This window comes from Protopterus annectens, chromosome 4.part0, assembly GCF_019279795.1.
Source record: "Protopterus annectens isolate FY-2018-M chromosome 4.part0, PAN1.0, whole genome shotgun sequence".
Lineage (NCBI taxonomy): Eukaryota > Metazoa > Chordata > Ceratodontiformes > Protopteridae > Protopterus > Protopterus annectens.
The window spans coordinates 1,499,338,627-1,499,410,715 of NC_056733.1; positions in this window are offsets into that span (position 1 = coordinate 1,499,338,627).

Sequence of the window (72,089 nt, forward strand, 5' to 3'; positions counted from 1 at the left end):
CAACATCAATATACATTTTATTGTTATTCATACACATTTCATATCTAGCTTTGTTCAGCTACATCATCCTGCTACATTTGCTTTATATAGCTGTAGACAAGTGTGGATGTTTGGTATATCAGACAATCATACTATCTGCATATTGCAGACTGAGAGCAACATATCCAGATTTTGGGATACACATTCCAGATGCAGCAACACTTTGAACAGATTTTGCTGTTTGGTTTGGATTCTCACGTGCATTTCATTCTGTCTTGACTGCAGTATACTTTATTCAGGGGTTATTACTACTGTATTGCTGGATTCATGACACTTTCTCACACTCTCTCACTTGTTTTCATTTTACTATTCAGGATGGTACTTACTTCTAGACTTTATTGACATGTTTTACCTGTAGTTATTACAATCCTTTCCAGCAGTCTCACTTCTGTCATGTTTCAGTATTTCAACAGGGATATATTTCACACATGTGATTTCATCATCTTCTGCAGCTATACTTTTCAGCCTGCTGCAGGTTGTGTACTATTTTCTTACAGGTGGGGCATTTTTATTTCAGAATTTATGTCAGACATTTTCATTTTTCTGTTGGGCTTACAGGCTGAAACACACTTTTGTAATCAAGCAATACTTGCAGACACTTTCACACTGTTACTTGCACATTTTATTCCTTAGTGACTTCACTGCACTCTTTTGCTGACTGTCATACTTTTATATTTCTTTACAGTTACTGGTAGTGGATTACTGACCTGCCTGGTGTCACAACCGCACCAGCCTATCGCCATAGGCTCTGCGGTTCACAGAACGGACTCCTGCAGCTGTAATATAAATGAAGTAATATTGGAATACACATCTCCATAATATCAGCTAGTTTAATTTCTTACATACATAATTAAATGTAACTTACTCAGTAGTGGGGCATTGGGCATTTGCCGGGCCTCCTGGATCCAAAGGTTCAGTTGGTCCTGCTTGCATCTCTTCAGGTCTGCATGGTGGTGATGTACCTGCTCACCAGTCCTTGGAATCCCTGTGGCACTGGTGAAATCATGAGCCAACCGGTCCCACGCCTCAGCTCTGTATGCTCCCCAGAGGACCTGGCCCTGCATGAGTTGGGCCTCATGATTGTGGACTAGGAGCCAGACCATGTACCTGGACTCCTCAACACCCCACCTCTGTGCTCGAAAGCAACTACCCTCTCCTACTCCTGTCATTCTGCCTGCAGTTCAGTTCTACAATCATTTATGCTGTGTATTCCCGCCTATGGGGCTTATATAGTCCGTTTTTCCCACACATATCTGTCATTGGCCATTTTGGAATTGTATCAACTTCAGTAAACCTGCATTGTCATGCTCCAGTTTGTATTCATTCCTATATATTAGCTATTATTGCATGTATAGGTACTGCTGTCATGGCTTAGTGGTTTGGTATCTTGACTATGGTGTATAGTATCCTGGGTTCTAACCTGGCCACTACTTTTTATTTTTCATGACTGTCTAGACATGCTGAGGGGTGTGTCTGTGTAAAGGCAGTTTTGATACGGCTTGCTCAACGTTGCCCGTCAGTTAGCTTGTTTGCGCGGTGCGCAGCTTCGCGCAAACGGGGTACGCTGGTTTAAGGCTCATTTGGCTATCGGCACGCATATTATGCTCAGCTCAGCTAGGGGCACTTAGATTCAGCGTGTTAAACCACTGCTCAGCTACGGGCACTCATTTTGCACCAGTTAAACCACTGCTCACATACGGGCAGATGCACTCACCCTGTTAAACTGTAGCTCAGCTATGGGCACATCTGGCATATGTTATTCTTTTGTTACCTCACATTTCTTCAATATAAATGGGCTATTTCATTACATTTTACATAAAATGTGGTTTTATGTGTACATATTTGTCAGGGACTTGTTTCGTGCTTATTTTGCTAAAAATAAAAATTGGTGTTGTGGGGGCTCGAACCATGAATGCCTGCTCTGCAGCCAACATCTCTACCGCTACGCTATTGCTTCTTGGCTTACTTTGCATATTTAGTTTTTATATGCTTTCCCAATCACTGACTGCTAACTGTAGCTGCACTACGGGCACGCCCGCGCAAACGAGCGCACTCACGGTTAAACATTTTTACAATTTAAAAAAAATATATAACATGTTTATTTATATATTTTCTGTTCATAGTCTGTGGGGGCATGTGTTGTGTTGTGTTTATTCACATTTCCGTGGACTCTGTCGTGGGTGTTTACTTTGGGCACTTTTACTCTTCTGGGGGCGTGTCCGCTTACAGGGCTCGGCCTATGGACACACCCCCTACTGTCTTACACGGACCGTGTTAGCCTTAGGTGTGATTCAGCATGCTCTCATGAATATGCAAAGCATGCTGACATCACTCTGTTTAACTGCAGCCTCCGTGTAAGAGTTATAACTCTTACACGGAGGCTTCGTGAATCCTTGCCTAAAACTAAATACCAAAAAATGGATTATTGTTTCCCTCAGGAATTTATCTACCACAAGGAAGTACCACATTGATGATACACCCAGAAAAGTTGAATAGTTTTTTTGGGATTTAGGAACTTATGTGGACAGTGACCTAACTTTTGACCAACATATGTCCATTGTTGTAAGAAAGTCCTTCTATATAGCACAGCTTAAAGGGATTATGTCTAGATATAGGGATGTCATGATCCCCTCTTACACAGCCCTCATCAGGCCAATCATTGAATATAATGCCCCCCTTGGCATGTATCTGTCCATACACATGCAACAATTGGAATGACCAGAGAGATACCTTACTAAAAGTATACAAGGCCTTAACAATATGTCTTACATGGACCAACTCAAAGCCCTGTCACTATACTCAGTATAATACACACTGCTAAGAGATAACCTGTGTCTGACATAGAAGGCATCCTCTGACCCATCACTGATGTATTTACTACACATCAGCAAGTCAAATGGTATCAGAAATACTCTGTCTGGGGATCTAAACCTCTTTTGCAACATTAACAGAATGGTTTGGGGGACAGGTATATCTTGCAGAGGATGCTACTGCTATGGAATAGACTCCCATCCACATAAAATAAAGTTCATCCCCTGTCCATATTTAAGCCTAACTTAGATCTATGGATGGGAAACAGAAACTTTACCTTGGGACTGCCCCTGTACTAATAACGGACAGAAGCTGCTCCTAAATGCTTTATCCTATGCAAGGGTCCCCTCAAATTAGGCAGATTCATCAACAGCTACTAGCAGCGCAGTGATCGTTTTGGTGGTGCGACACTCTGCTAACATGATGGCACACTTTTTGGTATTTATTAAGTGGCTCTACTTAATGTGTGGAGCAGTCAAGAAAAAGGGGAATGGTGAAATATGCTAATGAATACATGAAGAACTGAAAAACATGCTAATTAACCAATCCAACATGGCGGATCTATTCAGGGAGCTATAATCATGTATATTCAGTGTAGGCTATTGCCATGTATACAACAACTCTTTGGAATACAGGTATGATTCCACTTGTATAAAAAAAACATGTCAGGGGTTTCTGCTGCTATTATTATGCTGTATGTGCAACAGGTTTTAAATCAGGGTGCTGCTACTGTTGTTGCCAGACATGAGGCAAGGAGAAGAATATCATTTAGACCCCATTTGACTTTTCATGGACTGCATTAAACAGAAATTGTTGAGAGATACAGGGTGGACAGGGAAATTCTGGAGGAAAAATGCAACTTCTGCCACCTTCAACTTAGGTCCCATGAAAAATGTGGGGAACCCATCCCAGTGGTAGCAAAGGTATATTTAGCATTAAGTATACAAGCTACTGGTAGCTTCCAGAGACCCACAGGAGATATATTAGGGGTGCCACAAACATCAGCCTTTAGAATATTACATCTGTTTTTAAATGCAATGCTACTACATGCAAGGGAGCATATCTGTTTCCCAGAAACCCACAGGAGAGAGCAAGAATCATGCAGGAATTCTATGCAGCAGCACACTTCGTGAAGTGTTGAGGGTCATATATTACAATGCATAGAAATAAAAGCCCCACCCAATGAACAAAGAAGGAGGTACATCAACAGAAAAAGATTTCTGCACTATAACTGTCAGGTTATCTGTAATGTTCAAGACATCAACTACTATGTCTGTGAAGGTAACCTAGGCAGTTTCCATAACTCACATTTATGGCTCACTTGTGAGCTGTACACCAGGCTTGCTAGGGGTGACATTTCTCAAGGACTTCTAATGAGGGATGCAGGTTATGCACTGGAGCCCTGACTCATGACACCCATGAGAAACCCACTCAACCCCACAGAGCAAGGATACAATGAGGCCCATGCTTAAACTAGGAATATCATAGAACACATATTTGTTTTGCTTAAATCAAGGTTCCTGTCTCTAGACACATCAAGATGTACAATGCAATACGACCTGGGTACCTCTGCCAAAATACTTACAGTCTGTGCCATTTTACTGAATATAATTCTCAGGAAATAGCTTCCACTAGGAGAGTCAGGGGCAAGATCACAGTTTAAAAGACCACAGGCAGGGCCAGCAGCAGCAACAGGTTCAGATGAGGAGTCTGAAGGAGAACCACAAGCTGCAGATGGTGCATACAGAAGTTGGTGTACACAGTATGCCCTGGCTCTGGCTACGAGGCAAAGGAAAGTACACACAATAACTACCGAGGACAAAGCCTAAGATCTCACTCACGTACAACTAGGAAAACTGATGCCTACCAGACTCCATAAGATTTACTTAATCATGTAATGGCTGTGTTCTGATATCATCAGACAGGGACAACCCCAAGGACACAATTTATAACTGCAGTAAAGATAGGTAAGTGTGGCAACTGTAAAGAAAAAGAAAGTTATATAACCGATTACTCTCATGTAGAAATATGTATATGTCCCTAAGTAGAGCATTTGTCTGAGGTATACAGTTATGTCACTGATATTGCCTCTGTAAGATTTAAGATTTTGCAATTTACAATTATATATTGGAAACAATAGTGTGCATCAAGCATTTCAATTGACCACCATCTATAGAACATGGGACAGGTCAATTATATCATTTGCACAACTACACTGAGAAACCAGACTGAAGCACCTAATGCTTCCACCGCTGTAATGACAATAATAACTGAAATTCAATGCGGTTCAACAATTATAAAAGCAATCATTCACAGATGAATAGGAACAAGAAATCAACTTCTTTTCCTCTGCAATACATATCGATAAATCCAATCTTGTGAATTAGCAAGCATTAGCTATCCCCTGTGTGCATCAGACATATATACAACCCTAAGTCACAAAGACATATGCAAAAGAAAGGGCACAGTCATCATCATTTGCATATGGTGGGGTGGTAGGAGAGCAAGGCTGACACCAAACAAGTGTGTGTGTGTGTGCGTGTGTATAAGAAACACATGTCTCTGTCAGAGTATATAGTGTTCAGGGTTGGTAACAACAGATGTAGAACACTCAGCAGTACTGTTTAGGTAGTTTGCATATGTGTGAAGTGGTATGGGCAAGTGATTTTTTTTTTCTGTGTGTGTGTGTGTGTGTGTGTGTGTGTGTGTGTGTGTGTGTGTGTGTGTGTGTGTGTGTGTGTGTGTATGTGTGTGTGTGTATATGTGTGTGTGTGTGTGTGTGTGTGTGTGTGTGTGTGTGTGTGTGTGTGTGTGTGTGTGTGTGTGTGTGTGTGTTAGTGTGTTTGTCTCCATGAACACAATCAAGCACTGAGCTAGCACTATGTCATGGCATCTCAGACAGGTGTGAGCAGTGTATGGCAGAGTAGTCAGTTCAGCTTCATCACCCCCAACCATGAGAACCACCCCTGCCATGAACTGTACAGCTACTTCCACAACCTTGGCTAGAAGTTGGGGTGCTGAATGTGAGAGATGTCTGCTGGATGAGCTTTCCTCATAACTACATTCACAAAAAAACATCCCTGTGGCTTACCACATCTGGGTGTGGACACTGCAATCATTGATGGAGCAGTGACTGTAGTATAACTGCTGGAGTGGGATATTGCACAGCCACATCTGCTAACACCAGAAGATGTAGTGGTTGTCCAGCTACATGGATGCCCACCTTCCCCAACAGGCATTACATCAAATAAACTGCCCAATTCAGTGTGTTGTTCATCCTGTCTAAGGAGTTGCCCACACTGTTCAGGGAGTCACTTATGTCAGAATGCATGATGTTTAGTATTTGCACTATTTCTTCCAAGGTCTGGGGTAGAAAGTGCCTGTGCCTTCACTACAGCCCTACGCATACATCTAGTGACACTTTATGACACACTAGCTTCAGGAGAAGAGTGGACAGCAGGCCTCCTCCCAGACCCCTACCAATGATCCTTTGTGGCACCATGCCCTCATGATGGCTATTTACTGGGAAAAGCAACTGGCTCTTCAACCAGAGTAACCCAACTGTTTCACCCTCAACCTATCCTATAACAGAGGTTTCTGTGTCCTGGGTATGCATAGACATAATGACTGTGTCAGACTGAACCTGACCCGAAACTGTGTTTCTTCATCGCCACCACCATCATCATCAGAGGCTACTGATACTCTGACATCAGGTGGTAGATGTTCCACAGTGCCATCTCAGGATCATCTATGATAACAAGCAATAAACACAACAGATAAATGGAGAATAAAATTGATCATATATTTTCATTATAGTAAAAGTATGTTACACTTATTAACAGATACTAAAGCTATACAAACTTTACTGTCATATAGACCTGAATCTACCTTGTATACAAAATTCAAATTAAGAACCACCGTAAGAAGGGAAACACCACACTTGAAATAGTATGTAAAAGACTTTATCCACATAGGGTATAAATCCACAGACAAATTCAGGTAAAAATCCAAAAGAACAAGGTTAAGCGCTTTCCACCATAGAAGTATGGTCTTCATCAGAACACTCTACACAAAGAACACCATCTTTAAATAATGATTCAATAATATAATCAACCAATTAAAACTAAATGCTATGGTAACCTTCTAAAAATATTTTATCAAAACAAATTTTAAAGACAGACACATAGCATAGCAATTAGTCACAATATTGCATCTTTTTTTTTCTTCTTCTTTTTTTTAAAGTTCATTTTCTCTCCACTCAGCAGTGTGCAAACAATGTTCACTACTTAAGGAAAAAAGTGAAAAAATTAGTTTAGGCTGCCTTAGGTAGAGCAAATATGTCTGGTGGTGTTGTGTGGCTCCCTACAACAGAGAGAGTAGTTACTTCAGTAAATACACCTGACAGATGTTAAATGCTGTGGTACAAGGTATACCTGAAGTGAATTGAGAGAAATAAGGCCCATGAAGCATTGTTTGAATCATTTGTAAAGATCACATTGCAATTAGTCACAATATGTCATCTTTTTTTTTTTTCTTCTTAAGGTTCATTTGCTCTTTACTTGGTACTGTGCAAACAGCATTCACTACCTAAGAAATAAAGCAAAAATTAGTTTAGGAAACCCGTGTTAATGAGTTGAGCATCAGATATGGCAAAGCTCAATGCCTTGTTTCACACCTTTACTGCTATCTGATATAAGTAGTGCCAATATGTCTGCCAAGGAGTCCATCTGCTTTCAATAGACTGTGCATCTTTATGCAATATAAGTAACACTCAAGATCTGCATTGGGCACCAGTTCAGACATATTTTGTTAGCCTGACTTTTACAGACATGGCTGGTGAGGGAGAGAATGCTGCTATATTTAGAGTATAAAGGTGGGGTGTTGAGGAGTCCAGGATATTTGTGTAATTCCTTGTGAAGTGCTACAGCCTTCGGCTGCTGCAGGGGAATTATATCAGGTCTCGGTATAAGGCTGAGATTTGGAATAGCTTAGCCAAGGCTGTCTTCAATGCAACAGGAATTCCAAAGACTGGGGACAATATCATCACCATTGTAGTGATCTTAAGAAGAGTAAGAAGGACCTCCTAAGCCTATGGGATGCTAAATGTTAGACATGTAACACCGACAGTTGTGCAAGTATACTGACTCATAACCTGTCTGTGATATGACATTAATTATCTAGCCAGCCAGCACAGTTACTCATTATCCTTTCTTATATGTTTATTTTCTTTTTGTGCCGGACAGCTGCAGAGGAGAGATGTGGCACACCAGAAATGATTAACTCACCTTGGAGAGGCACAGGGTAAGTATGAGTCATGTAAAAATTCAAACCATGACGTTATTTTCATTCCCTCAAGCACTAGCATCTTAAACAGGCGTAACTCATCCTTCATCTGAAGCATGCATGCCCCAATAACTCTTGTTGCTTGCATTAGGCAATTAGAACACCAGCATTACTGTGTTTTAGGTTCAGTACTCATAAGCAGCAATTACTTTTTATTAATGGATGAGTATTTATAAAATATTAACAGCGTTATTTCAGGAAGAATTACATTATGGTAATTATGATTAGTAAATTAAAATGCATAATTCCAATCTGTCATAGGGGAAAAGGGCTGTTGTTTCTTATATAATAGCAGTGAGATTTGTTTATTTAATGACAAATAAATACCTTCCCATCATATATGGATGTGGTAAAGAAGTAAATTATCATAATTATTTATGTATTGCCAAACCAAGTTTATTTAAAATATAGTAATGTGACATACCATGTACTGTATCTAATTATCTATTTTTGTCTCCCTGCACCCCTTTTCTCTTTTTCATTTTTTTGTGTAGGTGGGGGATGTAATTTATTAACAATCTGCTGTTTGCATAATTTGCTGCTGAAAATTAATGATCAGCAGCACAGAGAGGAATTCTGACCACTGCAGCTTGGCAGCACAAACACCCAGCACTTCAGGGTCACAACCCCTGCCCTACCTGCTCTAAGTGCATCAAGTACCTTTGCCCAGCTGTTGGTACAGTGGCAGCTTCCAGGAGCAATAGTAGTGGATGTGGTCATTTTGTCACCTTGCAAATGTGACAGACCTGATGGAAGATATAATGGAGAGGAGGCTCAGTACATTTACTGGCAGGGTTGAAAAAGTCCTGCATTGCATTGCAAAATTGATTCCATATCTAGCATGACCCAGGGAACTGCTGCAGGAGACAGTGATGACAGTGCTGTGGGTGAGGACTAAATTCTCACTGTTCTCAAGCTGGATGTGAGTGCACCTCTGATGTCCCCAATCTACCTGCAATCATGGTATCCCCCAACCTTTTGCCTCCATCAGCATCCCTCTCTATCTTGCATGTCCTGTATGTTTGTGGATGATTGTTAACCTACCCTTCCTATCTGACCGTCTTATTCCTAAGTACCTATTACAACACTCCTCTCTGTCTCTCCCAAAAACAAAAACTAACAACAAAAAAAATGGGCACCTGTACCACATAAAATTACTCCCCATACATAGTTCTCCATTTTGTCTATGTGTCATTTTGACACAACTGATTTGGTCCAGTTGGCCATACATTATTCTGTTGTTGTCATCCATCACTGGTGTGGTGACTCTGCAAGGTCATAACATTGTGTGTGGAATTGTACATTTATATTGTGAAAAAGTGGATAGCTATGGTGATCTCCCAAGACCCTCCTATAAATTCCTATATTCTTTCCCCTGTGTCTCAACCTGTTTGCCAACCCCATTTTCACCACTGTCCTATCCACCTCTTTTTCATATGCTTAACCTGGTCAAAAAATAGATTCACACACAACACACATGGCTAGAAATAGCCCATGGAAAGTCTTTAATTTATGTCCTCGGCATTTGAACAGAGTTTGGTATAGCGCAACAATGCTGAGTGATAATGAATGCTGTTTACCTTCTTATTACAAAAGCTGAATATTTCAATTCAGTCTGCAGTGGTCTGGTTACATTCACACAAATGTCCTTAAATCTGTTGCATCATGGGCATACAGAGTAAGGGCAGACTAAAGGCAGTACTGTCAAACAGTTAATGTAACAGTTCTTAGGCTGCTGGATGTATTAATATGAGAGTGCCTATGTGGGTTGTTGAGAGAATTCCTCTGTAGCCTGATGTCTTCGCATAGTGTCATGGGTTCAATTGCAGCTTTATGTCAATTTATTAATTCCTGACATTTCATATTCCTATCATATATTTAACTGCAAACATCTGTATTTCTCTCCAGATAAAGCATTTCCTTAGCATAATATTGGAATAGTACAGCAAGACATAATTTCAAAAACATTGCAGGGGAACCTTTTAAGTCTACCTTATCCTGGTTAGATATTTATGTTTATTGCACTCTCCTACCCCTTATTTATAGCTATAGCAAACACTTTATTGTACAGAAAATGACAGAGTAATGATGATTTAATAAATCTAAAACGCCAAACAGATGTTCCTACATGTTTCACAAAACATATTGTTGCTATTCCTCTCTGCATCTCTCTCTCTCTCTCTTCACACCCCGTCTGCTTCACTAAATTGTCAGTATGCTTCAATAGTGTTATTTTAAGGATGTGAAGTAGTAATTCCTTTGTAGCATGATCAGCTAATGCTGACATGTGCAGAAAGATTTTTGAATAATTTCAAAGGTTCTACATTAGCCATTAGCTAAGTGTTACTGAGTATTTTTGGTTCGGTAATTTAGCTGTAGCTGGTACATATTGCTGTGAGCTACCGTTATCCTTCCTCATTGATAATTTATGTTGTCACTGCATCCATGTCACCCTGCTGATGCATCTTCTCCCTTTTGTATCATTATTTTTTACCTCTGCATTTGAGCAATGCCTGGTGCTGGGCAACAAGTGCAACTATGGCCAAATGAAAGTACACAGCTTCTGGCAATGTCTTGGGATTTGATTGCCTTCATTCACATTACTCTGTGTCTGTTTGTGCCAATATGCTAAGCTATGTTTAGTCAGTTTAATGTAATTTTGAACAAGCTGAAGAATTGTATGTACAGATTTCAGTAGTCAATTGAGTAATATAGCAATAACCCATGCCTGGGTGTGGGTAATGCGGGATTTACCCACGGTTGGCGTGGTTCGCCCTTGGGACCAAACAAAGACAACTGTGGGTAAATCCCACATTACCCACACCCAGAAGTGGGTTATTGCTATTATACTATGACATTATTTAAGAAAAGAAACAATTACTTTTCTTAAATAATGGCATTGTATAATGCCTCTTTGCTGCCCTTCCGCAACTGTCTGGTATCCGCTGCAGTTCTGATGTGCTGCGCATGTCTACGCAGTACATCAGAGCTGTGGCCAAAAGCAACGGAGAAAGCAAGATCTCCATTGCTTTTTTACTGTTTCCCTATGTTAAATGGGTTTAACATAGCGAGACAGCTTTAAAATAAGCAAAGGAGATGTCCGTTGCTTATTTTAAAGCTGTCTCGCTATGTTAAGCCCATTTAACATAACAAAGTAAGCAACGGAGATCTTGCTTTCTCCGTTTTTAAACTTGTCTCGCTATGTTAAATGGGTTTAACATAGCGAGACAGCTTTAAAATAAGCAACGGAGATCTCCGTTGCTTATTTTAAAGCTGTCTCGCTATGTTAAACCCATTTAACATAGCGAAACAGGTTTAAAAAAAAAGCAATGGAGAAAGCAAGATCTCCGTTGCTTTTTACACACTGTATCTCTATGTTAAAGGAGTTTAACATAGCGAGACAGCTTTAAAAAAAGCAACGGAGATCTCCGTTGCTTTTTTTAAACCTGTGTCGCTATGTTAAACTCTTTTAACATAGTGCGACAGTGTTTTAAAAAAAGACTTATACTAATGGAAAAAGTCCGGGCGACCGGACCTTTTTCCATTAGTATAAGTCGATTTACAACGTGCATGCTGGCCAATCAGCGTGCACGTTTTGGAATATTAATGGGGGGTCATGGTATAATGAAGATGAATACATACATTCACGTTTGCCGAAATCTGCTGTCAAATGGTAACTATAATGGCTGCGGTGGTGCAGTGGTTAATGTTGTTGCCTCACAGTAAGAGGTTCTCCAGTTCAATTCTCGACTCGAGCACCTTCTGTATGGAGTCTGCATGTCCTCCCTGCGGTCGAGTGAGTTTTAAAAGACATGTTTTTAAAAGACATGCAGGTAGGTGCATGCACACGCGCGCGCATGTGTGTGTGTGTGTGTGTGTGTGTGTGTGTGTGTGTGTGTGTGTGTGTGCGTGTGTGTGTGTGTGTGTGTGTGTGCACCAACTGTGCAGGCTGGGTGCTGGGCTGGCAACTCAGTATGGTAAAAACTCCACTGCCAATCAATATGCAGACTGGTAATCTGCTGTGGTGACCCCTAACAGGAGAAGCTGAAAGACATTGCTTTTGCTGTCAAATAGTAACTATCATAATTATGACTTTCTATGTGATGTGCTAAGATAATATTTGGGTATAAATGTTTTTCATGGCATACTGTAAATGTCTGAATACATATGGATGAAAATATGTTTCTGGATGTGTTGTCTGACTCTTGTGGATGTAAATGTAGGCTATAACTTTAATTAACACATCATTGTTCTGCTACTATGTTCATGGGCCTGATACCTATTGCAAAGCTTGCCTTGTACAGATGTTTGCATGGATGTTGGCACAGGCAACACAGAGTACTGCTAATTACTCTTGTAAGGGCAACACTTCAAAATAAGATTACGCATGTGCTAACACTGCCATCAACAGCACAACTCAGCACCGTGCTCAAAGAGTACAATTAAAAAAAAAGAAAAAAAATCAAATAATTATAGTTTTCTATTGCACAATGATTGTATGCTGTATTACTTTTGTCAACAGGGGATGGTGATTTCAGAATGATGTTGACTCACTTAATTCATTTGTTCAGTGTTTATGTCTGCTCACATTGTTTACACTTGAACTGTGTTACTAGCTTGGTTAACCTAATCTCACAGAATCCATCATTATCATTCTTCAGTGCACAGTCCTATGTGCGACTTGCATGTTTGTCTTGCCAATGCGCATAGTGCACGTATGAGACAATACAAGTGTGTAATCATCCTGACAAAGTCACAGCAACGTTAGATGGATAATCCTCTGGTGAACAACAGTCAATGTGTATGCCATCCCATTATGTGGAACATGTCAATGTCCCTCACAGTAGCACAATGTACAGTAAGGACTCTACATTACAGAAGACAAGTGTATCATTACATATAACAATCATAGTGATGTTACTGTGTCCTATGCACATGTGGATTTGTTACATACTGCTAAAATATCTGTGATATGTCACACTTGGAGAATGAATTTGCCTGTGTTATGTGACTTTGATAGTGTGCTTTGTACATTGTGTAACTACATATGTAGGATGTTTGAGGCCAGCTGTGTCTCTTTCACCACCATACTGTGTATACTATTATTCAAGGACAGAACTGATGCGTAGCTGGACAGTGTTATTGTGCACTTTGAACACTTTTCAGTATAAACATCCAGCTAATAAACAGTGGTGATATCCATTTAACTGTGCACTGTCTCAGTTGTACCTCAACATGGTTCTGTGACAATTGCGATTCAGGCACTGACTTTTAGCTTGTGATGTTGGTTAGTTATTTTAAATCCATCCATTACTGCTCAGACTATGTTGTGTCCATGTTATTGCAACTGTACATACCACTAACACTGTTGTCAAGCACATTGGCTTTGTACACGTATAGATGTTGATCCCTCTTATTAAAAGCTATGATCATTTGTCGCATAGCAATGGTTGTATTCAGAGTAATGATGAAAAGTGATTACATTTTCCTTACATAACATATGTTGGTAGTGTTATCCTCTAACACAAACAAATGAAATAACATTCTGTCTCTTATTGATTATTTACAAGATTTATAGGCACATATATCCCTTACAGCAATAACATGATGAAATGCCTTGACATAATGAAATAGCTCACAAGTGTAGTTACATTTCTGCTGTGGTGCATTCATCCTGTAAAGTGTCATGTATTGTCTATTGCCAAATGCTAATTTATAGACATTTCTTTACTGGGAAAGGCCAACTGGACAATAAATACCCATTTTCAGTGGAGACCCAGGGGAAAAGCTCCAGAGAGCTAAATAACATCAGATAAAACACTTGTACAAATGTAAACTAAAATAATGGATATACATAAAAGTTTGATATTGGAATGCATAAAATACAATAAAGCATGAAGAAACACCAGTGATGTAAAAATAAAAATAAATTAAAAAAATGACAATTAAATATGGCAACTGGTATACACAAAAGTCTGCTATGCAAGGAACTCAAAAAGAAAAAAAAAGATACAAGTCCACCATAAGAGTGGGAAGAAGGCAGGTTTTGTAAGGTATAGATAAATAGTATGATGCCCGGTTAGGTTAGTAAGAATTTCAAGTATTTCTTAATGTAGATCATACAGGTGAGGTGTATGGGCATAGCCATGAGTTAGTGAGAAATTCTTTGAGAGAGGACTCAAAATACATAGAAGCTAGATATAGTTCTGATTGAATTTGGGATAGAGTTCCATAGTTTGGAAATACAATGTGAGAATAAACTTCACTCCATATATTTCTTTGGTGTATAGATTTCAAGCAGATTTTTGTTTTGAGAGCACAGAAGGTGATTTGGCAGATAGTGATGAAGTACTGATGAGATAGAGGTGCAGGTAGAGGGGTTATATAATGTTTTATGGGTTAGAAGAAGTTGTGTATCAGCTAGGTGATGTGGGAGTTCTAACCAGCTGAGAGCACATAATGCAGAACAATGACAAGCTTTATATGTGGCAAGTTAGCTACACATTTAACTATCTTATTATAGCATTGCTTCAGCTGTGATTTAAGAGAGATCTGGTTGGTAGTCAAAACAGGTGAGCCATAGAGAAGAGAGGGTAAATGATTAGTGCTGGCTAGGGTGATTCTACTGGAAGGAGTAAGGAATGTTTCTATTCTATATAGTAGACCTAGCTTTTGGTGAGTTATTTTTATACAGTTCTGCATGTTAAGATTAAACTTTAAGTTGCCATCTATTGTGACTCCTAGCAATCTGGCATGAATAACTACTTTAACTTCAATAGCTGTATTTTTTAAAAAGTAATGAGAAAGTTACTTTTAGCATTTGCTTGGGCCTTTGGAAGAAATAGTATAGTTTAGCCTTTTTGGGATTAAATAAAAGTTGGTTTTGATGTAGCCACAGTTTGAGTTGAAGACATTTTGTGTTATGGATTGTAGTCGTAGTGGGCTGTCACATGAGCAGATAAGACTTGAGACATCTTCATACTGAATATGGCAAGCTTGCTGACAGGAGGTATGCAGGTTATTGATGAAAGTATTAAGAAGCAGTGGATGGAGAATAGAAATTTGAGGAACGCTCATTTTAACTAGGAGAAATGAGAAAAAGAAGAGAACCATTTACCAGATCGATATCTTTCAGATATGCAGTTAGAGAATCATAGAAGAGCTGGTGTGGAAAGGCCCAGAGAGGACATTTAAGTCAGAAAATTCTCATGTGACACTGTATCAAATGCATCTAAGATATCGAGAAAAACAGAAGAGATAAACTTTCCTTGGTCTTTAACCTTATTAATTTATGTCTGAAAACTTGAAGAGAGCTGTAGTGGTGCTATGACCTGTTTGGAAGCCATGTTATTTTGGGGTTAGAAGACCATTTTGCAAGAGGCACTGAAGGAGTTGCTTATGAATATACTTTTCCAGAATCTTAGAAAGGGGGTACAAGTTGGCAATTGACCTAAAGTTAGAGATTTCCGAGGAGTTAATGAATTTTTTTTTTCCACATGGCAGAGACATGCAAGTCCTGAACAGATCTGTTAATGAGAAATGAGATTTGATATGCTACAGAGTCTGCAGTAAGCTTAAGGTACTCAGTGGGGAGACCATCACCAGAAGAAGAACAGGGTTTAAGTTTCTTTAGTAACTGTTTAACATGATGTGGAGACAGGTTGGAGACTGAAGGCATGGATGTCAGGACTTTTGCAGTTTTTAAGTGAATTAAATAGTTGGGAGAGTTCATAGGTTCATAGGTTGGTACTAGGCTATCAGCCCTAGGGCCTATACTAGCCTAGCCATAACAATTCCCAGGCTATTTCTTCCCACACTATTTACTTCCCTGGAGGTAAGAGTTGCTATGATGTAGATGAAGAAAGTGTTAGATTTGGTAGCTGTTTCTGAGGGTGATAAGTCTGGATAGGGGTTTGGTAAGGAAGGGAAGCCAGGCTCAAATATTTTCTTAATTGAGCTCCACAGTTTCTTTGAATTTTTTTTTTTATGATTATCTTGTGGGACAGAGTAATAATTTTTGTCTAGTTGAATTTGCTTCTTGGTGAGGGTGCACAACTCCTTGTATAGATGTAGTTTGAGGGGGTTTATCTTTGCTCTATTGTTTCCATGCTTTGCAATGTCTTGCATGAGAATTTATGTAGAATGAGGAAAGCCAGGGGTTTTGAGTATTTTTTACTCTTTTATTTCTAGTAGGACCAAGGCTATTTAAAGTATTCATGAATATATTATTGACTTTGTTGACAGCTTGGTCTAGTGGTAGGGTTTAGAGTGGAGACCAGTTGGTGGATTTTAGCAGATTATTAAGTGTATTAGGATGAAAGTTAGAAGGATTTTGGGTAATTCTGTATTGATGTTTTTTAGCTGGTAGGTGATTTCTCTATTGGTGAATATAGGGTGATGGTCACTAAGGTAATCAGCCAGCACCTCTGAGATAGCATACTTGCTGGGGTCATAGACAAGTATCCAGTCAAGGATAGAATTTTTATAATTCCCTTTGTTGAGTTGAGTAGGAGAAGAGATCAGCCCTTTGAACCCATACAAGTTAAGACTAGTAGTCAGAGTGTTAGATGTCACAGATAACCAGTCATTGTTAACATCACCTAAGTTAATGGTTTTAGTAGTGATATTTGTAGTTATCCAAGAATTTCTTCTACTAAGCTAATATTATTATCTGGTGGTATGCAGAGGGCAGCTATACAAAGCTTCTTATGTTTACTCACACAGAGAAGAGAGATGAGAAGTTCTGCTTTTTGAAACGTTGGTGTGTTAGTTTTGAAAGGTGAGAAACTTGAACAGAGATAATGTTATGCAGGAAGATGGAGAAACTGACAGCTATTGCGTCTGGGTGGAAGGGGCAATCTTGCAGTCCCTGAGCAGTTATTTTCCTGTGTATGTGGTCGTGAGGGGTGCTCATCTGCGCTCACTACCTGTTAGCATTGTTGTGCCTGATACTGTAATGTATGAATGACATCCACCACAGTTACAATGAATCCCTTTACAGTGTGAGAGTCCTCCACCATCCCTTTCATCTCAGAGATTATTAACTACAAATGCTTCTGATGTAATAAGTTAGCATAGGTGGATTGTCACAATAGTGTTAAGACTTCCACTCTAGTGCTTGTGGGTCATGCAGATGCTATTAGTCAGTAGGGTCACATGACTTGCTGTTCAATTCCTGTCAGGAGGAACATTATATGAATGTACTGATGTTACATAAACATCACTGTATCTAGTTATTCATATCCATGTTTATGCCAGACAATGATATGTCATCACAGGTTGTGATTGCATATCAGTGAAATGTTTATTCAGGTCATATTGTGCTGTGAGTGCTTCTGTGGCATGTGTATTGTGTACTGACTTATATAGCATCCTTGCACAGATTGACTGTGGTTGAGTTCTGGAATGTCCTACATGTAGGAGTAATATGACAAATCATAAATGTAGGTCCTTCACAAGATATTTTTAAGTGTGTTCAGTCAGCATAATACATTGAGGAGATCAACAGTTTGAAAGTATCACAAAATACACACTACTTCTCTGTGCTGAAGAGTCATTTGATATGGCCTGGACACATTATGAAGATGCCGCCTGCTCATGCCTCCTGGGTGAGGTTTATCATATAGAGATTCTGTATGCTTGTCAGTCACAATTCAGCATACAGAATCTCTGATTGCACAGATAACAGTGATTCAAAGTCTGGGGACATTTGATTTGTTTCTTTATGATTATGTCATCATGAAGTTATTCAGTGTTTAAGTAAGGGATGGGGTGGGCAAAGCATTCTACATGAGGGATATCGAGGCTTATCCCACAACGAAGATGCTTTATCTTTCATCTTATTAAAGCTTCAACTGGTTTCTTTTAACAGAGCATCAACTATGCTTTCTTGATAAGATGTAGTGAAGTTCTACCATGATCAGTCCAATGCGTGGAGTCTCTGGAACAGATCCAAAACACATCAGATGGACTATATATTTTAGCTCATCTGGGAATGTCTAGGGATCTCAAGAAATGTGTTGGATACTGTTGCTGATTAAACAGAGACTAGTCTACTCTGATAGAGTTGCTCCTACTGCAACCTTCATCAGGAAAGTGGATCAGAAAGAGGATGGATGGATGGATGGATGGATGGATGGATGGATGGATGGATGGATGGATGGATGGGTACAGTAATGAAATACTAAATAACTATTTGCAGAGGGCCTGGTAGTTGGGTATGAGTCTTCCAATGGTGTGCACAACACAATTCAGCTTTGGTGAGGTGGGGTATAAGAACTCAGTAAACCAATGCAATGTTTAAAATGGGTGTAGATATTTTTAGCCAATGAAATATTATCAATGGCACTGATATGACTACAGCATTTTGTTACGTTCCATAGAAGGTGAAGGTTGTTTTAAGAGGAGTGATATTAGTGAAAGTAACTTTCTGTATAAACAGCAACATTAAGAGTGCATTAAGGAAAATGTCATTTAGATGGAGTCACTCACTGCAAGAAGTGCAGTTACATAGTATAACAGTAGGTCAGGCATCTAGCATCTGCCGAGACATTTTATGGTAATCTTTTTACAAGTGTCACACAGTATGAGTTGCTGTATGAAAATGCTGCACAAGTAACAAGGGCAACGTCACTATTAACTAGAGTCTCTTCCTGAAAGAAAAAACATGGAATCTAATAAAGAAAAGCAGAAGTAGATTTACTGAGCACATAATTACCTAAGTGCTGTATTTAAGCGTACACCATTTATAGTTATGTGAATTTGTAGTTGAACAAACAGGTGCTGTATTGCCTCTTAACATTTGTTGTATATTTATTTGCTTTTTTGCATCCCACCCACTAAGCTGCTGTTGTTTGTTTGGTGGATAATTCTCATTAGTGGCATTTTCCTGATTTTTTATTGACAACTGTGGGTTTCAGGTATGATTTAGCTGAAGAACATAATTTTCTCAGAGCTTCACATACGAAGCAGCATGTTTGTTCTGTTTGAACTTTTCTGGTTTGACCGGGCTTTAAAGGGCTTCTCATAACTGACCTTAAATTTTCCAGTGGCAAATCTCAACTTCGGGACTGAACCACTGGGATAAATATCCAAGGCAGAATCAGTATCTGGGCATTAGTCTGTGCTAATGTTTTTTTTTTTTTTTCAAGCTTGTTTACCTGTCAAACCATGGACTATATATACATCTCCATAACAACTAAGAATGCAATTTATTTTATGACTGCTGTATAGTGATCCAAGAGTAAAGAAATATTAAACTTTCCTTTTCTTTAGCTGAACCTTATGGAAAATTATCCCTCCATATTGTCTGTTTTGTTGATTTGGTAGATCTCAACTGCACTATGACCATTTTCAAGGTGGAGCTGAAAGTGTATCTGCCAAGGTGAAATTTGCCCCAAACATGATCATAATTCACTTGCACCTCAATACATGCTATGGGATCTTTAATATCTCCTTGAGATGACATATAGGATGTTGGTTTAACTTCTGGGGTGTGCAGGACCCCATCCCCATGTTGAATTGGAGTACCAGCATTAAGTTATAAATGCAATTGCCTGATATGCAGATAGAATCCATATCATCCAACTGTGTGACTTGCTGAGGAACTGACATTGTATGCTTTTTTGGAAGCATGTATAATTTAATACATATGTACAATGTCTTTGTTCTATTTATGCTTCTATAGCTGATATGTTTTCCACTGCAGTTGAAAATTCGCCTTGCTGCTGCATCCATGTTCATAAAATGATACCTGCTGGCCTACCCTTCTTGATTTTCTTAAAGAAAAATTTATAATGATGTGCTGTTGTAACTACTGGATGTAAATGAATGTTATCTGACAGCAACATATACATGGGGCTTGCATTTTAACACGGAAATCAGCTTTTCTGTTTGTTAGGGGAAAACATCTCTTTGGTGTTTCAGAATATGTAAGCAGTCAGTTCAGAATACTGTTAAACTAGCTATAAAAAAATTAAATGACTTCTGCAAACTTTTGACCAGTATGGTCAAACCAGAAACATGTATGACATACTGAGTCTTAGGGGTCTGAGTAGATATAATTTATGTCAATTTACTGAAACTTAAGAGGATGTGGTTGTAGCTTAAGGCTGTTGTGGTTGACATTCTATACATGAACAAAGCATATTGGTTTTACATTTGGCTAAATAAATTATTCAGATGCAACTAACTTTTTCTAGCATGAAGACCACTTAAAGGAATTTTTAAAGTTATATACAAATTAACCCAGATAGTGAACTTTCTTCTAGATTATGGTGATTTGGGCTTTCTGCAGCTGCTCAGTCTGTAATCTGTTTCCCATTTGACGTTTCCATTCCTGATTGTGCCAGGTGAAACTTCTCTGTTACTGGCATCCATTCCTGATTGTGTCAGGTGAGACTTCCACTTTACCCTTTATCAAATGGACCCTTTACTTTGACGGGAGAATTTGTGATTGACTATAAAGCAAAGGCTGCTTCCAGAAAAAAAGGAACTGTGTTCTGGTCAAGGTTATAATAATGAAATTAGATGAGCTGCATTATGCTGCATCCTCCCTCGTGATTATATCAGGTCAAGTAATGTGCATGAAGTGTTTCAAGGTCTGCGATGCCTACCCCCATGCAACAAGATGCCAGTAGGAGGCTGCATGCAGTCTACACCAGGAATCCCAGCATCTGACCATGGGAATGGAGAACAGACCTTTGCTGTAAATCCTGCTTTTTGTTGTCAGCCTCATCCAGTAATCTGTCCTGGGAGTAGACAGCTGGTTTCAGAGGTTGACCATTTACATGCATGCATACATACAAATATTTCAGACATTGACAATGATACCCTTCGAGCTTACCAATTTATAAAAATAGTCATCCACATAATGTGTCCAAGTTGTTCTTAAAAATATCTAAATTAGTGCTTGTTTTAATATAATTTGGCAGTCTGTTCCAGGCATTAGCTACTGTCTCAGGGATCCGTCAGTCTCGTTCCTATATAAGTCTTACACAGGCTGTTTTACAGAGTCATAGGTGATTACTAGGCTAACATAGGGGTCTTTTTAAACTTAGCCATGCTTTCAAAAATGTATCTGACATGATTTGATATCCCAGAGTAATTTTAAGGGGTAGATATAGGTTTGGACAATGGGCAGTGAAGCATTTACAGGCTGCATCTGTCCTTAAGAAGCATTGCTGTCAGACTAGGGGAAAGTTTCCAAATTCACATCCTCTGGTCCAAGTTACACTTGAATTTGGTTAGGGAAGAACTCTGCTTCACATGGCTAGGAAGTCTGTTCTAGAGGAGGGTTTGTGTCTGAGTCACATACCTTGTCCTCAAACATGTCTCATTTATGTTTCAGATGATGTTTAAGCCCCTTGATTGGGTATTTCTGATTGTCTTTGTTTTGCAACATGTCCATTAAAGTTGAATCAGATGGTACTTTGTAGACCAGGCATAGATTGCCTTACAACAGTCTATAGGAGACTGAGTACAGAGACTGAGCTTTGAAGCAATCTGTATAGGACCTACTGAGCTTTGAAGCAATCCATATAGGACCTATTGCTTATGTTTGTGAGGAACCTCTGTGAAGGCTTCAGTTATTACAAATGATGGGTCAGATGCATACCAAAGAGTGATCTGTACTCAATGATTGGTTTGATGAGGACCACGTGCAGTGAGACAATGACATATTTGGACTTAGATGACATACTCTTGCTTATAAGTTGCGCCATGCAGAATTACTTTTTCACCACTGTAGACATGTGATGGTAAAAGACCAGGCAACCGTTTAAAAGCACTCCCAAATTCCTGACTACTCTGTCTACTTTTTAGGGTGTAATACCAATGTGGTAATTTGCAGAAATAGCTGTCTTACCAATGGATACTATTATGCATTTCTTTACATTGAGTTTTAGACCATGGCTCTGACCTGTTATTTGCCTTCTCTGATGGACATCCTGCATATTCGCAAAACAAAAAGCACCTTGCCTGTGATATAAATAGGACCTTCTGGAGAGACAGGTATGTATCCCATAGACTACCCCTTCTCCGGAACAGACTCCCCATCTTTGTGAAGCAGAATTCCTACTTAACCGATTTCAAGTGTAATTTGGACAACTGGATGGGGAACAGGAAATCCATCCCTGATTTGGCACGTATGTCTCTAATGGTCACAGGAGCCTGTTAAGTGGTTGTTCTCCTAGGCCTCTGCTTGTAAATGTTTCACTTCCCAAGCCCCAGTTTACACTTATCAGGGGTACCAAAATTTGTCAGAGATTTGGGATGTACAGCTGGCCTTAGAAATTCCCTTGTGGTCATTAGCATAGTAAACACCTATGAACTTATGACCCTATAAGAGTATATGCATCTTTGAGAAATTTTGTGAGTATGCCTAGTTTGCAGTTGCCTGCAGACTTGGACAGCCAGAGGCCCTTGATGTTGGCTTTGACTTTAGAGAAGTAGATGCTGAAAGGAGAGGCCCAACACTGAGACCTGGGGTACTCTTCTATTGACTGTCGTCTTTGTGGAGGTATCTTCCCTTATCCAAACCTCTTGGGTCCTATCTGTGAGCCAGCATGTTATCCATCAGGTGACATATTGGTTAATGCCTAATTTAGTGAGTTTATCTGCAATGCCAGAGTGAGGTATTGCATTGAATGCTTTGACCACATTGAGGTAGGCAGTCTGTGCTGTTCTGCCCTTGTCCATAGCCTTAGAAGAGGCCAACCAAGCTAAGTAGGCATGACCTGCCCTTCATGAAACCGCACTGGTTAAATTCAATAGTTGTAGGTTTTCTATGTCATTGTTTATCATTCCCTTGACACTTGTTTCCATGGCTTTGTATATGAGGCTAGTCAGACATTTGGGCCTGATTTACTGGGTTCCTAGCTACTTGTGCAGATGAATAATGGTTGCAGTACTCCATTCATTTGGTATAAAGCCTGTCTGGAAGTTGTGGTTGAAAAGAGATTTGAGTGGGCCTGATAGATAATGTTTATTGCTATTTAGGAGGCATCCTGGGATATTATTGAGGCCCACTGATGTGGTGTTCCTGGACTTAGAGAGTGCAGTGAGTACCAGCTCTCTAGTGATAGTTGTGGGAGTTATCGTTGAGGGTATTTTCTGAGGGGTGACTGAGGGAGAGATAAGGATAAAATTGGAGACAAATTTGTCAGCCAGTAGATTTGCAATGTCCTCCACCTCACTATAGGTGGTTCCATTCACAAATAGTTTGCCACATTATTGTGTGTTGCCTTTGAGATTGTGGACATAGCTGAAGAAAGCCTTGTGGTTGCACTTTGCCTGGGAGACTATTTTACCTCAAAAATGGATTTGGAAGACTTGATTAATCCTAAGTTGCTAGCTTAGATTGATAACGGAATTATTACCTTGTAGGGCATACACTTTCCTACTTTGGGCCATGATGATGCTCCACAGCTAACGCCACTACACTCCCTATTCTCAACTTTACTCTGTCACCTATACCCACCTCGACTATTAAAAATTTGCTTCTAAAACTCAAACCATGCACAAATGCCCCTGACAATATACCCGCCAAATACCTGCAAATCTCAGCCAACTCAATCACTTTCCCTATCCGCATACATCTCAACAGGTCTTTCCAAGAATCCTATGTGCCCATCATCTGGAAAAAAAGCTTATAGCCTTCCTCTACACAAAGGGGGCCCCAACATAGACACCACCAACTTCCACCCCATTGCTATACTATCACCCATCTCTAAGATTCTGGAAAAATGTATTCATTCTCAACTTCTTGACCATCTGACTCACAACCACATCCTCTCCCCCACCCAACAAGAATTTAGGCCAGGACATAGTACCACCATTGACAATTGAGCCCGTGATGCTGGTAAAATCATATCTTCACCATTTCTTGATCTTTCTAAAGCTTTTGATACTATATTCCACTCTCTCCTTCTAACAAAACTCTCTGACATAGTACCTCACCTCAAACTCTAAACTGCTTCATTAATTACCTCACTAACAGGCAAAAATCAACTAAATGGCAGAACTCTTACTCCCCTTTCCTAAACCCCACCACTGGTGTTCATCAAGGCTCAATTTTAGGCCCACTTCTGTTTAGCATATTTATCAATAACTTCCACACTGCACTCTCTCAAGGCTCAGTCATCCAGTATGCAGATGATTCCACTATCATCTGCACAGCAAACAATTCCTCAGAACTATACCAACTCACCCAAAATGCCCTCACCTCCATCGAAATTTGGATGTCTAATAATCATCTTGCACTGAACCCCACCAAAACCAAACTAGTAATCATTGCCTCCAAAAAGTCCACACCCCTACAAAAACAGAACTTCACTACTCAATCCCTAAATGGTACCACCATCAACATTTACCTAGCACAAAACTCCTAGGTGTCATCATAGACAAAAACCTCACATTCATGTGCACATCCAGTCCAATGTCAAAAAGACACATCACAAGCTTGGCACTCTCTACTAACACAAATATCTACTTAGTGCATCAGCCCGACTTTCCCTTCCCTCTTCTTTTCTATTACCCTCTCTTTTATATGGTGCCCCCCTCCTCACCAACATTCAGTCATCTGTAAAGTCCAAACTAGACTCATGCTACAACAAAATTGCTAAGTTTGTAACCAATGCCTCCTACTCATCCCACCACTGCTTATCATTATGCAATCTAAAATGGCTTGAACTCCTCAACTATCTAACCTTTATGCAACTAACTACAGCTCACAAACTCATTCATAATCCATCCATGTGCCCTGCTCTATCTTCTATACTTACTTTACACCATCCTAACAGACCACTCAGATCCAACAACCAACTGCTCGTAAATGTAGAAAAACCCAAACTTTCAGCTGGCCAGATGCTTTACTCCTTTACCATCGCAAAACTTTGGAACTCCCTCCCCCCAAGACTTAGGTCCATCTGCTCAGTAACCCTCTTCAAGACATCTCTGAAACAACACCTCTCTTCATCCTGGCTGTGCACATGTGCTAACATCACATCTTATATAACCTAACTTCAAGCATCACAACTATTCTCACCCCCACTTTTCTACTCTGGCATCCTCCTTTCACATCCAGGTCTTTTTACTTACTCTGCCTCTCCATCCTGTCCACTTCCCTCTTATACTAACCCTCATTATCCTACCATTGATCCCTCCTATTTCCTTCTCTTCCTAACCTTATAGACCTATCACTGAACCAGGTGAGACATTCAGGTACTCTCCCTCCTATTTCCTTCTCTTCCTAACCTTATAGACCTATCATTGAACCAGGCAAGACATTCAGGTACTCTCGCAGCCTACCTTAATATCATACCACCACTTATATCTGCAAAAATATCCACCGACTTTGCTGATTCCTGCAACAGGACTCATATAGCCTATTGCTCAGCTATTACACCTCCTAAACATGTGAAAAGTTTAAGTACTTAGTCTCTAATTAATTCCTATATCTGCTTTGTACCCAATGCATGAAGTGTCCTATACAAATTTTGCTAGCTAAAAACTACTCATATGGAATGTTCTCATGTATATATTCTGTATAATAGCTTTGATTTGAGAATGATTACTTTATGTACTGTTTTTTTCACCAATTGTATAAGCTGCCAATAATATGTACTAAATGTCTTTATTAATGTAAATTCTGTATTGTATGTGAAATGTCTTATATGTGGAGCTTTTCTCCCTGGGACTCCACTGAAAATTATCACTTCTGGCCCAGCTGGACAATCCCGGTAAACAAATGCAAATAAATACATAAATAAATAAATAAACAAACAAACAAACAAATAAATAAATAAATAAATATTCTTTCTGTTGTCTGATGATTCTGAACTACTTTTTGATAGCTGGAAGCATTACCAGAGGTAATTCTCTAAATGCGCTATATACCTGAATAAAGTCTTCTTTTAAATATGTATGAGACATTGTGGAAATATAGATATTTTAATCTTTCATAATAATGAAAACTCTCACATCCATTGATGCCCTTGGTATATTTCTGCTGTTCTCTTTCCAATTTACTCATGTTAGTTTTTGTATAGTTTCCATGCTGTTATTCTATACTTTAGGACTGATGTAACTTACAAACAATGATCTCATCATTTCTGATTTCCTAAGCTATATAAATCTTGTATACAGCCTATAGTCTATAATTACCAACCAAGTGGTAGATATGATTAGGAATACTCAAAGCTGGCTACACCCATGTATCCAGGTCCTTAAATAAATCCACAGTTTCAATCACTGTGTGCTGTATTAAATATTTGCCCTTTACTCTATCTCTTCCAAATCTCATATGCTTAGTTTTTGATGCATTATTCAGCATATTATACCTTTATTGAAGTTCTTTTGTAGAGATGCACTATCCTAGAACTGTATATGTCCACTTCTTGTATGATACTTGCCAAGTCCAATTTGTAAGCCATGCAACTATCCATCTTTAATGCCTAATTCTGATTTATTGATCCTTGTTTTCTGTATGAAAATATCAAAGGCTGATGTTGTCTGTATAAATTATATCACAACTTACTTTTTCTTTTATAAGCTGCATTATATTATTATTCTCCTGTGGTCAGCCTTATCATACCAAGTTTGCTTAGTGAGCCTGTATTTGTACCAATCAAGATAAGCATCTTGTTACTTTACTAATTGGTTAACTTATTTTTTAGTGCGTAACATATTTAGTTTAAAATGATTAAAGTATGTTTTTCAAAGTACTCAAGACTGGTGTCTAGGAATATGCTGCAGCTACAGCATTTTAATAGAGAAGGGACAACATATTTCCTTTTGCTTCATCAGAGTACCTTAATCATCTGCATGTGTTACATGTTTTATACAAAAAAACAATATTTACTTAAGCTTGCATAAAGTGAATGTTCATATCGCATGTGTTCAGAAATTTAACCACTTTCTGATGTGCTGTATCATGTATTAAACATTCTCTGGGATTCATGAAGCTCGGTGCAAGGACAGCTTTAGCCTTGCGCCGACCGTGCAGTGTAGAGATGGTGCAGCAGCACCACATGCATATTAATGAAGGTGCGCTGCCACAATGTCCATGTGCATAGAAAACGTGCACAAGTGCAGGGGGCATGTCTAAGCACTGCATGGAGGCATGAACATGTCGGCTGCAGACGCGCAACCTAAAATGCTGACTAGTACAGCCTGCCTCTAATAATAATCACTCCTGTCAGTCTCTGTGCATACGGAAATGTATGCCAAGCATACAAGACAGTTTTGCAAACACCAAAATAAAAAGTAAACACAAAGGCACGTAGCTGAATATTGAGTCCCCATCCCTCGAACAAATGACATTTAAAACCCCATGCCCGTATTCCATTGTAGTGTTGATTGTTATACCAAGTGGAAGCGAAACGCAGTATGTTAGCTCGCTACTACCATTTGCTAAGCCTAGCCCAATGGTTAGAGTCACCACCTGTCCCACATTGTGAGGGACAGTCCCACTCTGGGCAGTTGTGTCCATACCAAAACCATCATAAATGTTAAATTTCCTGCAATTGTAGGACATAATTATGTCCCATATTTTATGTAATAGCTCCATACAATACTTATTTCTGTATGTAAAATACCTAAATGTTACAAGAAACAGAATAAGCAACTAAATGAAACAGAATAAGCAACTAAACTGCTACAACAATAAGCTTTCATTTAGGCATAAAACTAAAGTACTATCCTTTGTACTGACTGTGGGTATGTGTTGGCCTGTAAAATCTGATGTGTGTCCCGAAAATGTCCCATTTTGGTCATATGAAAAGGTGACAACCCTACCAATGGTCACAGCATTCGCTCAATATCTGCCCATTCGCGGTCCAAATCATCCTTGTCTGGACAGCCCCAAGATGAACGGATATTACCCGGGTCTACCTACCATGTCATGAAAGATAAGTATGTGCGTGAAGTACAGCATGTGGAAGATCAAAAATGCTAGGGTTGTCCTCACAACCATATTGGTACCAAAGATATGTAATGTACGATATGTGTTCTGTTGACTGTGCCATGGGCCATCAACCAGAGAAGGGATGGATGGTGTGTGTGTAATATGGGTGTGGGGGGTGAACTGGAGGTGTACGAGGGAGCAGTGGATGAATCAGAAAGAAAACCAAAGAACAAACATTCACATCCACAATACAACCTGACAGGCCATACTGTAGAACACACTCCCAAAAACATATGAACATTAAAATGTGTGATACACATGTACAGAAACGTTACCGGCTCACACCCACATAATGGTCTGGCCTGAACTGAGCCTTCCAACCCAAACACACCTGGATACATAATTGAATACCCATCATTCCCTCTACAGCACCCACTCCCTTCCTGAACATCCACAAAAACCACCCATACTCAGGCTGCTAGCTTGCCACAGCCATATTTGCACATAGTAACCCCTACTCATATCTAGTAGGCAGTCTCACACTAGGCAGTCTCAGGATTGCAAACTATTTATCCCTTGCATGTATAACCCCACCTCATTTTCATAAAGCCAAAAGAATCGAGGTCATTGGTTTCCACAATTTTTGGATATCCCTCATGGGATAAGTACCTGTTCTAAATATTAGACTTGGTGTCACGGCATGATGTCCAGTCCTGTACACATCTGGACACAAGTTGTATGAGCAGTAGTTGTCCACAACCTTGCTCAGCCTCCAGCCGGTCCTGCAGAACCTATGACCCAGGATTAAACACCTGACCATGATGAACGTCTCCCCAAGTGCATTATCGGGAATATATACCTTTCACATTCGCATAGTGGCAGTTGGATATAGGATGATTAAGGCGCTTTAAAGCAGACGTAAGTAAGGTTACCACCTGTCTCACTTTGCGAGGGAATGTCCCTTTTTGGGCAGTTGTGTCCTGACCAAAAATAATAAAATGGCAAATGTCCTGAGATTGTAGGAAATAATTATGTCCCATATTTCATGTAACAGTTGCATAAAATAGTTATTTCTGTATGTAAAATACTTAAATGTTACAAGAAACAGAATAAGCAACTAAACTGCTACAAGAATAAGCTTTCATTTACGCAAAAAAGTAAAGTTCTCACCTTTGTACTGACCATGGGTATGTGTCGGCCTGTAAAATCTGATGTGTGTCCCGAAAATGCACCACTTTGGCCATTTGAAAAGGTGGCAACCCTAGAAGTAAGCATGCGACAGTAAGTGGTGGGGATTCAACGGTATGGGAAATGTAAATAAGCATGTAGGTGTATATGCATGTGTATGTACAGACCAATATGTATATATATATATATATATATATATATATATATATATATATATATATGAAGAATGAACATGGTCACAATATAGCAGTCATAACGAATATGAACGGAAACAGCAGCGGAACCCCCCCCATAATATTTAGTACTGTTATATTAGGTTGGCCAGAGGTGAGCACACCTCTGCATCCCCAACCACAGGAAGGACGCTAAAAGTGGAACTAACTATGTCCCTGTGTTAAGTCTGACTTTCAACTAGGTACAGGGCAGTCCCAGTCACAAGTTGGACAAGCCTAAACCTGGATGACCACATGAACACCCTGACAATCAAATACACGTATATGCTAGGACTATAAGCTTTGGAGGTCTGAGTATACTTTGAGTGAGTCAACATGTGACACGGGACCAGAGCAGTAGGGAATAGCACATGTGTAGTAGTGTGGATTTCCCAACAGGAAAATGGATGCCTGCTGTGTTAGTGAAGTGTTGAGGCGTGTGTTCGGGTAACTATGAACCATGGGTATACATATAAATGAAGCAGAACACCGATAGTGTAGTGATTAGAGCATCCAACTATCGAGCAAATGTTGCTGGTTCGACTGCAGCACACACCATTTATGACACGTAATCCGTATACGAGTATATCTTGCTAATTTTATGCTGTATAACGATATACAGCCAATAAAATGTGAACTGGGGTGATGTATCACAGTAATAATGTAGACGGATTTTGCGTGATGTGAATCGATGGTTAAATGGAAAACCGCAGCTGAAAAGTGTTGTACTCACCCTTTGTCCAATGGCCCTTGTTCCACCCAGCAACACAATATACCGCGTCGGCCAAGCCCGACGCCAGGACCCTACACATCACAATCAATGTGATTTACCACTAAGCCATGGCAGTTATACCTAACGTCGATGTTATCACAAACATAGCAGACAGCACAGTCATTCAACAGTATGATCAAAGTAATTAAATCATATAGATGTGTATGTATGCGTACGTATATATATATATATATATATATATATATATATATATATATATATATATATATATATATATATATATATATATACACACATATAGGGTAACCACATGTCCCACTTTGCGAGGGACAGTCCCTCTTTGGGCAGTTGAGTCCTGTACACTTAGTGTCAAATGGCAGATGTCCTGAGATTTCATGACAAAAATATGTCCTATATTTATGTAATAGTTACATAAAACAGTTATTCTGTATCTGAAACACCTAAATGTCATAAGAAACTGAATAAGCAACTAAAATTCTACAAGAATAAGCTGTCAATTAGGCATAAAAGTGAGGTTTTGTCCTTTGTACTGACTGTGGGTATGTGTCAGCCTGCAAAATCTTGACATTTGTACCAAATATGTCCCACTTTGGCCATTCAAAAGGGTGGCAACTATACATACATATATGTATATGTATATATATATATATATATATATATATATATATATATATATATATATATATATATATACAGAATGAACATGGGAACAAGAAAGCATTCATAACGAATACGAAGGAATATAGCAGCAGAACACCCGTATTATCTAGTGCTGACATATCAAGCTGGCAAGAGGTGGCCAAAATCCCTGCATCTCTAACCACAGGTAGGATGCTAACAGTGGGAGTAACCTTGTCCACATGCTAAATCTGACTTTCAAACGGGTACAGGGCTGTCCCGGTCCCCAGTCGGATAAGCCTAAGCCCGGATGACCACATTAACACCCAGGCAATCAAACACATGTATGTGCCAGGACTATAGGCTTTGGAGGTCTGAATATACTCGGAGTGAGTCAACATGCGGCACAGGTCCAGAGCAGTAGGAAATGGCACATGTGTAGTAGTGCGGTTTTCCCAACAGGAAAATGGATGCCTGCTGTGTAAGTGAAGTGTTGAGGCGTGTGTTCGGGTAACTATGAACCATGGATATACATATAAATGAAGCAGAACAGCAGTAATCTAGTGGTTAGAGCATCCACCTAACGAACAGGCATTCACAGTTCAAGTTTGACTATAGCACATATCATTTTCCTTGTGGAATGAATGTCGCTCTGCTGTAAAGCCGACGTTTAAACATGTAAAAGTGAATGTGTGTATCGCATGGGACGATTAACCAGATCCCTTCAATCAAAGTGGTACTGTCATAATGAATAAGACACAAGTAAGCACAAATAAGCAGCAGTAAACATATGTAATTTAAAGTAAGCACAGGCGAGTTTGCCTTCGCAGGTGTAAGCAGCTCCCAGCATAGGAAATGTAATTTTGTATGTACAGATTTAATATATATAAATATATCTATATATATATCTATATATATATCTATATATATATATATATATATATATATATATATATATATATATATATATATGTATATATATATATATATATATATATATATATATATATATATATATATATACACACACACACACACACACACACACACACACACATCTATATATATATATATATATATGTGTGTATAGATATATATCTACATACATGAAATATATACACATATATATATATATATATATATATATATATATGAAGAATGAACGTCGTAACAATAAAGCATACATAAGGGATGTGAAGGGAATCAAGAGCAAATATGGTATTATATAGTTCTGTCAGCATATGTCATAAAAAGCTGCCCAGGAGTGAGTAGAGCACCGCTATTCACACCACAGGCAGGGTTTTACCAGTGGGAGTAACATTGTTGAAATGCTAAGTCTACTTTACACGCAGACGGAATGTAGTCCATGCTGGGACCACCAAAGATTGTAAAGTGCAAATGGCCGTAATCCATAACCCCAGGAAAGGCACGTATGTGAAAATATTACATGGCAGGAGAGCCTGTGAATACATGAGGCGGGACAAAATATGTGTAGGGCCCCAAACACTCTGGAGAGGGCAATTTGTAAAGGTGTGTCATTGCTGCGATAACAAGTGGATAATGGATGTTACACATGTAAATTCAACACGGGTGGGGTGGAGGAGCTATGGGTATGCAATTATGGATCCAGGCATGCCAGGGTTGGATGGCTTGGTTCTAATGGACTGCCCCGTGGAGGTCAGCTAGTTTGTAATAGGTATATATGCATACACACATGCAGGCAATGATATGTTGAAGTACATTCTCTGTAATACATGCATTCCATTTGTTGACATAAATAATAGGAATGTACAGATACAAACATCAACAGTAGATGGAATAATAGGCTGTGCAGAAGAGGGACAGGACGATTCACACTGTATCACATTCCAGTTACCATCAGTAATCCGTACATGAACATATTGTGACATCTGTCTGCTGTATAACGTGCTAAATACCGATTACAAGATAACTGGAGTGAAGTATCGGTGTCATAATGAATAAGGCACTAGTATGCTGGTGAAGTATATATAAACACCATTGCGCATGTGTAAGTGCATATGAGCATGAAATGCATTGGTTTACAGACACACAGATGTATATATATATATATATATATATATATATATATATATTCATATAGCTATATATACATATATATATATATATATATATATGTATAGACATATATATATATATATATATATATATATATATATATATATATATATATATAAACACACTATTATTACACATATATATAAGGTTGCAGACATACATATCGTATATATATATATATATATATATATATATATATATATATATATATATACTCACATATATTTACATATATAAATATTTATATATATATATATATATATATATATATATATATATATATATATATATATATATATGTGTGTGTGTGCGTACATATATAGAGATATACAGCTATGATAGGAAAAAGCACACAGGAATGACATTTGTTCACAAGATATGGCAATGGAAGTGAGTAGCCCCGGCAAGACACATGACACACTCAACATGTCCTTCCACCCCCCTCTACAGCCGGACAAGGGAACTATACAAGCAAGCAATGTAAAGTGTCCACTGCTCCCCAGGCCACAAGTAGGATACACCTGGGGGGGGGGTGACACAGTAAACCCATGGATTCTAATCATGGAACACATACTGAAGCGTCCCTTGAGGGACACCCCCAAAAATTGGCCAAACCATAGGAATGCGATAGATCGTCCATTTTGTGCGTGGTGTATACAGACTCGGAATACAAGGGTGGGTAACCCAGATTACCCATGGGCCAAGACAATTTTATGAAATGGGTCCCGTGAAGTGGAGAGTGGGCAGCATGTAGTGGTGTGTCCAGAACCCACCCGGTCCCAGAGTAAGGATGGGTGCTGTCGAGAAGGCGAGGGTGGGGGAATTATGGGTATCCACTTATGGGTCTAGGTGTGCAGGTGTTGGCTGATGTTGGGCAATATGGGCAGCCCTAGGGATGCAAGTGAATGTGTTCATTGGGCAGAGGTGCCACCCAACGAGCAGCCACACCCACTGTGAGACCCACTAAAGCAAAGTATAATCTATATAGCATGGAACGGAATAACCAGATGTAGACGTATATAAGTAGAGCTATGTGTGTGTATATGCACCCATAGCGAGATAGAGATATGCTTCTCCCTCGCCGTAGCAGGAATGTATACATACAGAGAAAGAATACAGATACATACCCACATATGACTCTATACATATGCAGACAACCGCAGACCCATATTTTGTTAGATTATATATATATATATCTATATATATATATATATATATATATGTATATATATATATATATATATATATATATATACACACACACACACACACACACACACACACACACACACACACACTCACACAAATATATATATATATATATATATATAGAGAGAGAGAGAGAGACAGCAAGATATGAATATACATGTATGCATACATATGCAGATATACCTGTATATATTAATGTAAACAGAGATATATATATATATATATATATATATATATATATATATATATATATATATATATATATATGTTACAGTAAATATACACATGTATATACCTAGGATATGATACAGCAGTTACGGGTAACATATGTTCAGTCCGGGCATATGTTGGTGGGAGGTCCAATAAACAAATGTCTACCTCTCACCCCCCCAGCTAGGCCGGTGAGACATACAGACACGCAATAAAGGTAAATACACCACTGCTTCCCAGACCACCTGCAGGAAACTTCCAGTGGGAGAGATCTACAATGTCTACACTTTAAACATGGACAGCGATGTCCCTTGTGGGACACCAAAAATTTAGTTCTTGTAGCCAAGCCCTGTAAAGATTGATGCGACCAGGTTGTAGTTGTACACAGACCAGTAGATTGTGCAAGCCTGATAACACATAGGTTGACACAACGTACGACATGTATTCCAACATGGGGAGAGTGGGCAGTATGTAGGGGTGTGTTTATACCCCACCTGTGCCCACAGTAAGAATGAGTGCTGTAGAGGAGTGGCAGGTAGGGGAACTATGGGTATGCAATTATGGGCCTAGGCATGCAGGTGTTGGCTGGCAGAGCAGTATTAGGACCACCCCGTGGATGTAAGTAATATTCTGATGTGGGCATAGCAGACACCCATACCTCAAAACCTTAAGAGCACATCTAATGGATAGTCTGTAAACCATTGGGGGAACACACAGGGACCATATCATTGAACTGTCCCCAATTACCAGGGATGTCCGTGATTACGAATCAGAATCTAACTTAGTCCCAACTAAACCCTCCTAGAACTAGTGATATTAGGAGGAAAGGTGGCGGAATACATGTAATGAATAATGACAACGTGTAAGAGTCATAAGCAGTATGTACCTCAGACAATGTGTATGAATACATATGTGCTCTGGGTCCGTCAATGTGTCAGGTTAATAGTACCAAACTTCTAAATGTGTCCCTGAGGTTGTTATGCAATGTCCCTGATTTAGTGTTCATTCTTCCCCATTCATATGAGAGGTATGCTAGTGAGAGAAAGCACATGTTCCGCCAACTACCTTAGAAAGATGATAGAATAATAGGGTTGGGATTGCCACCTGTCCAACTTTGCGAGGGATACTCCCCTTTGGGCACTTGTGTCCTGCAAAATAATTGTAATTATTGCAAATGTCCTGTGATTTAGGATAAAGATTTCCTATACTGTCTGTAGTAGTTGCATAAAACAATTATTTTGTATCTGAAACATCTAAATGTTATAAGAAACAGTATAGGCAACTATAATGCTACAAGAATAACCTTTTATTTAGGTAAAACAGTGAAGTACTCTCCTTTGTACTGGCTGGGGGTATGTTTTGCCCTGCAAAATCTGACATCTCTACATAAAGGTCCTATAGGGTTGCCACCATTTCAAATGCCTAAAGTGGGACATTTTCTGTAGAAATGTCAGTCTTTCCAGGACAAAACATACCTACAGCTGTGCATAGTACATAATTTTACTTATTTGCACAAATAAAAGCTTATTCTAGTAACATTTGAATTGCTTATGCTACTTCACATAACATATAGAAGTTTCATATATAAAATAACTGTTTTATGCAATTATTAAAGAAACTTAGGATATAATATTGTCCTGTAATCTCAGGACATTTGCTATGTCTTGATTATTTTCGCAGGACACAACTGCCTAAAGAGGGACTGTCCCTTGCAAAGTGGGACAGGTGTTAACCCTAAAGTCCCACCTTGGCCAATAAAAAAGGTGGCAAACCTATAATAGGTATGCAGTAGCATGACTCGGCCGATGGATGTGGCTCTCAAAATCCAATTACTTGTCTGTATTGAAGAGTCTCGATTCATAGGTTCATAGGTTCATAGGTTCATACTAGGCTATCTGCCCGAGGGCATTTATAAGCCTAGCCCATTGTTTTGTGGCTTACGCCACCCCTTTAGTATGGGGAACTATACCCATTATTTTGCTGTGCCTCTGTCGAGCAGTGACACTGAGGTAATTCCTGGGGTATATCTGCGATCTCCCATCCATTGGTCAAGATTTCTCTTGAACAAGGCCAGCGAGGTGCTCTGCCTCACATGTACCGGGATTTTGTTCCACAGCATAGGGAGTCTTTGGGTGATGAATCTATCTCTCCAGCACGTCCTATTAATAGCCGTGTCGAGGGTTTAAGTCTCCCGCCTTGTGGCTCTGATGGATCTAGATTTTTGAGGTGAAGCATATTCATCAAATCTGGGTTTGACATGGCCTTGTATGTTAGGCAAAGGTCACCTCTGAGCAAGCGTGGCGACTGAATAGAGCTGGAGTTCTTTCAGTCGGGCAGCATAGGACAGATTTTTGAGACCCTTTATCCTTTTGGTGAGGAACTTTTGTGGCCTCTCCAGCTGCTGCAAGTGTCGGGTCAGATACATTCCGAATGGGGCATTGTACTCAATCATTGGTCTGATGAGTGATGAGTAAAGTAATGTATGAGCCAGATGGTAGAAAATTGTATGAGGAACACACAAATAATATGATTAATTCACTGGACAGGCCGCTGATTCCGTACAGTCGAATGCTATGCCATCGCCTAATGGGCAGCCATTCCCGATACTGTAGTCATGTAGTCCGATGTAATAGGCATCACAAGGCAATATTGTGGTCCTCGCTCCCACCCAGGGGTGTGAGCGACAGATGCAAGCACCAATGTCAGTGCATTTGCAAGTGCGGTAGCGAGCTGATGTAAGCATGTTTGGCTACCAGTATGCGAGTATTGCACTGGTAAATCAATGTAGAGGCTAACCGAGTGTAAGAAGCTGTAACCAGATTTCAGCAGTGCTTAACACCACACAAACCCACGCACACCCGCTCCCAACTGCTTTAATGTGCCTTACTACCTCAGTATCCAATGGCCTTGTTCTGCCCTGCAACCAAATAAATGTCCTCTGCAAGGGTCGGAAACAGGACCCTGCACACACACAGCTAATGTGAATTACCAATACGCCATGGCAGATATACAGACAATGGACAGCGCCACAAACATATCATACAGCGCAGTCATTCAACAGTATAGGAATGTATCCCATCATGTAGATGTATATGTGAGTGTTTATGTCCAGCATATAGGTACATGCATATATAGAGATATATCAGGAACATACCATGTGGCAACAAAGCATTACAAACGAATGAAACGGGAAACACCAGTGATGCCTGTATTATGTAGTGGTGTTGTTCTATGTGATCTCAAGACTCCCTCAGACAGACATGTGTCATTCGAACACGCAAATAGTTGTACATTGGCTGTATACATCACTCTGTGCATGTAATGTACATTAACACAACAGTACCTGTCCAATCATGTGTGAACAGTACTCTTGCAAGGTGCTGTGTGCAACATCATCATCATCATCATGATAAAGGTAAATGGAGTAACCACAGAGGGACCGGTAGTGTTGTGTGTACAATGGGGTCATCCTCATCACGTGTACCTGGACCATTTAGGAGTGATGTGCATACCAGACTCGTGCACCTGAGGGACAGGGGTGAGGATAACAGGAGTATGTTGTGATGCATATTACAAGGGTTACATGTGTCCAATGGGCACGTGTGCAAAATGGACAGCTATGTATAGGGCAGATGTTGTCTTGGGAGCCGATTGGCCTTATGTTTCCATAGGTGAGGGTCAGAAATAGGGGAAGGCGTGTAGGTATGACCGTGGAGGATAGATAGGGTAGGATCACAGAAAAGACAGCATACAAGGTTGGTATAGGACACATGTGGGGGGGATACACCCCAGGCGGGGATAGGTGTTCGGCATTCACAAGCCCATGGGAACAGTGGGACGGTGGTCCCCAGTCATGGGCAACTGCCATTGCACCTAAACAGCTGCAAAGGAGGCAGTGCTGGGGGCTGTCCAGGAGGGGCAGCATCACCCTGTAAATGTGACACTCTGCACTTGAGCTTGTGTATCTGGCTTCAGAACCCCTTAGTGAGCCCCCGACACAACACGTCCGGGACCGCACGACAGCAAACATGTACCTGTCTGGTCCTGCTCCCAGGGGGGACATGCTCCATCCTCAGTGGTGGTACCATCAGAAGGTGGTGCAGAGCCAACAGAGGTTGATGTCCAAGGCTGGGCCCCAGATGTGCTAGTGCCTGGTGCCATGGTCAGCTGAAGTGGGACAGGAGGTTCTGCCGGGACCTCCCAACCTATTCAGCCTATGGTGTTGCAGTTTAAACCCACATATGGCTTAGTGATAGACAACAGCATACAGATTTACCTACAACAGTATGCATAGATATCACCATCAACCCAACACAACAGCATACAGGATTACCTACAACAGTATGCATAGATATTACCATCAACCCAACACAACAGATGGTATACATTTGCAGAAGGAGCACAACACATGCATATATACTGCATGCCATCTGTACAATGTGTAGTCGATGTCTGACTGCAACTATGAACAGCTGCCCATTATTGGCATGTCACTGGGAACCCCAGACAGTGTCTGTCTTACCACTGTTTCATGTGACACATGTCCAGTCAGGGATGCGATGGCAGTAATACATCCCTATCATCATGTACTGTCTGCCATCCTCACACTATGCTTCTGCTGTGCACAGATGTGTGTTCAGTGTGTAACATAGGAAACAAATGGTTCCACACACTGACCAGTTCACAGATGGCCCTACAGATGGGGGTCCCTCATGAACAGAGTACTGTCATGTCTGTATTAAAACATGCAGAATAGCCATTACCACACACACATGTTAAACAGGCAGTAGTCTCAATGCAGCATAGCTACACTTACATGCTGTAGTCATGTGTGGCACATCACCCTCCTGTCTTTAAGCTATTTCCCACTGTGTATAATGTTTGAGGTGCATCCAGATATCATCTGTGATGCCGTATCAGAAAACTGCATCCAGGTACCACTCACAGCGACTGTCATGGCCAAATACCAACATGTTTTCCCTAGATAGTGTACTGTGTTTATCATGCGAATGGCTATGGGAACACCATCACAGCTGTTCCACATGCAATCAGCTAGAGGAGGACTGCAATAGGTGCAGAGGCCATCACCTGATTATGTCTATCACTTACAATACACATGCTGCTGCTGAGCAGGTGTACTCCTTCACATCCACCAGAGAGTGTGTGGGTGGGACAGGCAAAGTACACCAGGGAAGGGATTGGAGACTTAATCCTAAGCATCATCTGCCACATGCCTAACAGTACAGTTGTCAAACCCCTGACTGACTACTCATTACTATTACATGTGCATGACGTTACTACATGTGCCACAAAGGTGACATGTTGCTGTGCTGTAAGAACATATATGTGTGTGGGTGAGTGACATCTGGAACAGAGATACAGTAGACATACATTAGGTGTGGCACACATGGCTGTCCACTTGAATGGATGCCATTGTCACCACAACAACTCTCTCTAATGGACACACATTGACACTCTTTGCCAGGGCCACAAATACACAACCTAACTACCTAGTTTGCCACACTGCAGTAATGCACAGGACTACATGCAGCATAGGGAATATCTGGAGGATCTATGGGCTAGGGCATGTGAAAGTGTTTGACATCTGTTGGTATGCCAACGAGGGTTATACTGGAAGCATTACCAGAGGTAATTCTCTAAATGCGCTATATACCTGAATAAAGTCTTCTTTTAAAGCCACACGCAGACACAAGGTGCCAGTACTAGCATGCATGTATGCATTGCTTCATGGGTGTGCAGTGGTTGGCTGTGCAAAATGGCTGTACAAGACTGGGTGAGGGGAAATCCTTGGCATCACATCACCCGACAATGGTGTGCAGTGCAGGGGTGTAGTTTCTGCAATGTCCCACACAGATGGGTACTGCATGATCTGCCCTGACATCCTGGTTACCAATGTGTATGGCCATAGCTTTGCAATGTATGCCATGTCTGTGTTTGATAGTCCTTCACATGGACATTGCCTGTGATGAGCATGTCCCACAATACTGTACAGTGACATGCTCATCACAGGCAATGTCCATGTGATGAGCATGTCCCACAATACTGTATAGTGACATGTACAGGTGAACCTGGTTTGGCAGGTACATGTTGTGTACACAGCCTGTTATCCCCAGATATGCCAATGCTGGCCTGGTGTGGTGAAACCTGCTTATAGTAAGCAGGTTGACCCTGCACCTGCATTGGTAGCATGATATAGGTATTCCATGGTATGGGTCCATACAGGGCACATGCTTACAGAATTGCATGGCCCCTGTGGATCACATTTGATGGCACCACATATGTTGCAGGCATCCAGTGTGGAACATAGTGAAGGCACAATGTCTGCATATATGTGCCTATTGTACCATTGTAGGGTGCCATGTCCTCTGCAGGCCACTGCATTCACACATTGCCTACTATCTGCCATCAATGTGCATGGTACTAGCTACATAGCGGGATACCCTAGGCAAGTTTGTTTGTGCATGGCACATGGGTGCGGGACATATACCAGGTACTAGTAGGGTTGCATACTTTGTTCACCAGGCCTTATGGCCAGATGTAGGGGTATGGCTTGCCAACACAGTCCCATGGCTGACTGACAGCTGTACTCCTCATGAGGTGGCCAATGTGTCATAAGACGGACACCATATAAGAACACTACAATGTCCGCTCCCCAACATGTCCAAATGGTAAGACACTCACAGCCACCTCTACTCTGACAGACAAACACACACTTGCCATGTCCTGTATACAACCCCCTACCTAACATATCACACTGCAACAATATGCTTTTAGGGCACGCACTATGGCAAGTACCTGGTTGCAGCACACCTACAGGTGTATCCCTAGGTGTGTGACAACAGCAGGAATGACAAAGGTGGTAATGCAATTTGTACAGAGAGTGTATTCTCTACAAAGCACTGTACTTGTATCATGCAGGCACACACACACACACACACACACACACACACACACACACACACACACACACACACACACACACACACACACACACACTTGGCATGTCTGGGATTAGAACACCAATCTAAGTACTGTAGCACACTACAGCATTACACAGTTACAGATTGCACTACCCCGATTACTGGGTTACCGTACTCCCAAAGGTGTATTTCTAGGTGGGTGACATCATCAGCCTTGCCAAAGGTGGGTATAGGAATGGTATGGAGTGTGAGCAGTCTAAAAGCATTATTCAGTCCTCAGGCAGACTGGGACAAACACACACACACACTTGGCAAGTCTGGGATTAGAACACCGACCTAACTACTTTATTACACTACAGCATTACGCAGTTACAGAACGCGCTACTGAGATTACTGGGACACAGCGTGCCCAGAGGTGTATTTGTAGGTGGATGACATCATCAGCCTTGCCAAAGATGGGTATAAGAATTGTATGGAGTGTAAGCAGTCTAAAAGCATTATTCAGTCCTCAGGCAGATGGGGACAAACACACACACACACACACACACACACTTGGCAAGCCTGGGATTAGAACACTGACCTAACTACTTTATTACACTACAGCATTACGCAGTTACATAATGTGCTACAGAGATTACTGGTACACAGCATTCCCAGAGGTGTATTTGTAGGTGGGTGACATCATCAGCCTTGCCAAAGGTGGGTATAAGAATTGTATGGAGTGTGAGCAGTCTAAAAGCATTATTCAGTCCTCTGGCAGATGGGGACAAACCAACACATACACTTGGCAAGTCTGGGATTAAAACACCGACCTAACTACTTAATTACACTATAGCATTACACAGTTACAGAATGCGTTACTGAGATTACTGGGACACAGCACTCCCAGAGGTGTATTTGTAGGTGGGTGACATCATCAGCCTTGTCAAAGGTGGGTATAAGAATTGTATGGAGTGTGAGCACGCTAAAAGCATTATTTAGTCCTCCAGCAGACGGGGACAAACACACACACATACACACCTGGCAAGCCTGGGATTAGGGCACCAACCTAACTACCTTATTACACTACAGTATCACACAGTTACAGAACGCGCTACCGAGATTACTGGGACAAAGCACTCCCAGAGGTGTATTTGTAGGTGGGTGATATCATCAGCCTTGCCAAAGGTGGGTATAAGAATTGTATGGATTGTGAGCAGTCTAAAAGCATTATTCAGTCCTCAGACAGACAGGGACAAACACACGCCAGTGGTGGGAACGGAATACCTGCCTATCGAAAAATCACTATTACAATACTACATAGTTACGAGTCACGCCACACAGACTACACATTTCAAGGCTGTCATTATGACCTTCTAGGAATGTGGACATCAACAGAGATGCTGGCAGTTAAGATGTACATACCTGTGAACCTGTGTGTTTAAAGTAGGAATCCATCCTGTCCTGGACTATGCCCATCTGTGAAATGGACGACTACTATCACTATACAGGGTTACAATTGCCATGCCCATACACAGAGGCACATAACCAACACAAGGTGTCACGGGGCATGCTCACACACTTAGTAGCACAGGGCTGTTCGGAATGCACTATGTGTCCATCTACACAAGGTTATACTGGGCATGCTCATACACTTAGAAGCACAGGGCTGTCTGGGATGTACTCTGGTTCTAAACATGGAAGGCCACAGTGGCCATGCTATTACAGTTAGATGTAAAGAACACATTGTAATGGGCTCTGGTGTTAGTAGTTGTCATTGTTAGCAGGAAAGCTGCTCTACATATATCTGACACTGGTCTTTTACACAATGTCTGCTGCTGTCTGTCATCTTAGATGTACCATCATATACCAAGCACAATACCACCACTCGCAGTGATGTCTTGCTAAGAGTGGAAACTGCTTGACCAACACAATGACCCTTGCTACAAGTGACAACTGCTTGACCAAAACAATGAGCCAATGTCCTGCTGTAAGTACAAGGTTGTCCAGTGTTTGTTATTCTGGGTTGACATGACTGACAGTAGACAGCACTTTGACACATATCACATGCATCCACGAGTCAAGGGAGTGGGGATAATACCCAAGTCGCATCCGCCCATATAGTGCCATTCCAAGGCAAATGTTCTAAACACAGGATAACACCCTGACACCTAGAGGACAACTGCATTGTATGCTTATGCTAACCAGTGCTAGATGTGTAGCGTCCATAATCACAGCTGCTCACTGTAGATCCAATAATGGGGAGTACTGACATCTGTGCAGTGAGGAACACCTGGCTGAAGGCTCTGTAGTGCACAATAGCACTAACACCATATACCTGAGAATCAGACATGTGGGCCATAACACAGGTACAGACCACTCCAGGTCCCATATATAGTTAATTCACGTAATTGACCGAATCAGTAGATGAGTCAGTATCAAATCAAATTTAGGAACCTCAGACAATCAATCAACCACGCCCGACCAATCAAATCAATAATCCACAATCATAATCCAATCAATCAATCCGAAATCAATCAACCGTAGATATAACCCACGTAACTGATCAATCATTCATCCACGTATTCATGCAATCCAAACGATCATCCAACCGTCCGCAACCATATCCACCGTACCATCATCCGAACCGTCATCTGGTTAATCAGCTAGATCGATCCGTCATCAACCAGCCATCATCAATCCTCATGTCTGATACGACACAATATCAAAATCTCGTCCGATACGTCAATCAATAATCAAATCAGTGTAACCAAATCATTATCAACCTCAGCAGATTATATATCACAACCATCAATAAAATAATGGAACGTAATCCATACCGAATCACCAATCATACATAAGGTGATTAATCAATCAAACCGACAGATATAACATCCTCCCGAAAATCATCAACCAATCACTAACCTAATCATAATCCAGAACGTCCATGCAATCATGTAATCATTCACAATCAATCAAATCACCAAACACCAAACGATAGGATTCCAGACCCATACGCATACGAGTGGTCCGCATCCATGTGCAAGTGATCTTATCATATCAGTCAGTAACGCAACCAACGATCAGCCAACCGTATACGGATACCGAACGTACGAAGACGCAACCCAGGTACGGACCAGACGTGTGGAATCAATCATGTTCAGCATCCTTGCAGATGGATCGTCTGATGAGGATCATATCCAATCAAAACCCACCATCAACCCGCAATCCGAATCCAAATCATTCAATCATCAACCATCAATCAAATCAGGGTGACAATCAAATCAATCCGATCCGCAATCATCCCAATCAGCAATCAAATCATCAGCAATCGTCCGTCATATATATCTGATCCACAAATCGGTACGTGTGTATCACGCCATATCCATAATCAGCGTAATTTATGGAATACATCCCAAATCATCCGCAAATCAAAACAATATATATAATCAATCCGACCATATATCCAACGAACCGTCCATCCCGAGGATTTAATCATCGAACCGATCCAAATCCGATCCCCGATCCGACCAACCGCCAATCAGCAATCGATCGACCAACCGCAAACCGTCATGAACCGCAATCAAATCAACCGAATCAATCCGCAAATCAGAACCCGATCAATCATCCCAACCATCATCCAATCGACCCAATCCCCAACCAACCAACCAACCACGTAACCGGTAATCAATCCACGATCACCATCCGTACAGATCCAGATCCATTCGAACCCAGACCCTCAACCGTCATACCATCCAACCGCCACAACCATCATCAACCGCGAGCAATTAATCGACATACGACCAACCAACCGATTAACCAACCAGCAACCAATCAATCCGAATGATGAAACCGATCACGCAGTCATCAATCATTCACAATCATTAATCGTCAGTGCCACGGAAACGCATCAAAATCAATCTGTAGCAATAATTTGGTAAATCCGTCATCCATCAGCAATCAACCGTAAACCATCCCATCCGACCAACCGTCAGACCATACGATATCCCCGCCAACCGACGGATCGTCGATTTAGCCATCAGCAAATCATCCATATCCACCAGATCAACGTCCACCAGATCCAGGTCAACCAATCGATCGATTCCATGAAACTGATCCAATCAGATCACGCCACGCGCGCGTCCCCGACACCATGCGCGCACCGCATTAACCAGTCCACACGTGTCCAATCCACCATAGTAATTGACAGACGTGGATCCGTACAGATCCAGATTCACAGTCCATCCATCAATCGATCACGCGACCCAGAATCATCAAGTAATCAACCAACCGCCAGATCACAATCATTGTCCGATCGACCCATCCAATCGAACCATCGATCCATCACGCATCGCCAATCCATCATAGATCACAACCAATCAAATCGTCATTCAATCGACCATGGACCGATACGATATATCCATCCGAAACCGATTTAGCCAATCCATCCAACCAACCAACCCCAACCAGATCGTCCCAACCATCCTACGTCCGCGGACCCAATAAATCAACGACCCAAACCACGTCAACCAAACCATCCATCCAGTCCCAGCCAACCATCGACGATCTAACCATCACCCGTACGTCATCTAAAACGAACCGCGTCCGATCCTCCGTCCGATCCACCACGTACCATCCATCACGTCCGAAACCACGCGTCCTATGACAACCAGTCCACGCCCCATCCCAGGACACGCCCGATATCCCATGACTACAATCAATCAACGCCAATCAACGCCAACCAACCATCCAGGCTATCGACAACCACGGCGCCATGACCAACCCTATCCCCTCCCGTCCGTCAACCACCATCAACCAACCGTCCCTCCATTTACCAATCATGATTTGGGGTACGCGCAGGCACTGGATCCGTGCCATGAAACCATGACATATAGGTGAACCTACAAACCACCCATACAGATCCAGCCCCGACCAACCTAACCATAACTTCCCTAACCACAACATCCAATCACCGCCACAGTCCAGGGGATTAACCAACGACCAGATTTGAACCCAAGAGGATACAACGCAACCCTAATCCAACTATGAGGTACAGACAAGAACCGTACATCATTAACCATACCAATAGACACACACACACACACACACACACACAACACACACACACACACACACACACACCACACACACCACAGACACGCACACACACCACACAGACAAACACACACAAACACACAGACACACACACACAGACACACACAGACACACACACAGTCACATACACACACACACACACATTATCAAACACACACACACACACACACACATTACCAGGACCTAGACACACACACAGACACACACACAGAAAGACACACACACACAGACACACACAGATGGAGACACAGACACATATTATGGTACCAAACATATGTGGAGGAAGGGATAGAAGTATGCAACATGTGTATGTGGAGCATAGCAGACGGTATGCAGCACAGACAATAATAGTGGTAGCATTATACATCCTTTGTTGTACAGAGCAGTACATGTGCTGGTAGCAGAAGGCATGCAAATTACACAATCATAGTAGCAGTTAGCATACATCTTGTGTGTTAAGCACCACATGTATTCAGCACATAGGTTAACAGTCCACCTGCCTGATGTGTGGTATATGACTTGACAATCACATGTAGTATGACATGTGATTCACAAAATATATGTATACATGTTTAACACAAAGGTGTCCTGTCAAATATAGAGTAGGGTAATGTGTCCCAATGTAGTGTTGTCTGTCCGCCTCTACAGACATACTCGCACATTTAGCTGATGTGCATGGCCATTGCAGGGAATCATGAGGCGCCGCTATTGCTATACAGTGTGAGTTAAGCAGACAGTTCATGCAACTATGACTGTGTTCAGATACAATACATATAATACTGTGGAATGTGACCCACGGCCACTGAGGTGCATACACACTAAACATGATGGAATGTGTGACACAGGTCACCGAAGGGCATACAGATGACACCCTGCACATCTCACCCATATTGTTGCTGCCGGCTAACTATGGGCAGACATGGCGTAACATCGCTATACCCATAACCCACATGACATCTGTATACCACACACACACACACACACACACACACACACACACACACACACACACACACACACACACACACACGATGAGCAAGTATAACATTGATGTCCAACACCAGCAAGGGGAATTTACTGTATCTGTGGGCTGATGTGGATACTGTACAGGTGATCAGTAGTCATAAAAGTCGCGGACACACTCAAGATGTTCAACACATCTTATGTGGTGGATTGATGTCACGCCTACACAAGATGTGCACAGGCCTATAGGATGTCTAGTGTTCCACATCTGCAATATAACCATTACAATAAAGCGCTTCATAGTTGGACCATGTGTAGCCACATTGTAATGACAGGGTGTACCACGCCATTACCACGCCTACTGTGTGTGTGTTGCTCATGTCTCTGGCCATCCCTCCACGCACAAGCGCGTGTATATGTGTTGGCCAAATTATTGCAGACAGGTGTCTGTTTCACATGTCTGTGTTGTTCTACAAGGACATACACCTAGATGTCATATGTCTAATTGGATGACAGGGTTATGCAGACAAAGGGTGGTATGTTTGGTATGTGGGATATGTTTTTCAGGTTATCTGGCGTGTTGCAGCCAGGCCACTCAGATGTCATGATATGTCAAGATAGCACATCACATTGTGTGACATTCATAGTAGGGGCTATGGATCCACACTAGTGAATCCCCTGTGGGCTGGGCCATATACCCAGCCCACTGTGTAGTACTGTTCTGTATTTCCCCACATGTAGTTTTGATCGGTAGTTCATGTCCCTACAGTGAACAAAAGCAGCACCTCCATTGTATGCAATAGCCGTCCGCCACATCTGGCAATGACAGTTTGTGAGATTCGTCGATGATTCACATAGTTTGCAAGTGTTGCACATAAGTAAATGAGTTAGATGCATTGCAGGTCCGAATCGTATATTGTGACAGGGACCATACATTAAGTGTGTACATGTGGTAATTGGCCACATGGCAGATAGATTTGGTGCATTATGATGCCTGATAACACAATAGTTTCTACAGAAAGCCCCTCCCATGCTCAGGAACAGGCTCCTACTATGTCAAGCAGTGTGATTTCTTGTTATACTTTAAGCACAGCTTGGGCAACTGGATATGTACCCTTATATATACTTCAAGACTTACAGGTCTCACTCTCTTGGAAAAGGGTGACAAGTCCTGAGGGTGGTTATTGGCAAGGCATGCATAGCTTTGGTCTAATTGCCTTGTATAATTCTGTAATCCTATTGTAATTTTTTAGCATAGCTTCAGCTTTCCTGCTGAATGAATTTCCTAGTATGCCTCTTTAGATTATATCACCTTATATCACACTTGTTTAATGGCAGAAAAAGACAGTAAGCCAGTTTTGTATCCCTTTTTAGTGCATTTAACATTCTAGGTGCCCTCTACTCTGCCTATCCCTTTACAATTTTAACACTTGTCCCATTCTTTCTTGAGTTCCCCTCTGAATTTCATCTCCATCACCCATTTTGGCTGGCCATTCCATGAGTCTGTAGTCCTTTCTATTAAAAAGTAGTTTAAGAGAGCCATAGAATACTTATTCTTTAAATCTTCTGTCTATGTCCCTCTGTTCTCTCTGTTCAGGATGACAGACTCACATCTTCCTGACATCAGTTTCTCAGCAGTATCATTTCCAAGATGTATCTTCTGGTATGAGGTGAGTAGAGCTCCACTTTCTCTAGCTTCTCAGTATATTCCTTTTCTTGCATCTCAGAGATCTAGGGACTTTCCTGTATATTCCTTCTCACAGCCCTCTCTTTACATTGCCTCCAGAGTATGCAGCACTCAAGGTGCAGTCTGACTAAACTCTGTAAAATGCAAACACTACTTTGTTGTTCTTGGAATCTATACCTTAAGGGAAGAACCTGTGAATTCTGAGTGCTGTTATGACTGCCCTCTGACTGCACTTCTGCCTACAGGTGGTGCATTCCAAGGGTGATCAGCATCCACACATCATTTTCCTACTTTGCTGCAATAAGTTCCATTTTCACAGCTGAAACTTCACACCAAGCGTATTCTGGCATAAGATTAAATCTTTAAATGTTTTTGCGCTTAACCTCAACTGGCACTTTTCTACCCACTTGTTCAGCCTTTACAAATGCTTAGTTAGACTTTTTCCCCATCCTCCACTGCTGCCTGTATCTTTGTGTTATAAGCCAAAAGGCTGATATTTTTCTGATCCCCAGATATTTCTGATACGAGCACACTAAAGGGTCTGAACAAATCACTTGATCAGATAATACCCGCAAATCATCCCTGAAAAAAGGGATGCTTGTGTCCAATATCTCCTAAAAAGTATAAAAAACAAATAAATAACATTCTGGACCTAGGACAAATATTTGTGGCACTCACATTCGTAATTCCTGACATTATCTCTCTTACCACAATCCACAGTGTGCCCATGCAGCTCTCTGGTTCCTCAGTCTTGGTTGTAACTGCACTCTTTCCAGTTTTCCTCTATCCATTCTACATGGGACCAAGTCAAAAGTCAAGGGTCTTGCTGAAGTTCAGATATTCCATATGCTGTTATTCACCTGTAGCCCAGTCATAAAATGGATCAGGTTTGATTGATAGCATCTTTTGGCCATGAAACCCATTTTTTTAGTTTTCTGGAGCTTGATGCCATCTAGAAATATTAACAGAGTTCCCCTCCTGTTTTTCTCCATGACTTTCCCTGCCACTGTTGTTAAGATAACAGACATGTTCTGTATGGTTTTAGTCCCTTCCCAACTTGTACAAGGGTACTACACATGCTGTCTTTCAGCACTTCTGCACTTCTGTGCTACCTAGTTATCTGCTGACTATCTTCAGTAGATGGTCTGCCAACTCATCAGAATTACTGAGGACTCTGGAAGACAGGCCATCTGTTTTTTCTGCTTTATAGTTTCTAAAGGCAGACAGTTTCTTCTGAGCCTTTTCCAAGTTTGCATTGGAATATGTCCACTGTTCTATCTGTTCTTTTGTGCCACTCTTCTAGCATGTCACTCCCTCCTCCATTTTCCTTTGTCAAGACTGAAGCAAGGTATTCATTCAGTACCTCTGATTTTGCCATATCTTCTGTGATCTTTGTTCCTTTGCCAGTCTTTTGTGATCTTCCAAATTTTACTCACTCTAGGCAGTTCTGTCCATATGTATGCAGTTGCTTCCCTTATTATATCCTTCTGACAACTCCCTTTCAGTGTCAGCGTGTTGTACTCTTACCACCTTTGCTGCCTTTTAGCCAACCTCTTGCACTATGCCTCATCCATCAACTAACCTAATTTCTTCTGTTCTGATGAAGTTCCCTGTGGGGAAGGAAAGTGCTCAACCTATTAAAAGTTTATTCCTGCAGTCATTCTATATGCTGTTGTGCTTTTTAAGAACAATGTCCTTTCCTTCTCCAGCCACGATGGCTCACCTTGAAAAATCTCAGGGAAAATGGCAGAGAAACTGTACCCATATCAGATCTTGGGTATCCCATTTGCCACACACTGATGAGCATCAACATCCACTTCATTAATGAGACTCATGGCAACTCATTTATTATGGTTCACAATAGCAGTTTAAGGTGTGAACCCTGACAGTCGTCAATGCTGCTGAATACTATTCAGACACGTTCTATAGTGATTCCATATCCAGATGGTTAAATATGGAATGACACTTCACTCCCCTCCAAAAACCATAGACCAACAATGCGTCTGCAATTCTGCTTACAGGGACCCAGGCATGTGTACAACATCAAGTAGAAGTGTGCACAGTGTTCAACAGATGTGTTTGTCAAGCAACTTGAGCTAGTCAAAAACAATAATGAGATGAGCCCTAATTAGCTTAATCATTGTGTCCAGCCAGGTGAATCTACACAATATAAGATCGATAAGAAGCAAACAGCCTCATTTCACCACAGAAGAAAAGAAATTGTTGCGAGAGTTTATTCCTGCCAAGGATGACCTCGGAAGGCAATTTCTTCAGCATAATATATCTGCTTGCATAAGGTAATTGGAGGGTACAAGGGTAGTTTACAAAGGTATAGCAATTAGTGGCCTGCAGGGTTGGTAAGCTGGGTTGGGTTTATATTAGAACATCGAAGTTTCAGAACTTCGAATGTTCTAATATCGACCTCTATTAAGCGAAAACTGATAACATCGAAAATTCCTAGGGAATAAAATTGCTGTTCCAAAACACATACACACAACACAAGCACACCAAACAGCAATCCACACACATACACCTAAAATCTTACATCTAAACCTACACTAAACTGTACATACACCACTATCTACCCACTTATCTTAACCCAAACCCTAACCCTAAGGTCCGTCACTATCGCACACACACCTCACCCGCACCCTAACCCTAACTCACCTACCCCACCCTAACCCTCAAATCCACACATTTGCAAACTTACCTGACCCGTGCCCTAACCCTAACTCACCTAACTTGTCCTAACACTCACATCCACACAATCACACACTTACCTGAACCCGACCCGTAACTTTCCACCACAGTGCTGAAAATAGCGAAGCGACAGGAACGGACAACCAAATTCTTTCCCTAGGAAAGAATTCGGTTTTCTGTAACTTCGCTATTTTCAGCTTTTGCTGAATAGGGGTTGATATTAGAACATTCAAAGTTCTGAAACTTTGATGTTCTAATATAGAACCAGCTGGTTTCATATTTACAATGACTGTTCAATGCAACTTATCCAAGACTTGGAGATATGTAGACCTGTCAGCAACTAGCTTTTTAAAAATAAAAAAGAAAAAGAAAAAGAAAGAAAGAGAATGAAATTAATTATTTAAGTTCTGCTTAAATATTTGAGTTGCTCTTACTGACCTGTGTGGCAAAACTACTTTGTACTTTTCTTCTTTGTTCCATCTGTTAGTTTTGTGTTTTAATTAACAGCTGTGGGAAATTGTGTTTCTGCATTATTCTGCATTTCTATTTCCACAAGTAGAATTACTTGTAAAAGCTATGCATTTGTATTTTAAACCCTGCTGGCCCCTAGTCATGTAGTTTAATTCATAGTTGTGACAGAACTGTGTAGTCCTGCCAGGTTTGGAGACTTAATCATTTATTATTGCATTTTTCCATAAATGGTGTTATTAGTAAATTTCTGCATAGTCTACTGTCTTAAATTATAGCAGAATGTCAATAGTAAGAGAATTGTCTCTGCTCCAGTTTGTGTTTTAGTGCTTTTAAACTCTGCTTATCTTTTACCTGTTTAAAATTGCATTCTGTATCTGCCTCGTCCCCATAACACATTAGGCTAAAGTTTCTGAAAGAGCTCCAATATTGCCTTTATTAAGCTGTGTCCCCCTCTAATTAGCCTGCTTTTTCTTCTCAAACCTTCCACCCTTTTGCTATTGGTGTTTTATAATAAAGTTGTGTCTCTGACCTCCACCCCTTATGATAATCTGATTTCCAAAGTGCCTCTATCCCATCTTTTACTGTTATTGACTGTGTTGAATAAACTATTTATGTACTCTTCCTACCCACTGTTTTCCATAGAGCCATGATACTGAGTGCCCACCCAGAAAACCAGTATTGCTCTTGAGTAAACCTCCTTTACTATATATTGTCTCCTTCTCATTTTCTAGCAACTCAGCAAAGCTTGGAGTCTTAGCCAGCATTCTGTAAGTATTTTACTTGTATTCAATGCCACCCTGAAAATAGCGAAGCGACAGGAACGGACAACCAAATTCTTTCCCTAGGAAAGAATTCGGTTTTCTGTAACTTCGCTATTTTCAGCTTTTGCTGAATAGGGGTTGATATTAGAACATTCAAAGTTCTGAAACTTTGATGTTCTAATATAGAACCAGCTGGAATCATATTTACAATGACTGTTCAATACAACTTATCCAAGACTTGGAGATATGTAGACCTGTCAGCAACTAGCTTTTTAAAAATAAAAAAGAAAAAGAAAAAGAAAGAAAGAGAATGAAATTAATTATTTAAGTTCTGCTTAAATATTTGAGTTGCTCTTACTGACCTGTGTGGCAAAACTACTTTGTACTTTTCTTCTTTGTTCCATCTGTTAGTTTTGTGTTTTAATTAACAGCTGTGGGAAATTGTGTTTCTGCATTATTCTGCATTTCTATTTCCACAAGTAGAATTACTTGTAAAAGCTATGCATTTGTATTTTAAACCCTGCTGGCCCCTAGTCATGTAGTTTAATTCATAGTTGTGACAGAACTGTGTAGTCCTGCCAGGTTTGGAGACTTAATCATTTATTATTGCATTTTTCCATAAATGGTGTTACTAGTAAATTTCTGCATAGTCTACTGTCTTAAATTATAGCAGAATGTCAATAGTAAGAGAATTGTCTCTGCTCCAGTTTGTGTTTTAGTGCTTTTAAACTCTGCTTATCTTTTACCTGTTTAAAATTGCATTCTGTGTCTGCCCCGTCCCCATAACACATTAGGCTAAAGTTTCTGAAAGAGCTCCAATATTGCCTTTATTAAGCTGTGTCCCCCTCTAATTAGCCTGCTTTTTCTTCTCAAACCTTCCACCCTTTTGCTATTGGTGTTTTATAATAAAGTTGTGTCTCTGACCTCCACCCCTTATGATAATCTGATTTCCAAAGTGCCTCTATCCCATCTTTTACTGTTATTGACTGTGTTGAATAAACTATTTATGTACTCTTCCTACCCACTGTTTTCCATAGAGCCATGATACTGAGTGCCCACCCAGAAAACCGGTATTGCTCTTGAGTAAACCTCCTTTACTATATATTGCCTCCTTCTCATTTTCTAGCAACTCAACAAAGCTTGGAGTCTTAGCCAGCATTCTGTAAGTATTTTACTTGTATTCAATGCCACCCAGGCAAAGTTAAGTGCCTTTGATTTCTAAATCACACAAGTTATTTTGAGTGATCATTATTGTTTCTTGCTTTATGTTTGCATTTCACTCATTTTTTTATAAAAAATATGCTCTTCCTCTCACTGTTACTGCTGTAAGACTGTCTTGAAAATGCCTTCACCAAGGAATTTCCAGCTAGTTGTTGAAGTGGTTTGTGGTAGCGTTGCACTTGAAGGTCTCTTCTACTGTATTTTTACATTAGAAGGACTGAGTTTATTCATCTTGTGGAGGGAGGTGTTTGCCTGATCTATTTGAGTTGGAAAATACACGGAAGAACTCATAGTGTAGACATGTTTTTGGCTGGAGGGCTTATTGCCTAGTTTTTTTTTTTTTTGTGCTACTATAAATTTTGTGCATTTGCAATGAGTTAATGGGTTAGCTGTCCTCTGTACAGAAGCAAGCACAAATGTATCAAGCACACTTGATAAAATTGTGCCCTGTTAAGCAGCAATGTACGGCATACATCTTGTGTCCTGACAAGCTTAGAGCAGCTAGTTGGGATTCAAGTGGAAATACCTACAGATTTAGTTGATTTCAGAATTGTATAATATTAAAGTTAGTAGAATTTAGTACTGTTTAGCATAATCTGCTCCAATAAAGCACCCTTAATAGCTTTCTAACTCCAGTACACAGCCTCTGTAACTCACAAATCAATTGACTGAACAGTACCGATATGTACTTTTTAAACTTCTCTGAAGCCATCTTGGTGGATATGGTCATTTGGGGACAATGTAGTAATTGTCTCATGTTTACTGACAACCACTTAATCCTTAAAGAAGCAGAGACAGTATCCAAGAGGAGTACTTACACAATGACACTGGAGGCTGAACTCTCACATAAAAGTGCACATCAAGTTGTTGAAACCATGTACACAACCCCCACCTCATATAGTACAAAACATGTGCATTGACATCAATCCCAAATGCACTCAGAAAAAAACAACACCTAACATCATACATACACCACACATACTGTCCCTCTCAGTGGAGTCCCAAATACTAAGCGACTAAGGCAATCAAATTCCTATCATTCTCATAGGATCATAAGACATTACTCAGCTAGTGGCCCTGAGGCCTTTATAAGCCTAGCCAAGAGTTTATCTCATGTTTAGACAAGTCAGCACCCAAAGCCCCTGTCCAGCAGGGACACAGGTGGAATCCCAGTTGTGTATTTTCTGTTTCCCATCCAGTTATCCAGGTTGCACTTAAAAAGGGATAATGAGGTACTCTGCTTGACATGGAGAGGGAGTCTATTCAACAGATGGGGGAGTCTCTGGGACACAAATCTGTCACGCCAACAAGTCCTATTGATATCACAGACCAGGTTGAGGTCATGCGTATGAGTTGCTCAAGTGAAGCTTGACTTGCAGATATCCAGCAGTCCTATCAAGACGGGGTCTAAGATTGCTTTATATGCCAAACAAAGGTCACTCCTGAGGAGTCTATATGAAACTGAGTAGTGGGATAGGGCTTTTAGCCTATCTGTGCAGGGTAGATGTTTGAAGCCCTGGATTCTCCAAGTGAGGAACCTCTGTGGTCTTTCCAGCCGCTGCATGTGCTTTGCACGGTAAATGCCAAAGGGGGCATTGTACTAAATAATTGGCCTTATAAGGGAAGAATACAGGGATGTTATGACCTCATTGTCCCTGGATGAGATACCCTTGCTTATGAGGTGGGCCATGTAGAAAGCTTTCTGTACAATGGAAGCAACATGGTGGTCAAAAGTCAGGTTGCTACCAACCTGGGTGCCCAAATCCCTCACTACTGATTGTGTACTTTGGACATTGTTATTAATGTGATAATATTGGGGTTATCACTCTCCCTAAAGGGGATGATGATGCATTTTTTGGCATTCAGCTAGAGGCCATTTTTCTGGCACCAGTCATTTGTTTGGGTGAGACCCTCTTGGAGGATGTCCACATCACTTGGGGAATTTACAACTGAGCCCAGATTGCAGTCATCTGCAGACTTGGTCAGCCATAGTCCACTGGTTTTGGCCTGCACCTCAGAGATGTATATCCCAAATAACAGAGGCACCAAGACTGATCCCTGGAGTACGCTGCTCATTATGGGTCAACTGCTTGAGGTGGCTTCCCCTATTTTGATTAGGTGGGTTCTATCAGTGAGCCAGTTTGCTACCCATTTGGTAGCATATGGATTGATGCCTAGTTGAGAGAGTTTATCTATTATGCCCAAGTGATGAACAGTGTCAAAGGCTTTGGTATGGTCAAGGTAGGTGGTGTGCACCATCTTCCCATTGTCCATGGCTTTGATGACTGTCTCAAAGAAGTCAACCAGATTTAACAGACATGACCTCTCCTTGACAAAGCCAAACTGTGTGGGGTCGAGTGCTTGGAGGTTGCCAATGTCCCTGTTAATGAGGTCCATGATAATCCATTCCATGGCCTTGCAGATCAGTCTAGTTAGGCTGATGGGTCTTTAATTTCCCAGATCAGTGGTTGTTCTACCTTTGTGCAAAGGGATGACAGTGGCTGTCCTCCCCTCAGATGGGACAAAGCTGGTACTCAGGCTTTGGTTGAATAGGGTGCCTAATGCTGCTGCAAGTTCATGCCTGAGTTCATGTAGGATGCAGCCAGGGATGTCATTGGGTCCCATGGAGGCTGTATTGTTTGCCTTTGAGAGGGCAGTGATGACCTGCTCCCTGGAGATAAGGGGTGGGGGCCAGGTACATGGGATGTCCTGATTTACTGATTGGGGGACAGATTAGAGATGTTTTCGCTGAATCTGTCAGCCAGTAGATTGGCTATATCTACAACATTTGTGTATGTGGTGTCTTTGACCACCAGTTCTGAACAGATCTGGGTCCTTCCTTTGAGATTTCGGACATATGTGAAGAAGGCCTATGATTGTCTCTAGCAGATGTGGCCAATTTGGACTCAAAGCTGGCTTTAGAGGATTTCACTAGTGCTCTTATTTGCTTGTTTAGGCTAAGGAGACATTGCTTCCAATTGGGCGCCTGCTCCTTCTTGGCCCTGGACAGTAATCTTTTCCTTTTGTTATATAATTTATTTATTGCAGATGTTCACCAGACAGGTTTACTCTTCCTTGCAGAGGATGATTTTGTCCTGTCGGGTATTCCTGATTCAATGTATCTATATAAATGCTCGTAATAGTACTTTGGTGCAGATTTGGATATTGGTGCCAGTTCCAACCATGGGGGAGGGGGATATGCAGCTGTTTATACGATCCCTCAGGAGGTTGTAATCAGCTTTGGAGAAGTTTTTTTGTTTGACCCTAGCTAGAGGGTGGGGGTCAGGGGAGACTGTGATTTTGAAAGTGACTGCTTTATGGTCGGACCTTACCAGGGAGGATGATACTCTAGGGGTGCTGCAGTGGTTACTTATGTTGGTTAATACCAGGTCCAAGATATTATCACATCTTTTGGAGGTATCGACTAGCTGTTCCAAGGCATTTGCATTGATAAAATTGAAGAATCTCTGGGCGCTTGTGTTCTAGCATGAGTAGTTTTTCCAATCTATGGTTGGGTAATTAAAGTCACCCAAGATCAGGGTAATGGGTTGAATCTTGACAGATTTGAAGAGGTCCAGATAGGTGGAGTGGGCCTCTTGAGTCAAATTTGGGGGCCTGTGGCTAGCTATAATTTGAATAGGGGTCTTGTCAATGGTTAACTGCACCTGGAGTGTCTCTTGTGTGTCATACTGTTTGACCTGCCTGGAGGTGTGTGTGTCTTTAATATATATTGAAACTGCACCTCCTTTGACTTTGCTGCCCACAGTTTGGGGTCTGAGTGTGTGATAGGATGAGTAACCAGGTAAGGCTGGGGTGCTCTCTGCAGCTTTGAACCAGGTTTCTGTGACTATGCAAATGTCAGCATCTTCTAGGGTTAAGAATGCTTGCAATGAGTGCAGGTTCATGTTTAGACTCCTAGCATTTGGCAGCATAACCTTTAATTTGCATTAAAGGACTCCATTGTATGATATGCTGATGCCACTCTAACCAGGATGAACAAGGAGAAGATAACTGTTAGCTGCTTCTCTGGAGCCAGGATCCACCAAATCACACATGCACTTAAGTCATTACAACACAGGTACCAGTATGATTCCTTCATAGTCCATGTAGGTGTAAATGCCATGAGATGTACCACCATGGGCTATATGAAGAGAGACATCATGGAGCTTTCAGGCTATGTGTCTCGGGCTGGTATGAGCCTAGCATTGAGCAGCATATTACTATCACTGAGGATCATACCACAGTATGAGCAAAAAATTATTTATTTCAACAACTGGCTATCTTTCTGGTGTCACTCTAAGGGGATCCAATGTTTGTAAGCTTGGAAGGACACGGTTAACAGATCACATTTTTTTGCCAAGGATGGTCTGCAACTCTCCCCTACAATCTTTTGAATAATGGCTAAAACTTTATTCACCCCCTATAGTGCCTTTTTTAGGCAATGCCAGATTGACAAACCTACTGACATAGCAAAATCAACTCAACTGAACCTCAAGGTGTTACTATTTAATGCCATGAGCCTAAACAAAAAAACTATAGTCCCTCCAAGGCCTCGTCAGACTCAAGAATATAGACATCTGCACAGTTTAAAGTGGCAGAGAGTACCCCAGCAGTGCATGGTTTCAGTGCTTTCCACACTTTTAGACCAGTAGATGGACAGACAAGGGCTAAAGGTGGAGGTGTCTCAATATATATCAGTAGCAAGCATACCTTTAGGGTCATCAAACAGGATGACGAGCTGGAGTTCCTCCACATGAAGACACTTACAATCCAACTTAACACCCCAGTCATGGGAGACTTTAATTACCCCCTATAGTCTAGGAATCTTACACAACCTCAAATCTAGAGGCACAGAAATTCCTGGACTTTGTAAATGCAAACACCCTTGACCAAACAGTAAATATGCCCACTAGAGGTTCCAAAGCACTGGACCTCATGCTTACAAGTATATGAGAATGCTGCCTCCCCCATGTTTCATCCTCATTTGTAAGGCTTGACCATAAAGCTTTCTTCTTTGATATCAAAATCAACTCCATAATCACATTAAAAGCAGTGACAGTTAGGAACTATTTCAAGGCAAATGACCTTTTATTAAGTGATGGATTGTCAAAATTCAGTGCTCCTCCAAACCCAGAGAACACAGCAACCTATGCTGAATTGCTCTCAGAACTCTGTACCACTGTGTCAATGGCTGCACAGAGGCTACTGTACTTACCAGAGGTAAGCCCAACACTAACACTAAAAACAAACCACCTTGGTGACATCCCAAATTAAACAGGATATACAATAAAAGGAAAAAAAATATGGCAAAATTCAGAAAGGATAATTCCCATAAAGAAAGAAACTCTCATCACAGTAAATAGGTAACTACAAGGGTTAATTAAGTTAAGCAAAGGGAACTTTGAGGTTAAGATAGTCTCCCACATGAAAGACAACCATAAAGCCATTTACAGCTATGCCAGAAACCTCAAGCACAGCACACAGCAATGTGCTGAACTGGTGGTTATTGGTGCCACATTCACTGAGCCTGGCTATATAGCAAACTTGTTATCAGACAAATTAACTTCCAACTTTACCTCCTTCTCACCCCCAATCATCCTCTCAAAAACATAATCCTTCCTACTATAACTAGGAAGCATGTACTGGCTGCACTCCCTTTAAGCCAAGAACACAGCCACAGTGCTTCTTAATAACATTCCAGGATGCTTCCTGAATTGTCTAAAATATGACATATCAGGACTCCTGGAGTCATTATTATCATCTATAGTCTTAAAACAAGTTTTGTGTCATGTGAGTGGGGCATTCTGATGGTCACCCCCCCTTCATAATGGTGGGCCTTCAACAGATCCTGAAAACTAAATACCCATTAGTCTGACTAGTCTTATTTGCAAAGCCATGAAAAGAATTATCATGGAAATTATTAACAAGGACAAGTTTGTGCTGTGACTGAAACCTGGTTCAAGGCTCCTGAGAGCACCCCAGCACTATCAGGTTATACCTCATATCATGCGTTCCGGCCCCAAAATCCGGACCGAACCACAAAAGGAGGGGGAGTATCCATATTCATAAAGGATACCCACACCTCCAGGTTAGTGGCAACGCACGAAGCATCGGAGACCATCCAGGTGCAATTAACCATAGGTAAAACTGCCCTACAGTTTGTAACATGCTACAGACCACCTTCTCAAACTCAGGAAACCCACACAGCCTTCCTGAAGACACTGGAGAGTATAAATGTCTCTCCAAACACCATCATATTGGGTGACTTCAACTACCCAAACATAGACTGGGAACATTACTCAAGCCCCAACACCCTAGCCCAAAGGTTCCTTGAGTTCATAAACTCAAATGCTATGGAACAACTAGTCACCATTCCCACAAGAGGAGAAAATATACTAGACCTGATCATCACAAACATGGGGACAAAATGCTCCACACCGGAAGTATATCCCTCATTGGTGAGATCAGACCATAAATTAATCTCACTGGAGATCCACATCCCACCCCACCCCAGCAAAAGACCACAATGAAGGACTTCTCAAAAGCAAAACTCACACTTCCTTAGACTGGAGTGGGTTCCTTCAAGGCCCCGAGCCAGTGGAAACCACAACCCATGCTGCTGAAACCCTTACAAATGCCTTCTACGAGCACCTCCAGGAATGTATGGATCAAGCAATCCCTAATAAAATCAAGACCCTTTCCACCAAAGGCAGACGCCCAGTCTGGTGGACTCCAGCCATAAACAAACTCTACAACAAGAGGAGAAAGCTACTACATGACAGAGCAAAATCCTTAAATGGGAAGGCATCTCTGATCAATACTAGCAAAAAACTACGATCACTCATAAAATCATCCAAGGCCAACTTTGAGAGAAAAATCGCTAATGACACAAAAGACAATCATAAAGCCTTCTTTAGCTACGTTAGAAACCTGGGTGGAAACTCCCAGATATGCTCAGAATTAGTCCAAAATGATAAAAAAATCACTGAACCCACAGACATTGCCAACATACTGGCAGACAGGTTCAGTGCAAATCCTCCCCCCCAAAAGGAGAAATATCTATCCCACCAGAGTCTAGCCTCCCAAACATCTCAGATGCCCAGGTGAGAGCTGCTCTCTCTAAAGCAAAAAACACAGCATCAATGGGACCGGACGGTGTCCCCGGATGTATGCTACACGAACTCAATGAGGAACTAAACCCACACATAAGGCTGCTGTTTAATCTTAGCCTTACTACAGGATCATACCCAAAGAATGGCGTGCAACTGTGGTCCCACTCCACAAAGGCGGTGCTTCTACGGACCCTGAAATTACGCCCCATAAGCTTGACGAGCCTTGTCTGCAAAGCTATGGAGAGGATCATAATGGAACTCATAAATAAAGACATTGGGGACCTACAGACACTTGATCCTACCCAATTTGGCTTTGTCAAGGGCAGATCCTGCCTCTTGAACTTGGTTGACTTTTTCGAAACAGTCACTAAGGCCATTGATGAGGGTAAGGCAGTTCACACAGCCTACCTTGACCTAGCAAAAGCGTTCGACACAATACCCCACTCGGGCATCATAGAAAAGCTCACCAGCTTATATGTAAACCCATATGTCACAAGATGGGTTGCAAACTGGCTCAAGGACAGAACACACAGGGTTAGAGTTGCTGGTGCCATGTCAGACTCTAAGCCGGTCATGCGCGGTGTCCCACAGGGCTCAGTCCTGGGCCCCCTCTTGTTCGGCATTTATTTTTCTGAAGTGCAGGCAAACATAGGGGGATTGTGGTTGACAAAATTTGCAGATAACTGCAAACTGGGCACCATAATTGACACTCCATCAGACACAGACATCCTCCAGAAAGGTCTCATAGAAATGGATAACTGGTGCCAGAGCCATGGCCTTAAGCTAAATGCCAAAAATGTATAGTCATACCCTTTGGGAAAAACAAGGTAACCCCTAATTACCACATAGGTGGTAATCCATTAAACACGGAAGAAGTTATCAGGGATCTGGGGACCCAAGTTGACAGTAACCTCTCTTTTGACACTCACATTGCCAAAGTGGTTAGGAAGACCTTCTACATTGCCCACCTGATCATGAAGGGATTCACATCCAGATCAGGAGAGGTCATTGTACCCCTGTACTCTTCACTTATCAGACCAATGATTGAGTACAACCCCATTCGAATGTACCTTACCCAACACCTGCAGCAGTTGGAAAGACCCCAAAAGTTCCTCACCAAAAGGATAAAGGCTCAAACATATGTCATACGATGCCCGACTGAAGAAACTCCAGCTCTATTCAGTCGCATACCGTCTGCTCAGAGGTGATCTGTGCCTGACATACAAGGCCATGTCCTACCGAATTAATGGACATGCTCCACCTCAAAAATCCAAATCCACCAGAGCCACGAGCAAGAGACTTAAACCTCAACACGGATATAAATAGGACGTGCTGGAGGGACAGATTCATCACCCAGAGACTCCCTACACTATGGAACAGAATCCCAGTCCATGTGAGGCAGAGCCCCTCACTGACTCTGTTCAAGAGAAATCTTGACGAGTGGATGGGAGATCATAGGTTTACCCCGGGAATCATCTCTGTATCACTGCTGGACAGAGGCACAGCAAATTAATGGGTATAGTATTCTCATCCTAAGGGGTGGTGAAAGCCACACACACTCTGGCTAGGCTTATAAATGCCCTAGGGCAGATAGCATAGTATGAACCTATGAACCTATGAACCTCCAGACACTGAATCCGTCCCAGTTTGGCTTTGCCAAAGGAAGGTCATGCTTACAGAATCTGGTGGACTTCTTTGAAAAGGTCCCTAAGTCAAGGATGAGGTGAAAACTGTGCATACTGCCTACCTGGATCTGGCTAAAACATTTGATACAATACCACACTTGAGCATTGTCAGCAAACTTGCAGAACTAGTTATAAACCCCTTTTATAACATGCTGGACAGCTAGCTGGCTCACTGATACGACCCAGGAGGTTAGAATCAGTGAGGCTACCTTCACAAAGAGGCTAGTCACTAGTGAAGTCCCCCAGGACTCTGTGCTAGGCCCACTCCTTTTTGGCATCTACTTCTTGGATGTCAAAGCCAATGTCAAAGGCCTTTGGCAAACCTGTTTCACAGATGCCTGCAAACTGGTAGAAGTGATTGAATTTTCCCAAGATGAGAACACCCTTCAGGAAGGTTTAATGCAGATAAATGCTTGGTGCCAAAGCCATGGCTTAAAGCTCAATACCACCAAATGTATTATAGTACCTTCTGGGAAGTCTACCACCCTGGGTAACTAAATCATCAATAAAACACCCTTAAAAGTTTATTCATTAGTCAGGGATCTGGGAACTCATGTAGATAGTAACCTAGCCTTCAACCATCATGTGTCCAATGCAGTACGAACATTCTTCTATGTTGCTCAGTTTATAAGCAAGGGCATGGCATCTAGGTCCAGAGAGATCATCATATCACTCTAGTTGGCCCTCATCAGACCCATCATAGAGTATAATGCCCCTTCAGTATGTACTTGACATGCAGCAACAGGAAAATCCACAAAGGTTCCTTACAAAAAGAATACAGGGAGTAAACATAATGTCAAACACTGATCACCTCAAAGCCTTTTCTCTTCACTCAGCATTATACAGACTATTGAGAGATGATTTTTGCCTGGCATACAAAATATCCCTGAACCCTGTTTTGATGAAAACTTTGCACATCTGCAAAACAAACAGCATCAGAACTGCTAGATTAAAAGACTTAATTTTTGCCTGCGACATAAATAGGACATGTTGGACAGACAGATATGTTTCTCAGATAATTTCCATTCTCTGGATCAGGCTGCCATTCCATGTGAAGCAGAGTTCTTCCCTATCACTATTTAAACACAACTTGGACTAATGGATAGGTAATTGGTCTGGTGTCTCTGATGGACAGAGACAGTCAGTAAAACTCCATCTATATAAGTCAAATTTGTGGGTTACATTTGGGTTACATAGCTAGGCTTATAATAGCCCTAGTGATCATTAGCCTAATAGACACCTATGACCCTAACAAATTTTAATGTACACACACACACACACACACACACACACACACACACACACACACACACACACACACACACACACACACACACATATATATATATATATATATATATATATATATATATATATATATATATGGAACCCATTTATTTGGTCGAATTTCATTTGGTCAAAAATGATTTCATTCAGCCCACTTCACTGAAAGCTCATTTGACGGAAAGCTCATTTGGTCGAAAATGAAATACAGCCCCTGCCCCACTGCACTGCATCCCTGGAGTGAGAATATTAAGTTAGGGGTGTGTGTGTGTGGGGTGAAGCCCCCCACATAATTGTAGTGTATTCACTGTTATATGAAGGTGTAGCCATTAAAAATGCATTGATATGTGATATACTTCTCCCGAACACAGGAAGAGTTGGCCAGCAATATGTGTCTCTTCTACCGTGTGGCAGACTACCCAGAGATACTGGGTGCAACGGACTGCACGCACATACACATCAAGACACCACCAGGTGAGCAGGGTAGACACTACATAAACCACAAGGGATATCCCTCCAACAACTGCCATGTCATGTGCAATGCCCAGGGCATTATCATGGATGTGTGTGCTGTCAGCCCTGGAAGCTATCATGACTCCCACATCTGGCATGCCTCACAGCTGTATCAGGTATTTGCCAGGGGGAACATCCCATATGGCCACCTGGTGGGGGATGCTGGCACTGGAATCATGGACAATGACTCCCATCAGAAATGTACACACAGCCATGCAAGAACGCCATAATGAGGCACACGCAGAATGCAGAATCATCATAGAACAAGTGTTTGGGATGCTGAAATCATGGTTCCATTGCTTGGACATATCTGGTGGAGCCTTGCAGTACTCTCCAGGCATGTGTGCCCACATCTTCATAGTATGTGCCATGCTGCACAATATGATCCTGTGGAAACAGCTGCAGCAGGGACAGAATGGTGAAGACCCTCACAGCCCACCACCATTGCCAAGGGCCCCACAGGCACAGAGGGACTCAGACCACGAACACCCTGTGCCAGCCCCAGTAGGCAGATGGAGGCATGCCCAGTATGCCCATGCCTTGGCAAAGAAGAATGTGTAGCACACACACTGACAGTGTAGGCACTTATAGACTGACACCCTTCTCCACCTGCACACACTGAAAACATGGATGGCACACACACATGACCACCTCTAAATTGTCATGTATAGGTGATCTAATGTGTGCATCCTACATAGGCAGCCCTCAACTATTGTACACATAACTGCAATTGGCACAAGGTAAGTCAATATCTGAACAGTAAATTAAGCTATCAGCATGTGTCCATACTGTATGCATAGGTTCATAGATACATAGGTAGGTACATGCCTAATTGCCCGAGGCCATTCATAAGCATAGCCAAAAAGTGTCTGCTGTTGCCACCCCATTGATTAACTAACTGTCCCTCTGTGGAGCAGAGCCAATTGCGGGATCCCTGGGGTGTATCCACTGTTCCCCACCCACTCTGCAAGGATTCCCTGGAGTGTTAATGAGGGGTTTCATATAATGTAATCAGGGATGTAGTTCCAAATAATGGGGAGTACTCATGGCAGGAATCTGTCACTCCAGCATCTTCCAGTTATGGTTGTGGCAAGGTGTAGCTCATTACAGTGTGTGGCTCACTGTGACATGGATGCCCATAGGTGGAGCATATCCATTAAGCCTGACTTGGACACGGCTTTGTTGGCCAGCAAATATCATCCCTGAGTAAATGAAATGCCACTGAGTAATGCATGAGTTTATGCAGTCTAGCAGCATAGGACACGTCTGAGGGCATTATCCCTCTATGCGAGGTATGTTCGTGGCCCTTCCAGCTGTCAGATGTGTTTTCTGAGGTACATCCAAATTGGGTTATCATACTCAATGATGCAATTGATGACTGACGAGTAAAGGGGCACAATAACCAAAGTTTGTTTAGATGTGAACCCTTAAGTAATCAGATGGCCTACATAGATGGATGTCCTAACTACTTCGCACATATGAGTGTCAAAGGAGAGATCACCAGGAGTGGCCTTAGGTCAACAAGTGCCCTAGGCAAAAGGGCTCCATGGTGCCCCCCCACACTACCTGGTGCCCCATCCTGGTCTACCTACACCAGATAAATACCAGAAAAGCACCCCTGCTTGAGCAGTGCCCTAGGCAGCCGCCTAGTTGTCCTACGCCTAAGGCCCGCTATGGAGATCACTATGTAATGTAGTCCCCACATACCCATTACATTGTCTGAATCATACTGTCTGCCATTCATGTGTTAATATGTGTGTGAGTAGTTTCCCAAAATGGAATGACCATGCAGTATGTGGCCTTTAGCTGGAGGCCATCACTCTGACACCCTGTGTTGGTCTATGTGAGGCCCCTTGAAGGACATCTCTGACAGCTGGACTGTCAGCTATGGCTCCCAGTCTGCAGTAATTGCCAAACACAGCCTGCTGTAGTCCCCCTATGTTAGCCTGTACCTCTGAGAAGTATATGGCAAACAGCAGGGGTTCCAGGACTGAGTCCTGTGGGACACCAGTTGTGACTGGTCAAGAGTTGGACCTGGAGGCTGCTAGGCTTACCATGTGGGTTCTGTGTGTAAACCTGTTGGCAAACCAACCTGTGATGTATGGGTGTATGTACTGGCTGGTGAGTGTAGAAATAATACCTGAGTGGTGAATGGTGTCAAAACCCTTAGAGAGGTCCAGGTAGCATGTGTGAACTACCACACGCAAATATTTGGATTTGCTCATGGTTTGGCCAGGCATTCTGTACGTGCAAAGCATTTGGTTTGAACTACCACACCATACACCTAAAGTCTAGGTGGTTGTAAGATGTCAAACTGGTTCAGTAGGCATGATCTGCAATCAAGGTGACCTGGGTTGGGTCAAGTGTCTGGAGGTTACCATTGTCTATGTTCATGCGTACCATGAGGATGCGCTCCATAGCCGTGCAGATCAGGCTACTCAGGCCTATGGGGTGGTAGTTACTATGGTCAGTTGTGTCACCACCTTGGTGGAGTGTAATAGCTGTTGCCGTGCGCCAGTGAATAGCCATGTAGCATATGTAGAGGCTGATGGTCAATTGCTAAATTAAGTGGGGGGGCCACTTTGTCTTGTAGTGTATGCAGGATGCAGTCTGGAACACCATCTGCCTCCATTGATGCTCTGTCATGCCGTTTGAAAGGGCCATTACCACCTGTATGTCACATTTGGGATACTGTACGTTTTTGGTATTGTTGTGGGCCCACTAGGGGGTGAAGCTTGCTCCGAATGTATCATCAAGTGTGTTGGTGATATCAGTAGGGTCAGTATATTCAGTGCAATATTGCAACAGCACAGTGCAAATCTGTGTGTTACTGCTTACATCCTTGACATAGCCAAAGAAGCCTTTGTGGTCATATTCCAAATCCATGCCTATTTACCTGTGGATGTCAGCCTTGGATGATTACATGAGTAACATAAGTATATTGCTAATACTGGTCACGGATGTCTGCATGTCTTGGGATTTGCTGTTGTTCTGGACTACTGTACTACTTCTGTTGTATAGCCTGTATAATGCAGGGGTTCAGCAGACTGGTGTCCTTGTGTAAGAGTAGCTAGTCCTGGTTTACTATTGATGACATGACCCATACATCTTTGTAGGTGCTTATAGAGTGCATTTGTAATTCTGTCTATATCTTGAGCAGTGTCATCCCTGAGCATGGGGGCTGTGAACCCACCCACATCTGTCATTATTACTGTGGATTTAGCTGTAGGAAAGGTATTCACTGTGTGTTCCTTGTGTGGGGGTGATGGTTGGGAGTAGAAACCATCAGTTAATAGTTCATGGTCAGATCTAAACAGTGACCGGTTTACCTCTGCTGTAGTGCACCTGTTGCACATGTCAGTGATTACCACTTCTAGTATGTTTTCACCTCTCGTCAGTCTGTCTACCAACTGATATAGGCCATATGAGGTGATGAATCCCAGGAAGTGCTGGGCCTGGAAGTGCATACTTGAGTAGGTTATCCAGTTAAGTGTAGGGTAGCTGACATTGATCAATAACAGGGTGTCTGGTAGGACTGTCATGTTTACCACTGTCTCCAGATAGTTGTAGTGGTGCTCCTGGGTCATGGAGGGTTATCTGTAGCAGCTCACAGTTTGCATTGCAGTCGTGGCTGATGTCAGCTGCAAATGGATGATTGCAGAGGTATCATGCTGCCCCACTGACTTGGAGGTGTAGGTATCCCCGATGAATATGGATACACCCCCTCCATGTCTGTACCAGCCCATGTACAGTGGCTGAAATGTGTGTTATGGGTTGCAGTCTGGTAGTGCCGGTGTGCTCACAGGAGCCTTATACAGGTCCCAGTCACAGAACAGATGTAGATGTTGTCCATACTGAGGGGTGCTGTGAGTGCTTGCATGTTGTGAGTACTACCCCTGGTGTTGAGTCACCTAACCCTCATTGGTTCTGCCATTGTGAAGTTCACGGAGGTGAGATCCACCTCTGAGACCTGCCTAAAAACGGCACCATGGGTGCGCCAATAGCCTTGGCCCTCATTCCAAAGCCTTAGGCTGACACATGCAAGTTGGTATGACATTGTTGCAGGCATTTATTCCATCTGTGCTTGTGTCCCATCTTTCCTGTAGGTAACCTACTGGTAAACAATATAAAGCCTGAAACCTATACATGTCCATTAGCTTCCAAGATAGGCTTTTGGTGTGATTATGTATCAGTAGTCTGTATGCTATTGCTGTACTTAACTGTTGTCTGACTACATTGTGAATGTACACTGTATATTGTGATCAGAAACCTCTGTATAATCACATATGATGTTGGAGATGGCCTGCACTGCAGAGGTTCACAGATAGGTAGCAGGCTATCTGCCCAAGGGCATTTAGAAGCATAGCTACAGTGTGGTGGCTTTACCTGCACCATTGATGAAGTAACTGAGCCTCTGTCAAGCATAGCCAATGAAGTGATTCCAGGCAGAGTTGCTGGAAACTGTTGAAGACTGGTGTGCTGTAGGGTGATAGGGGCACATAGTGATCTCAAAAGGGCATGTTAATATGACAAACCAACAGCATTCAATTTCCCCAACAAGTCTTGCAACTGTAGAATTGGAGTGGCTCACCCACACCCTGGCTGTATGTGTCTGGGACACATGATCCCAGGGGTGTATATACTGTTGGCCAGTCACACATCAAGGTTTCCTTTGAAGTGTGTCAGTGAGTGGCTATGCCAAATGTAGTTAGGATGTTAATGTATAGTCTCTCAGTTCATGTGTTATGTCAGTATTTTGAGAAGCTCACTGGGTGTGGGTGACTCCGCCTTTTGTGTAGCCAAGCTTACACATAGGATTCATGGACATAGGAAATAGGCAGAAGGAACATCAATGTCAATAGTGTAATGGCTACAGCATTTGCATAATATCTGTGCAGTCCTGGTTCAAATCCCAATAAAGTCAGAGATGATTTACATGTTACATAGTATACCTTAACCACAGCTTGCATATATAGGCAGTATTCCACAGAATAATAAACATTTGCAACACACAACCGCTGAAATGTGTGTTAATCACCCTTGCACTACCAGTGCCTGCTCTGAGAGGTAAAATTACCACTGCCAGGATTAGAACACGCAACCATGTACACAATTGTCACAATAACCTACCTGAGATGTACCAATGACAGTTGTATATACTGACAGGTTAAAACACAAAAGGTAGGAATGTGTGGAAATAGGACAAACCGGCATGTACCCAACGAAAGGTGTATGCTATATACACATATATATATATATATATATATATATATATATATATATATATATATATATATATATATATATATATAAATCAACATATATAGAGAGAGAGAGAGAGAGAGATATATGTTGATATATGGGGATATACATATATATGTAGATATATAGATAGGTTAACAACATCTACATAACCATGGAGGTACATATAAATGGGATACCTACCAAATACTGACTGACTGACTGCTTGACATACCGATGCGAGTAATCACGAGGCTTAAAGTCCGAAAGACCACAGTACCGAAACACTAGAAGCGCGAGGTTTAAAATCCCGATGGTAAGGGACATTTAGTCATTGCTTCTGGTGTTGCGGTTCAGCTAGGTTGCTTTGTGTAAGTGTGTTTCTGAGGGCTGTAGTATGTGTAAGTGTGTGTTCTGAGTGTGGTGTGTGTTCCTGGGGGACTGTAATGTGTGGGTGTGGGTTTGCTTTGTGCGTCTGTTTGTGCGATCTAGGAGGTAGAATATTAAAGTAGGGGGAGTGTGTGGGGTGCAGGCACCCACATGGGGGGGTGTAGGGGGGCTTGCCCAACTGCTCATACGTAGTGTAGGATGGTTTGTTTGGATGCGTTGGGTAGCAGTGTGTCTGTGTGTGCGTGTGTGTGTTCCATGTTTGTGTTACTTTTGCAAGTTACTGTCGCTGTCGGTAATGTGGGGAATGGGGGTCTGTGCCCACTACTGAGGGCGTCGGAATTGTGTGGTTTCTGGATTCTGTAGGTATCCCGTATACAGCGGTTGAAGTGTTCATATATGAGTATAACATGGACCATAGCAATCACACATTTCGCCATGACCAAACTTTATGAACAAAGGATATGGAGAGTATATGCCTATAAACTATTACAAATATGTGCTATGGACATGTGCCAATGATAGGGTTACCACCTGTCCCACTTTGTGAGGGACAGTCCCTCTTTGGGCGGTTGTGTCCTGACCAAAAATATTAAATGTGGCAAATGTCCTGAGATTGTAGGACATAATTATGTCCCATATGTAATGTAATAGCTCCATACAATAGTTTTTTCTGTAGCTAAAATATCTACATGTTACAAGAAACAGGATAAGCAGCTAAATTGCTACAAGAATAAGCTTATATTTAGGCAAAAAAGGAAAGTTGTATCCCTTGTACTGACCGTGGGTTTGTGTCGGCCTGTAAAATCTGATGTGTGTTCCGAAAATGTCCCACTATGGCCATTTGAAAAGGTGGCAACCCTAGCCAAAGAGGGTCAGTCACCAACACAACTCCAATGACTGCAAATACCTATGACAGAAATACACAGCTTCCATGTAGCAACACTTTATTACATTCAGATATATTGCCAAAAGGATTCAAGGACTAACATCACCTGCATGCTATACAGGAACCAATTAACAGTGCCTTAATGAATCAGCCTGCAATTACCATACTATTAGTCCACTAAAGAATAGGTGTTCAAATAGGGAAGGAATCCTCATGCACATATCGATTATGTATAAAAGCAGTTCCTACACACCTGCATCTGCTATGTACACCCACCAACATCACCCCCACACCCAAACAAATTACAATACAAACTGCAATAACATCACAAATCATTCACTCACTGTACGACATCTGCAGAAGCCTTAAAGACACACTAACATGGCCCTATGTGAAATAGTTGCTGTTATACAATGGAACAGCTGCTGATGTTATAGGGTTTGTTTGCACTAATCCCATTTCAGAGGGTTGTGTGTACACCGGGAAGTGTTACCAATTACTGATTAACAGCATAGTATGATACACATGTACACCAAACCAAGGATGTCTGGTGAGCACACTGTAAACCACCTAACAGTTCATGCATAGCCATACAGCCTTGAGCTGCCCAAATATCCTTGCCAGACTGAAACATCTGCAGAAGTATCAGGTACAAACAAACCCTGCATAAGTAGCAATGTTCTGAAATATAACAGCTGTATTCACATGTAGAACAACATCTTCTAGCCATTACACACAATCCGCGGGAGTCATGAA